This window comes from Bidens hawaiensis, unplaced genomic scaffold (assembly GCF_021521415.1).
Source record: "Bidens hawaiensis isolate Kalapana, Puna unplaced genomic scaffold, B.hawaiensis_p1.1 tig00006805_1, whole genome shotgun sequence".
Classification (NCBI taxonomy): Eukaryota; Viridiplantae; Streptophyta; class Magnoliopsida; order Asterales; family Asteraceae; genus Bidens; species Bidens hawaiensis.
In genome coordinates, this window is record NW_027491464.1 from 139,569 (window position 1) to 211,657 (window position 72,089).

General features: G+C 33.6%; 2 protein-coding genes and 1 pseudogene across 2 annotated transcripts; 1 reads left to right on the forward strand and 2 right to left on the reverse strand.

Annotated features, from left to right (window-relative positions):
• Positions 1–7,867: 7,867 nt before the first annotated feature.
• LOC143633593 (uncharacterized) lies at positions 7,868–8,731 on the reverse strand. The gene has a single exon (XM_077101868.1). It carries the CDS (start codon positions 8,729–8,731, stop codon positions 8,246–8,248), a length of 486 nt encoding a protein of 161 aa, XP_076957983.1. The 3' UTR covers positions 7,868–8,245.
• Positions 8,732–30,479: 21,748 nt separating this feature from the next.
• LOC143633579 (uncharacterized) lies at positions 30,480–37,120 on the reverse strand. The gene is made up of 21 exons (XM_077101852.1): positions 36,984–37,120; positions 36,249–36,581; positions 34,943–35,197; positions 34,741–34,865; positions 34,617–34,661; positions 34,439–34,520; positions 34,290–34,358; positions 34,047–34,217; positions 33,890–33,955; positions 33,729–33,797; positions 33,499–33,642; positions 33,316–33,389; positions 32,983–33,228; positions 32,167–32,258; positions 31,991–32,064; positions 31,780–31,890; positions 31,661–31,703; positions 31,542–31,588; positions 31,226–31,287; positions 31,099–31,150; positions 30,480–30,963 (listed from the first exon to the last, which is right to left on the reverse strand). Exons 2-21 carry the CDS (start codon positions 36,411–36,413, stop codon positions 30,913–30,915), a joined length of 2,043 nt encoding a protein of 680 aa, XP_076957967.1. The 5' UTR covers positions 36,414–36,581; positions 36,984–37,120; the 3' UTR covers positions 30,480–30,912.
• Positions 37,121–38,417: 1,297 nt separating this feature from the next.
• LOC143633565 (proteasome subunit beta type-7-B-like) lies at positions 38,418–39,467 on the forward strand (annotated as a pseudogene).
• The last annotated feature ends 32,622 nt before the right edge of the window (positions 39,468–72,089 follow it).

The window sequence follows — 72,089 nt, forward strand, 5'->3', positions numbered from 1 at the left end:
AAACATTATTAATTACATAGTTCCCCACCCAATAAAACTTAATTACATATATCTCCTTTCCATATCAAATTACCCATTTACCCCTATTTAATTATTTAAAGTGTCCATAAGGCTATATGTAGTGGATGAGCTATAATTGGGGGCGAATTGTGATACGTGGCGCCCAGTCAGCATGGAGTGGAAATTTGTTTTTAGGGTGTAATGGTGTAGGGGCTACAAGTTGGGCCTAAAGTTTGTTTTTTTATTGTTTTCTTTTTATAACTAAACTAATTAAATAAAAACCAATTTATTTAAATAATTAAATAAAAATGCGTTAAAATTAAAAAAAAATACAAAAAAAATTAAAAAACATAACTAATAATGCATTAAAATTAAAAATAAAAATACATAACTAAAAATATTAAAAAACATAACTAAATAACATACTAATATCCATAATATTTGCGCATTTTTTCAATTTGTTGTCGTTGCAATAATGCGGCCTCTTCGTGTGACCCGACCGCTTTGAGGGATTCGTATTTTTCACTCAATTCCCGCAATTCCAACATTTGGTCAATCTTTTCTTGTTGTTTGTTGGTTTCGTTCATGACATCGTTGAGTTCCTCGACACATTTTTTTTGTTTTTTGATGATTTCTCTCATGGTAGGGGACTTCCACGAGTGTCGATTGGTTCGGGTTGTTTGTAGGATTCATTTTGCTAAATTTTTTGAAGAAGGTTTATGTTTATATAGATGTGAAATGAAAAAAAATGATATGAAATGAAAAAGGTATATGTTTATATAGATATATAATCTATTGTTTTAATTAATTTTTTTTTATTTTGTACCGTTGTCAAACGGTCAAAATAATAAAATATTATTATTTTCTCAAAGTTTAGGCGATAAAAAGAATCCCCCGCCCCAAATCGCCCAAAAATCGCGGGGGGGGGGGGGGGGGGGGGGAAGGGGCGGTGTTCTAGCCCCAAACATCGCCCACTACACTTGGCCTAACAACTAAAATAAAAAATGTTAAAAACAAAAACAAAGATATATTAAATCATCAGATCATCTTCTCCGTTGGGCCAATCTACTTCCGTCAAGTTTCCAGCGACGACGATTCAATTTTATTTCCACCGTTTTCCTTCAACCTACTTCCAACTTCCATCAAGTTTTCACTATTTCCTCCACGTAACCCCACCAGCTTCCAACGTCGATTCAGATCTGAAGAATGAGCAAACCGGAGATGAGATCGAGCAAACCGGTGAAACGAGATGGTGGCAGACTGTGTGTCGTGAGAGAGAGAGAGATCGGAAATTTGTCTCGCCGGAAATTGTAGGTCTCGGAATGTAGTCGGAGTTGACATGGGTCATGGGTGATGGCGGTTGCCAAAGTGTAATTGTTATAGGTCATCGGAGTATTCTAGAGGAACATTTGTTATGTAATTTTAATTTATTGTTTTTTTTAATAAAGGGTAAAATAGTCCACTAATTTATTAATTTTAATAAAATGGATATATATATGTAATATGTTTGATTTAGAAAGGGGAAATATGTAATTAACTTTGATGGGTTGGGGAAATATGTAATTAAAGATCTTAGGGATGGTATATATGTAAATGCCCCTCATGCACGTATATTACCACTGCAACAAGCTAGATTTTATGTCCATGTCTTGCATTTTATACACACACATATATATATATATATGTGTGTAGGTTTAAGTTCAAGAAAAATATCAAATTATTGCAAGAAATGAAAGAAATAAATATGAGCCACTAGTTTTATTTTAGATTTTAAATATTTAAAAGAAAATAAAAAAGATACAAATGCAACAATAAATGCACTCTCTCTCTCTTTCTCCAATTAATACAACTAATATAACCATAATAAATTTCTCTTTAATTAATATATCTAACTAATTTAACTATATTAATTAAAAAGATAAACACCACTTTAGTTTTATTTTTTATTTACACATTTTTCATTTTATTCAACATAAATACAATTTATTCATATAATACTATTCTTTATATTTAAAAATATAATTTCCACTCAATTTATTAGCATGTTTTTAAACACTAAATATCAAAACATAATATATATATATATATATATATATATATTTCAATTGGTATGTCTATAAAAATTATTGTCATAAATAATAATAAAAAAATACCATACAAATGTGTCTATTAAATGTAAACAATAAATATACAACCTACACAAAGTTATATAACCTACACTTGTTTTGAGCGATAAAAACGTACAACATACAAAAAGCATATGGAATTCGACATCAACATACACATATCTTACACATGCGTAGGTTATATGTTTTTCGTATGTATGTTATATGTTTTTTTATTCTTAGAATAAGTGTAAGTTATATGTTTTTGTGTAGGTTGTATATTTTTTATTGACATTTAATGCAAACATATGTAAGATAGTTTTTTGTATTATTCATCACAATGTAACTACGTGTTGATAGATATTGATATGTTGATTTTGAAGAAATTGGTTTTGAATAAAAAAAAATTAATGTATGAATAAATTGTATTTGTGTAAGATAAAATTTCCGTGTGTAGGTTATATGCTTTTCGTGTGTAGGTTATATGCTTTTGTGTGCGTGTGTATTTTACTGATTATAAATTTTGTGTGTAGGTTATATATTTTTCGTGTGTAGATTATATGTTGTCTTATTCTTAGAACAAGTGTAGATTATACGTTTTTGTGTAGGTTGTATGTTTTTTTGTTGGTTTTTAATGCAAACACATGTAAAATAGTATTTTGGTATTATTCATTATAATGTAAGTATGTTTATATGGATATTAATATATTGAGTTGGAAGAAATTAGTTTTGGATAGAAAAAGTTTTTAATGTATAAATAAATTATACTTGTGTAGAATAAAAATTCAAGACACAAAAATAAGTTATAAAATAAATAAGTTCTTAATATTTTTTAATTATAATAATTTAATTAGTTATATTAATTAAGTAGATAAATATTATGGTTTATTAGTTATATTAATTGAAGAAAGAGAATGATTAATACTTTCTGTATTTAGTTTTAAGACCATGTGTAGTCATAATGCCCCTCTTCTAGGCATTATGTGCCACGTGACACCCAGTCAGAATTATGTTTTTTTGTAAAAAGAGGGTGTAGTCATAACTTTCTACAATTAGGCGTTATGCGCCACGTGGCGCCTAGTCACTTTTTTTTATTGCTTCACAATATAATATTTTTATTAGTTTTACAATGGATATTTGATATAAGTATGGTATTAGTAGAATGGTAGGTAGTTAAATATATAGATTGAAAATATAAATATAACTTAAATCAATGTTTGTGACCCATCCCTATCTCCTTCATCTCACTCCTTCTATGTAACTTACCCACCACCACTACCATAAACCGATCTGTAACTCCTTCTTCTCCGATCATAACAATAAACCGATCTGTAACTCCTACTTCTCCGATCTATACCTCCGATCTGTAGCTCCTTCTTCTCCGATCTGTACCTCCGATCTGTAACTCCTTCTTCTCCGATCTGTATCTCCGATATGTAACTCCTTCTTCTCAAACGGTTATGTAGAAAATGGTCAGATTTGTTGATATGTGTGCCATTCAAGCGTTTTGTAGAAAACGTCGGAAAAAAAACCCCAAAACGCCCGGGGGGCGGTGTGCCCCCGGCGTTATAACACAAAACGCGGCCATAACTTAACGACTACGGATGGTCTAAGCATTTAAAACTTGAAACAAAACTAGTGGCTCATATTCATTTCTCGAATTTCTTGCAATAATATCATTTCTCGAATTTCTTGCAGTAATATTATTTCTCTCTTGAATTATCCCCTGTGTGTGTTTGTATATATATATATGATGAGTATATATTAAAAACATACGGATGTGTGAATCTGTTATGCATGTATGGGAACCAAACCCCAACACCACCCGATTTGCTCTACAACATGTGATATACCTCACTTATATCTAGGACTGGCAATTTATACAGGATACACGAATACACGACACATACCTACATGACTTTAATAAGTACGAGGTTAGGCTTTAATAAGTTTCATGTACTAAACAGGTAGACACGAATCTACTTGTTAATTTTTGTGTCTAAAGTCTAAACAGATATATAATTAAATATATCTATATACATATATAATTATAACTTATAAGTTATCCAAAACCCTAAATAAATAAAGCATTCTCATTTCTCTCAGTAGTTACATGCTCACAACATTCCCAGTTCCTTTTCCGACCATCAGCTTCGCCTCTGAACTCCGGCCATCAGCCCCGCAACCGTCGATGCTTCCTCCGGTCTCCACTCTCCACGTCGTCAAAGTCTTTTACTGCAAATACTACAAAAAATAATCACTCATCCATCAAATTCATGTATCAGTTGAAATTATATATGCTTTGATTCAACCTAATATATTGCCATTTGAGCTTTGATTTGTGTTCTTAACCATAATTAGGTTATTACGTATTTCTTTTCACTAAATAGGTTGTCAAATATGTGTGTCTAAACAATTTTTATCGTGTATTATCGTGCATACCATGTATTAACAGGTTCGTGTTCGTGTTTGGGATATGGGTACACGATAAGTTTTCGTGTCGTGTACAGGTATACATATTTCGTGTTTGTGTCTTATCGTGTATGGGTATACACGAATACACGATATGCCAGCCTTACTCATATTGGTCATGGCCGGGCCATGGAACCGACCATCGTACACCGGGATATACATCCTCTCACACACTAGTCCTATGTTGACGTATTCTCACACAATAGTTGCAGCGGAACACCGCCCCCCCCCCCCTCTAGCATCAAGAGGAGTTTTTTTTACCAACATGGGGGATGGGAAAAAATTATTTACCAAATTGTGTGATTTGAAAATTATTAATCAAAATCGGTTTTTCCTTAATAAATTTACCTTTTCTCACTCTCATTCTTATTAAATAAATAACTTTCTAAAACTTATATATAAAATCATAGATAAAAAATGATTTAAAAATAGTAACACTTTTTTTTCTAACATTTATGTTTTGTTTTATCAAAATCGATTTAAAACAACTATTGTTTTTATTGTCTTTGTTTTAATTTCTTTATTATTGATATTTTATGGTTTTCTTTAAGTTTTTTATATATAGGAGTGTTTAATAATTAAATTGGACATAATATCGATATTGGTAATGATGTTAACTCAGAATCGGTCGGGTTACCGTCGGTACGGTACGGTACGATACTTGAACCCGTAAAGTTTACAATACAAAAAAATATATTTTGAAAACCAATAGTAATATCAACACAATAGGGAAAACCAAAAAAACAAATGCATGTACCGGCATTAGTAATACCGATATTGGTGCTATGATCAACGGTTCTAGTAAAACCAATACAATACCAATGCCGGTGCGGTGTTTAGTCAAAATCGGTTTGGTTCGATTTGTCGTGGTACATATAAATTACTGAGACTCGTGTAGCTTATGATACAAAAAATGCTTTAGTTTAAATATATTTTTTCATTCAACAAAATTTAAATGGAGATGTAACTTATTTTTTTACGTATGTTACTTATAGAAAAAGATGAAAATGAAATTTCAAAACAAAAAATAAAAAATAAAAAATTGAAACATCAATCTTGACCATAAAACAACTCCGAACTCATTTTTTAAAAACTCATTTGATAATAAATACGAATATAAAAAATTGAAACATTGATCTTTGACCATAGAACAACTCCGAACTCATTTTTTTTGTAACTCATTTGATAATAAATAAATAAATAAAATATGAATATAAGAAACAATTTACAAGAACAATTTTTTTAAACTAAACGAAACAAAGTCATTTGATAATAAATAAATAAAAATATGAATAAGAACATTTTACAAGAACATTTTTTTAATCGAAATGAAAAACAAAAAATACAAGTTTAATTTTATTTTAACACTTTCCAAACTCATTTATCTATGTTTTTATTATATAGAAATTTTTAATAGAAATTAATTATTCAATAAGAATGGAAGTGAGAAAAGACAAATTTATAAAGAAAAACCTATTTTGATAAATAGTTTTCAAATCACCCATTTTGATAAATACTTTTCCTCTCTCCCATTATGGTAAAAAACTCCATGGCGGGTCTACGTGAGGATGGTCAGTCGGGTAACGCGGCCATTCCTTTGATCTTATTCCTTTTCTTTTTTTTATTAAGGTTAAATATTGGGGTTTAGGTTGGATTTGCGTTGATTATTTGGAGGATTTGAAGTGAGTAAGGTGAATTGAAAAAATAGGGTTTTAAGGTGTAATTTGGGGATTTTGAATTTGGCCAGGAAGATGAAGTGCAGGTGAAATGGGAAAGGTGGATTGAAAAATGAATATAGTTTTTTATTTTACTTTTTTTTATTTCCTTTATTAATAAAATTATTAAATTAGTTATTATTAATAAAATTAACTGTTTTATAAATTTTTTTTTGAGATACCATTAATAAAATTATTAATAGTTTGAAATATCACTTATAATATTTTTTTATTTTTAGCATTAAATTTAGTAACAACTTAATTGTTAAATTTAAATATTAAATATATAAATTGTAATAAATAAAAAAGGAAAATAGAAAATGGAGAATGATAAGAATAACCCATAGCAGGGATCCAAGCGTGAAATTGAATTGTAAAGAAAAAGCTAAGTTGGTACTGAGGTGACACAGGCGTGACGAATGCGAAAGAATGACCAAATTAAACCATATTCATTGGTCTTATATTTTTGTTATATGTGTAAAGCGTAAGTGAACTTAGATGTAATCACATCCTGAGCCCATATCATCTTATTGCAAGCTAGTATGAGGCTGGGTGATAAATAAAGTAGAGACTAATGATTTAATTCTAGTTAAAAAGGGTTAGTGAAGTATCATGTAAAAAATTAAAGACAATCATTATATTGTACATAATTGTGTCTAATCTCACAGACACGAGTACACACACATGCCCACCTCTGTATATATAGGACCCATTCTTTAGACATGATTCCTAGGGTCGACACATAATCAAGATCTTCGTTGTACATTAATCATGGACCTTTTCAATTACATTCTACTTTATTTTGTGGTGTTATTCATGACCTTAGTTAAGTCAATAAGTACTATTTTTAACAAAACAAAAACAATTTTGGAAAAATCATAATAGTACTTTTGAAAAAAAAACATTTTTGGAAAAGTGATAAAGTCGAGAAACACTTTATAAAAAGACACAAACACCCTATTAAACCATATTTTATAGGTGGATTAAGAATGAGTTGGTTTGAATACGTTTTGTATGTTAAAGGGTTGATTGTAATCTACTTAGATGATATCGTTTGTTAGAACATGTCACTCTTATGTAGCTTGTTAACCAAAAAGGATTCAAAATGGGTTAGCACTATCCAACGACACTGGTTGTTAGGGCCGACTTTTAAGTAGGGCAAGGATGAGCGGTTTCTTAGAACTCGTTCTGATTGAGTGGGGGGTGGTAGGATTTTCAAAATGTTTACATATATAACTTCTGAGAACGATTTATTTGAGAATATCAATTATGAAGAATTGATCAACTTTGTTTCGATTTCGCTAAGAGAGTCCTATCATTTCATTGTTATCACATTTATTATCCAACTATGAAAAATCTAGTTTCATATATATAATTGTCCATTTTTTAGTACTCGCTCGGTTAATCCGAAATCATGGAGACAACTCTAGTTGTGGCCACGGCTAAAGTTGTGTCACAAGCCATCATAAAAACAAATTTAGCATGCGAATGCAACTTTGATAACTTTTATATAAATAATACGCTTATTTTGGTAAGAACACCCATTTTTATCTTTTACCCACCCTGTCATGTTCGTTTAATGGCTTGTTTGTAATGCCCAGTAACTATTTTGTGTTTACGATTAATGTTGTTATTACTAGGGTAAATAAAAGTTACCCCAAAACAGTACAAGTTAATTCCAAGAGTAGCATAGAATTGAAGAGACAACATGACGGAGGGTGGAATTGTACAATTTAATGTAACCATGGTGTGGGACAGTGAAACATTCTCCCCCATGTTTTTCCAAATTCATCATACACTCAAAACACCTACTAGACAACACTTTGCCTAAATTCAAACTCTATCCCAAAAACTGCACATGTACAAATTCTAATGCATCACCTACAACTTGATGTAGCATAATGCACCCCTTGAATGTACAACTTAACAATGCATTCTTTTTTAGATTTTTTGTTACTCTAGAGACTGAATCCCTGTGAAGGAAACCCTTCCAAACCCCAATTGATCAACTTTATACATTTCTAACCAAACTTTCTCTGCATCAACTCTTGCACTCTCTTCTTCTTCACCTTTTACAACATTTTCAATTTTCGTTTCTAGTCCCTCATCTTTCCTCGATATTACACTTGGGTCCTTGTTATCTTTCTCAATGTGTTTTTGTTTTAACTTGTTTCTCTTTTTGTTACCCAAATTCAAACACTTTCTTCCGATCATCCATGGGAGTTTGAAGAAAGTGAGTGTGAAGATGTTGACGACAGCGCATGGGCAGCAGCACACGGCCACGCAGTCGGCGATCACTGCCGCCGTGCATGACCGGCAGGACTTGCCGGAGCATCCAGCTTCTGGGTCTCCGGTGACTTCCACCGGGTGCCCGTGCTTCCGTCTGGTGACGTTACGCTGTGGAAGTTCACATGGGCAGTTGTTTACTTCTTTGCCCATCGGAGTTGTTAAATGCTAATCAAATTAACCTACCAACAACACTCGCATTATTAGTTTCTCTCTATGTATATATATATATATATATAAATATCGCTAGAAATGAAGATATATAGAGGCGAATGTGTTGTATTTTTTTCAAATATTAATTAATTGAAACCTTTTTCTCCATGCAATTTTGGTTATTTGCATTTCCAATGGTTTTGTGAACTCCATGAAATTAAATATTAAATAATTTATAATCTGGACGTTTTTGTTATGCACACATGAGCACGCGCACCCTGGTCCCACGTGACTTACACGCTCTCTTGTCGTTGTGAAGATTCCAAATTTTGAAACCATTAAAAAATAGTATACGCCAAACCCAAGTAAATGTAATGCGTTATTTTACTTTTTACTGATATTTTGAACATGCTTGTTTTTAAATATTTAGTTAACTACATTAAAAGGTACATTTTTGACATAACGTGGTTAGTGTTACAATAATAAGAGCACCCGGGGCACCGCGTGATGGAGCACTATCAACACCGCTGCCACTGCCTTATCAAACTTGAGGGATGAGATTTGTGTGATGGCCATCACGCGTGTGATAGGGTGAAAACCAAGGAATGGAGCCGTTGGGTGGATTATTTCATCACATCCATCACACACCACACCACCATCCCTAGTAAAAAACCCTCACATGTGATGGATTTGAGGTTGGTGATGTGGCACCATTTGATTGGATGGGGTGTGATGAGAAACTTCATCACATTCACCACCCATCCCCCTTAATAAGTAACTATTATTATTACATACAATTACAAACTTTTAATTTGAAGAAAAAACTAGTATGTGAGTTTTGAGATGAAAAAAGGGAAGTTCACTGACCTATAAACAGATTCTGTAGGAGTTTTTCTTTTGAAGTTAAAGTTTTTAAACGAAATAAAATGAGTTGAGCCTCTAGTTGTAGTCAATTAGACTCGGCCACAAAAATATGTCTAAGTTTTTTTCGTAACACCAAAGTTTTTTTACATATAATAACATGATTTGAATTCCTCATTTGTAATTGAAGAGAACGAGACTTTATGTTAGTTACCAAAAGCCATGTAAATTGGGGAATCACTTATGAACAGTGAGATTAGCAGGTTAATTACCCTTGTCAGGATGCAGAAGAGTTAACAGTGTTACTTGTACTTTATTAGTTGTATGGGGTGAAATTGTGAAGAAAAGGGGGTAATAGAAATGACATATGACACAAAGCCAAATTAGTGAAAGGATTTCCTACAGTGGTATGTCGTGTTGCAAACTCATCACTTCATGTGTTCCATCTAATTTAAGCTTTACTAGCTATGGCATGTGCTTCCTCTACCCTTGTCCTTTCTACCTTCATCTCAAAATCCTTTTTTTTCTTTCTTGATTTGATTAGGCATATACGAACGAATTCACTTTTGCTTTTAGGTATAGTGAGTGGGTCACTCATCCTATCACATCTTCCTAATTACACCCTCTAATTCATAAACTAATTTGTTAAATAAGTGCGGTTGAAAAAGAGCATTCATCGAAAACAAGTATGTTAAGAATCGTGAGAACCACATAATACATTTATACATGTTATTTTGTGACTTTGAATGTGATACACAAGATGTTTATGTAACCACATATGTTTCTCCCACTACTTACGATTATCTGGTATGCATTAATGGATAGATTTCCCAGGGCCGGCCATGGCATGGGCCTGAGTGGTCGACGGCCATAGGCCCGACTACCCGCTAGGTTTGATTTTTTTTAAGTATATGTATTTTTATGAAAAATGATATGTATATTTAATGTTTAAATTCAATTACATAATGATTAACTTCGTCTAGTGGTAAAGGGGTATAACTCACAATCAAAAAGTTGTGAGTTTTAGTCTCATCTGAGACATGTTTAAGCTTATTTTTATACATTAGTTTTTTACGCAACTCAAATCATAATCATGAAAACCAATTTAAAATATAAATTGTTTAAACCAAACAGAATATTCTTTTTTACTTAAGGCCCAACATACTTTTCGCATTTGGCCCCTTTTTTTCAATTCTTGAAACTGGCCATGGGATTTCCTAAAGTGGTATATAAGTGTTTCTCAATATATTACTAATCAGTTCTAAAACGAAAATGTGGGATGTTACATAATCATGGACAAGACACTACTTTATATACACTGAATGACAAAGTAGCATGTTGTTGAACAAACATGCTACAGAAAAGGAGGGGCAAAAGATCCTAATAAGACCAAGCTCATGCCTAATGTAACATGTGTAGTTTACCATATCTTACTTAATCATTAAGTATGGTAGATGGTGGTGAAAGGACATTCGTTTCAAACCCAATAATATGTTAAGAATCACGAATGTAACCAGCTTTGTTTCTCTCCCGCTACTTACAATTAAAGAGATTATCTTCAATGCGTTATGTATTGGTGCAATAATATGCGGTTCTTATGTTTGTCAACATGTTATTAGTGGCGAAAGAAAATGTGAATGTTATATACTCATGGACAAGGCACTACTTGATATACATTAAATGACAAACTATCATGCTTTTGAATAAACATGCTACAGGAAAAAGAGGGGCAAAAGATCCAAATAAGACCAAGCTCATGCCTAATGCAACAAGTGTAGTTAACTAGTTCCCTACCTGATCTTAACTTTATTATAATGCACACAAGCATGCTTTAAGATCTATGATTTTGTGATGATCAAGTTAATAATAATTTGTACATATACACTATTTGGAAAGTACAGTCACCAATGGTGAGGACCAATGAATTGACTTGTTTAAAAGCAACAAAAAAAAAGCCATAGTCAAAACGCAAGTGACACAGTTCCTGAATGATTCCTTCAAATTTTTGCTATCCAAAAGTGTAAAAAAGTTAAGTTTTAAAATCATAACTCCAGATTTCAATAATGCATTATCAAAACATTAGTTTTAGATTGGTTTGCTATTCAAAAGGGGTGGACGCAGCTTACTACCTGTTTGCCAGCCACTTTATAGTAATCGCTTTGAGTTTAGCCTGTTTGCCAGCCACTTTATAGTAATCGCTTTGAGTTTAGCGAGATATGTAGTTTTTGGATAAACTAACATCTCAAAAAGCTTCAAATCAGTAATCAACCCTAGCATTGTTTAATAATTGAATTAAAAAAAAATTTGGTTGATAAACAGTTTTATAGTGTAAAATCATTTGGCGTGCAATTGAGGCACAAATTCGAAAAACAAAAGTCATTTTCAGTTTTCATCTAAAATCGAAACTAATAAAGTACTAATTACTAATTAGCATGATTCAATACAACAGGATTATCAACAAACACGCAAATCAGACGATCGATAATTTGAAAGGCGATGAATGCGAGTGATTAAAGGCAAAACAGTAAAGAAATTACCTCATAGGTCACGAATCAAATCAAATTCTGCGTTGGATACTTGATAATAATCTTCGGATTAGAACGTGTGTAGGTAGGTCTCATCCGAATGAATGAATCTGACTCTCGATTAATCGATCTAATTGATCGATCTCTAAACAGAAATGGAAATGGAGAGTTGAGAGTAAATAAGTAATGATGGTGTGATCTGATGCGGGATGAACTGAATAATATATAATCAAGCGTAAACGTATATGAATATGAATATGAATATGAATCTCTCGTAAACTGTGAGTCTGGGACTTTGGGCGGTTTATGAAAGAGATGCAATGTGCATAAATTAATTAACAAATATAATTATTAAAATACTAATCATTTTTTTAAATACATACATGCTAATCATGCCTTTTAAAGGAGGAGAAAGTTGGGCGAGAGAGGTAAAGGTGTGGTTGCTGATTCCATCCATATATTATAGTTGAGGCGCTTGAATCCGATCTTAATCAGGTTTTTATCTCAGTGGACCTTATAGCGGTGAGTTTCTCGGAATAGAAGATGTTGTGTTTAGGTTACTCAGCGTTGTCTGTAAATGTGGACGTGTGCTTATGATTTAAGTTTAGTGTTAGGTGTAATTAATATTTAAACGGGTTTTGAATCTGTAATGTAAATTTTAGTGACAAATTTGGGTTTGTATGATCTCGTATTAAGCTTTGTGCTCAGAAATTTAACTTGGTGATCAAGATAAAAACAGGATCTTAGATTTATCGGCATATCTTATTCACGTATATTGTATGATTGAACTGTAACACAACATTATGTTTACTATATAACAATACACTTAGATTATCTTGCACTTAATTATACCTAGATGTATTAAACTACAATACCATATTGTAATATTTAACACTTTAAGCTACAAAATAGGTGAGATGTCATATTTGGTATCACACATTTTTAAATATTTAATGTAGGATTATAGTGTAGTATGATATTATCTTTGTAATATATTACACTAGGACCTACGATACATATGGGATAAAGTTGAATTTGAATAGAATAATTAATATATAGAAAAAAGGAATAACTCTCCTAGAAAAATTATAAATTAGTCAGGGTATGGTGATGGAAATAGACGATGTGGAGATGAATCAACCTTTGGTTTATTCAAAACTTGTCTTGTTCTCTTGATTTTTCATTCTCTATGAGATATATAAAACAAACTTTTAGATCCAGTGACCAATTTTTTAAACAAGTAATAGAAGGTTGCAGGTGGTCATTAGTTTTGTATCCAACTATAACTTGGTATGAGAAGATGATGAAGAAAAACTCCTTGGTTATTCCGAAGGTAGTGAATACATGGATTACGGTGAACAATTGGATACGCGAGATGATGGCGATGATTAAGATGAATATCAAAACATAATTTTGTCACTGTCGAATCATAAGACTTATAGGAAAGAAAGAGCGGAACATTGATTCATCAATAAAAAAACCTTTAAATTAGTCATGAAGCCTCTTATCTGATCAAATTTATAAACATGTTGAATAAAGTTTTTAAACTAGCTAACCCTCTTTATAGCTTCGATGGTGGGTCCCAAAGTGCAACCCCTGCATAAGATTGGTAACCCACAATAGATATTGTTTAAAAATTAAAAATATGCATTTCAAGACACTTGTTTACAGTGTTGTAAATTAAAATCGCTAGTCGGGCGATGGGGTGGGGACTAGCGATTAATCAAGATTAATCGGATCAGATTTTAAGGTATATTTTTCAGTTTTATATACACACACATATATATATATATGTAATTTTCATTATTATGCATACACAAACATATTTTGGCCGGAAATTGGCAGGAATCTCTCCGGAAATCACCCAGTTTTTGCTAGAAGTTTGTCGGAAACCGCTGATTTTGGTCGGAATCTCACCGGAAATCGCCGATTTTGGCCAGATTTGACCGTTGACCGATTAATTAGCCGACTAGCCCAAAATTAATTAGTGAAATGGAGACTAGTGATTAATCTGGGATTAATAAGTGCATAGTCGGGATTTTTGCAACACTGTTTGTTTATAATCACATATTATTTCTCTCATCTGGAACTACAAAGTGCATGTCATTCCTTGGGTACATATTTAACCAAACAGTTTTTTAAAAGGTTTGTATAGAGATAGGGTACCAAAAAGACCCAAATACTCTTAAGTATCACCCGCGGGTCAGAGGAGAACTCCTCATAAGACACCCGCGAGACATATGGATCACCCGCATAGCTCAATAAAGGAAGAACAACGATACGTCCTAGAGACTATGCGCGGAAGCATCCAGACACCCTCATAAGACATCCGCACCTGCTAGGATGACCAGAAGGCAATATCATAGGATAGTTGTAATTAACTAATTACCTTCAAGAAAATTTATCAATATCCTTTCTTGGAGAATACGTGACACATCAGCCAATAATGGAGGACAGCTGGCCAGGTTGTTATAACCATGCGCATGGCCAGGGTTATCTCGTCTTATCATAGAAAGACACGTGTCCATGTTGTTATAACCATGCACATGGGACGTATAGCTCAACCTATTATATGAGGACACGTGCCTAAACGGTTACGGAGGATCTTCTAGAATGGGACAACTGGCCCAATCACATTCCCACACTTTTCGGCTATAAATGTCATCACAATCTCCATGAGATATTCATTTACTCCCAACTATCTACTCTAAATATTTAAGTACTTTCTCTCTATCAGAATTGTACTTATTCTCACGCCGTAGGGTGGTTACAGGAAGACTCTCCCTCTTGTCCTTCCCGTAACGAGCTCACGGTGTCTATTTTGAAGGTTTCTGTCACTAGACTTTGAGAGATTGAGCTCATATCGTTATTGGTTGTTGTTGTATCCTACAATGTGGACTCATTGGATCTAGGACCCGTTAAAGGGAGTAGATCCGTGTTTCTTCAATTTGTGAAAGTATGATCCAACTATTGATTGTACGTTTTTTTTAAATGCGTTTAGCCCTTCGCACCAATGATGGTGTAATGTTTCTTGACCATCTCTTACTGAAAAACACTAGAACAGTGATCAATTCGACTACAAGATGACCATTCATAAGACAATTAATCAACATAACAAAAGTTTATAATGTACAGTGTACTTGATAGCTTACGGTCCACATGTTTCTATTTATTTTATGCTTCATGGCTTCTAGCTAGTTCACATATTTGTGTTTATTTTATGTTTGATTGTTGGTAGCATATATATATATAGTTGCATGTTTTTCTTATTATTCTACACTTGATAGCTTAAAGTTCAAAAGTTAATTTAATGCTTGGCGTGAATTTTCTTCTATATATACCTTGCATTTAGAATTATACATACTAGGTTATTAACCCGTGTATGATACGGGTGGAAAAATTTAAATTTTTAAACAAACACATGTCATTTGAAAGGACAACATAAGTTGTTATATGTTATTCGAGACGACAACATACTTTAAGTTGTAAATAATTTTGGTACGAAAACCAATGATTGTGAAATACAAAGATAAACCCAAACAACATTCAAATTACAATATTTGAAAACATAATCAAAAGTTAAAAATGTAAAATTCATAAGCTACTAATAAGACTTCCTTGGAAACCATATTTACTTTATTTGTAACTTTGTCTTCCTTGTTTAATATAAGAATTTTAACACCACTTTTGCTCTTGATAAAGCTACATAGAGTTGTCGATGTGTAAACACCGGGTCTGTGAGATATATGTCAACTCTCGCTAGAGATTGACCTTGACTTTTGTTAATGGTCATTCCAAAAGCAGAATACAACTGGAAAAAACTACATTCTCTTCAATTTAAACGAAAGTTTCTTATCTGAAGGTGTTAGACCATAACGAATTATATAATTGTGATAAGCAGTATTAGTACCTGAAATAACTTTTACTACAACAAAACGCTTACCCAAATTAATTACTCGTAATCTAATTCCATCACACAAACCGTTTTTCTGATCCATATTCCTTATTAACATTATTGGCACACCGAATTTTAAAACCAATCTATGAGTCAAAATAATTTTGGTCTTTTTAATTTTATTTAGCATAATGTTTTTATGAAAATTTTAGTTCAAATTAAAATATAAAAAAATAATTGATATGATCTTACTTAAAAACCTAAAATGGGATTTCTTATATGGACCACAATTAAATTTGTGAATTTTCTTGCAAAGTGCGGAAACAATATAAATGGAGTTAACTAAATATAAGTAAAAAATAATGGAGAAATATCTTTGCGCCTCTAATTAACACAAATTGATTTACATACACATCTTTATTAAAACATATATTTTAATTGGTTTTAAGAAAATAAAATAGTATTAATTAACTGAAAATTATGTTTCGTATCATTTTAAAAAGAAAATAGAAAAAAGAAAAATGTAAGAGCATTCCCAATGGGTTCTCCATATCCATCTTCATTTCTAAAATTTAGAAAAAAAAACATCCAAATAATCACTCCAACCCATTTTCTATCTCCAAACTCCATCTCTAAATTTTAGTGATATATAAGAAGCCTCCGAATTTAGAGTGTTCCACAATACTCCATTTCCATCTACCCTTCTATAAATTTATATTAGAAATCATTTTATATTGAAAATAATAATAAGACAAATGAATATAGAGATGGTAATGGAGAATGGGTTATGGGAGGTTATTAGAAAATGATGTATAAATTAAAGAAATTATGTTTTTTAGTTAAATTTTGAAGATTGAGATAGAGAACCTATTGGGAATGCTCTAAGAATACATCACATTCAATGTTATTTAAAACTTGTTTATCAAAAAGGTATAATGTAGTTAATAATAAATATATTAAAAATCGTTTATAATTTTCTGTTACAAGTGCCTAAATATTAGTTAATAACATATTAATTTTTATTTACTATATTTTAGTTAATAAAAAAATTATATTTAAATACAATATAGTGTATTAACACGTTTAAAATAAAATGTTACCGTTCAAATTGCTAGTAAGTAGTTCAAATTACTACAAAAGAGTTCTCAAATTCGATTCTTAAAAACAGAAATAAATAAATGTATAAATGATTGAAATGTATCATTAAAATTAAAGATGGTGATTATATGTGTAAATACAAAAACGATTACAAGTAAACTAATAACCCACACATTCGTCTCATTTATCCAAACAGTATAAACTTTGAAATGAATGATAAAGTTTGTATTGCGAATCTCTTGGACTTGGCTGCTACAAATTCGAATTACTTCTAACAAATGTCAAACTTGAAAAATATATAGCCAGTAACTTACCATCATGAAAAAAAATCATTTTTTTAATTATAATGTCTATCTTTTAACTTTAAAAGTTCATATTTGTTTCGTTAAATTATACATATTTCATACACTTTCTTTTGAGCTAGTTTTTCGTTAAATATTTCTCATGACTGGCTCGTATTTGAATTTTCCTATTTATATATGTAATAATTAAATGTTTTAATTACAATTAATTCATAAACTGGTGATTTTGCATAATTATGGTAAATTGAATGATATTTAATTTTGGTAATTAAATGTGATTTTAATACGGTCATTCAAATGATTTTAAATTTTGAGATATTTGATGAAATTAGAAAAGTTAATCTCACCAATTTTATTTTAATAAGTAATTAATTTTGATAAATGACTATCATAATGTAAATTAAGAAAAGTTAGAAAACTATTAAATGATTTAATTATATTCGCAAAGAGCCTTTGAATATTATTAAATTTGGAAAAAAGTAAACTCTAAAACTGAAAAGTTGTTATTTAGTCATCAAAGTAACATTAATTATTAAGTTAAAATCTGAATTTGAAATGAACATATTTTCATAAATAGTGAATCAAATTCTAATTTGTCATTAATATTTAATGCTGATAGTTAATAAACATTATATTCATTTTGTTTTAATAATAATAATTAGCAATAACAAAGCATATAAAGAATAATCAAATATGTTTCATTTTCGGATTATATAATAATCAATTGAATTACAAAAAAATTGAAAAATAAATAACTACATGAATACTAACAGAAATATACATTAATATTAAACAAAATAAAAGACATCTTATCAAACAATCTTCAATCCATAGAATTAGCTATATCAAGTTGGAAACAATAATATGAAATGATAAAATTAAATATTAATATTAATATCACATAATACATAAATTACAAATTATAATTCAATTGCTTTTTAGAAATTTGGGACTCTATATGGGTTTTAACAAAAAACCCATATAGTAACCCATTATAGAAATTACAAATTATTATGGTTTAGGGTTATAATTTCAAGTAGAGATATTTGACTAATAACCCTATTTAAAATCTAGACAAAATAGTTATGAACAATGTCATTATACCGAAATATATATATATATATATATATATATATATATATATATATATATATATATATATATATATATTTGTATAAATTTAGGATTATAATTCTATTGCTTTAAATTTTACAAATTACATAAACTTGAGCCTCTGTTGTGAAACAAAGCTTGTGCGGGCAGTCAATGTATTTGTAAGTAGGCATATTTGCACCGAGTGAGGCCTTCCGAACAATCAAAGATCTATTCTCCCGAAGCCACACATCATGCTTGGGAATGCAAGGCTTCCTTACATAGGCTTGCATTCTGTTGCCCTGCCACATTATTATTAAGATTAGTACAAAGTTGTATGAATAATATAGTAAATTAATGAATGTGTTAACAATACCATTTCGTCTTGAACAATCATTTCTATCTTGCCCGGGCTTTGAATTGTCCTTTAGCCGCCAAAGTTTCAAAATACGCACCTTTAGGATACACTCACTGTTAAGAACATCCAATTGATTCAACATGGTGATGTTTGTTGGCTCCATCTTGCTAGTGGTAATAAAAAAATAAAAATAAAAATAAATCATTTAGGAACAATATCACTTTAATGCCAGAAAATAAATACACAAAATGGACGATATAAACACAATAGAAAACAAAAACCTTAAACACAAAGATAATTATTTTGGCTAAAGATGGCTTGATGGTGTAAGAATTACCGCTAGCAAGAAACGTATTTATACGGACTGAATTATGTGAGACTGGATTATAGAAGGAAGGTATACAGGAAATTAATTAGAAACCAAAAATTAGAGAAATTCAAAATATTTCAAAAAACTTAAAGTAACAACGAAAATTAGGGAATTAGGATTAATGGATTTTCAAATTTTGAATTAGTAATTAGTAAAATGTAATGTTCCAAATTTAGATTATTATAAATGTAATATTATTTAAATGTTTACTGTATTTAAATGGTTACGGAAATAAACTGGTATATGTGAAAATATAAGTTAGTAATTTATTTATTTACAATAATATAATTAATCATCAATTATAACACCGTATATGTAATTTATAAAATATCCATGTATCTAATAAATAAAATTATAATAAATTCTGATATAATGAACTACTGAATCTTATGATTGCAAGTTATAAAAATTCTGATATAAAATTTTTATATAATGATAATGAACTACTAAACATAATATAATGAATCAATATTTGAAAAATTAAGTAATTCATATAAGGTGTGAAAAAATATGTAACTAATTTTGTTTTTATTTTTTAACAGTAACACAAAATTTAGATATAATTGAACACTAATTATCAAATCCAATATGATCAATCTTAATATTTAAAATGACCACCGTATATTTAAATCAATAATTTCTAAATTTAGAATTAGTCAACTTGTCAACATTTGTATTTATGGTAAATTTTAAGGATGGTTAATGAAATCCTTAATCAGTCAACCTGTCAATTTTATGTAAAATAATGGTTAATTAACCGACTGATTTATACTAATTTTAACCATTGGATTTGTGAGTCAACGGGTAAACAATAATAAGTCAATGGGTCAACATCCATAATTATAGTAAAACTTTATGATATTTAATCAAATATTTAATCAATTAATCAAATAAACAAATAATATACAATAATGAATTCAAATATAGATTTTCTGTAATTAAACTATTTAATTAATCTTTTTGTGGTATATATTATCTATATATAACACCGTATATGTAATATTATATTATATAAATATAATATTAGAAACAATATATATATATATTTTGAATCATATTGATCAAATATCAATTAATAATCAAAATTATATATTATCTATCATCTAAAATTATCTAAAAAACATTAAACAGGGTGGGAAGAAACAAAGCTTGTAAATGAAATCAATCAAAAATAATAAAATATAATTAGTTTTAAAAATTAATTATAGTTATAGTATACATAATAAATAAATCGTAATTAATTATTACTTATAATTAAAAAATATATTGTTGTAATAGTATAGTTAGATTATTAGTATTTTAATTATTAGTAATTGATTTTATTTTTTCTTTATTTAATTGGTAAGAAAAATAGAGAAGTGCAAGATATATTTAGAAAGAAAGAAAATAATCCAACAGAAAAAGAGCATGTGGAGGCAAACTAATTTATTTTAATAGTATAGTAGGATTCCATCTAATACTAAAGGTAGGTATTAAAACCCTACTGTCATCTTCCATGTTCGATATTTGTATATTTTGTCACATGTTTGATATTTGTACATTATGTCTATAAGGTACGCATATTAAAAAAACTATATGCAATACTAATGTTTGTACTTTCTGTGAATACTAATGTTTGTACTTTCTGCCTCATGTACATCTTGGTTTGAAAGAAAATATATATTATATTAATGAAACGAGGAGGTGAAAAGATCCAGTTAACTAGCCCAATGCGAGGTTTAACATTGACTTTAGTAAGTCCGATGCAACTTTAAGGTTGGTCGCTATGGGGCGGGAATGGGTTGGTTTGTGGGCGCGGATGATTTGGTGGTTCAAACGGCCGGCGCGGTTTGAAAAATTTGGTGCCCCCCCTTCCCTCCAACGTTCATAAACGGTTAGTTTATAAAAAAAAACTAATTATTTTATTTATAAATACTAACATATTTTATCATTTTGTACTCAAACAAGTATCAAATTACTATCAAATTTCACTACAAAAATCTATCAACTCTCTACCATGAATCATTTCCCAAATTTCACAGGCTCGAGCTCAAACCCGAACCCAAACCAGAACACGAGCTCGAGCTCAAACCCTAACCAAAACCCGAACACCAACCCAAACCCGTGGGATCCGTCTCAAAGGTGGTGGGCTAGTTTACTCGCAAACAATGACCCTACCAACCCTTTCTTTGCCAACCAGCATGTACCCGCAATGCCTCCAAACGTACAATTGTTTCCCAACGATATGTTTTATCGAATGTCAATGATGTTTATGCCTCCGCAACCCCAAACCCAAACACCCCAAATCCAAACACCCGAAACCCAAGTTCTCGAAACCCAAATTCCCGAAACCCAAGTTCCCGAACCCCAAGTTCGTCGCAAACGAAGCCATAAAAAGAAGGTTGTTTCCGATTAAACACCAACCGAAATGCACGACAGGAAAAGTGGGAAGACGATGAGGAAGCGGCGTTGGCGCAAGCGTGGATCGACTCATCCGAAGACTCGGTCTTAGGTGAGGTAAACGCACCACGATATTTTGGGCAGAAATACATGATAAGTTTTTTGAGATAATGGGTCGAGGGCGCTTCCGCGGGGATGATTCCGTCTCCAACAAATGGAAGGCAATGATTTTAAAAATGAACCACTTCTCCACAATTCACACTCGCCTTACGAACAACAAACCAAGCGGCACGAACGACGCCGGCCTTCTTAAGGCTATGTTGAAACAATCAAGGGCCTTCATGGTCACCACTTCGGCGTGAGGATGTTTGAAATTTGGAAGAAATGCACGAGCTCGCCAAAGTGGCATCCGATCCCGACATCTTCACCGCGACCGTCCAAACGGTCAAAAACAACGTCTACTTCGGCCGATAATCGCCGTCTCAAGCCGGGTTGGATGCTCGTTCTCAATTTAACTTAAACGAGATTGATCCCGATTTTCTTTTTAATGAACCGAATGAGTTTCCACGTCCAGTAGGAAGAGAAAGGGCTAAGGCGGCGGCTAGAGGGGGGGGGGGTCTTCGTCTAGAAAGACATCCTCGATGAGTTCCGAGGTGAGCGCGAGGGTTGACAACTTGGAGCTTGCACTTAAAGAGTTTCGCGAGGACAAAAAACACTCGAAAGAGGAACTCAAGATAATACACGAAGAAAGAAAAGCGATGCATGCGGAATACAAAGCCATGCATGAAGAAAGAAAGAAGGCTAAATCGGAGCGGCAACGAGATAAGGACTTCAAGCTCCTCGCAAAGGATCTCTCGCATCTAGATGATATCACGCGGGCGTTTTTGAAGAAAAAGAAAGAAAAGGATAATGGCAAAATACGCAAACGAGGACTCGGACGCCGAAAATTAGTTGTATTTTTTTTTCTGTTTGTATGTTTTTTAGTTTAATTAAGTTTGATTTTTATTATTTAGATTAATTTTGTTTGTATTTTATTATTAAGTAATATGAAGTTTGTTGGTTTATTAAATTTATAAAAAAGAAAAAAAAATTTAAGGGGCTTCGAAGCCCCTTCACCATAGAGGGGCATCTTTGGGGTGGGGCTTTAAAGCCCCCAGTGCCCACGTGGCGCTGACGTGGCACTGGGGAGGGGCTTCGAAGCCCCTCACCATAGAGGACTGCCTAAGGTGATAATCAATCCATTTGAGGGTGCTTTGTGGGATAACTAACAAAAGCTAGTTATTGTGTCACATCACTAACAGATAGATATTGTGTCACCCGTTAATTTAAGCTTTGTGGGTTAACTAGGCTTAAAAAGATTTAAAAAGCGGGTGAGTGGTGAGGTGGTCATGGAGGTGTTAACCGGATGGCGCTATAGGTTGGTGGGGGTGGGGGGGGGGGAGAAGATGGCACTCGGGATCGTTGTGGTTCAACAAGCTGGTGAGTGGTGAGGTGGTCATGGTGCCTCCCACAACACTCAGCCATATAATATATAATGTACATAGAAATGCATTAGCATATGTTTGTGGTAAAAAGATCTTACTAGTACTGTATAAAATGATTAAAATACAAAAGAAGCTACACATTTAAAAGTGAAAAAACTAAAACTTCTTATAAAAAAATGAAGTAATATTAAAGATAGATGTCAAGAACCTTGGTGTAGGAGGACAATATTGAAGTGACTCTTCATGATGCCAAGAAAAATGACAGGTGCATTCACTCAATCACTCTAAGGCACGATTGGTTTGTGTGGAGCCAAAAGTACCTCAAAATTTAAACTGCACATGAGTAAACGTTTGAAACGTCGAGAATATTAGAGAACTCACAATCGCTAAAATTCATTCGAATAATGTAGATATAGGATGCTGTATGCCTAATCCATTTACTGGGCTTTATATGAAGTACGATGCCAACACGATGAGTGAATCAATGGCCATTGAGTAATCGATTACTATTTGGAAGATGGCATGTTTGTCTACATTATGAAGATGGAAATTCATTTGCCTAATAGGATAAGTAGGACTACAATAAAGGCAACTTTAAGGCAGTGCGAAAAGAAAAAAAAAACTAAAAGCTTTTTAAAGTTATTTTGTATATGAATTTGATAACTCATTTCCTGAAGTAGTCTCGTAATCAATGTGCATAAACAAAATCGAATTTTTGAAAGAAAAAGAGAAAGGTTAAATGAATCACTGATGTTTTATGTAGTATAGTTGTTATGGATCTATGGGTTGATTCTACTAGTTAAATAGTTAATTTAGTTCAGTTAGTTTTTCTACTCGTCCTAAGGGGTGAAGAGGCATAATGCAGGTACTCTATTGTAGGTATAGTACCCGCAAAATACACACCATCGCCAGTGGTTTAACCTTCAAATCGAGTACCCAAAAACAGTAGTCTTCGATGAAAGTAGACGTTAAAGATGGACAAATATTAGAAAAAAAAATGTGTTCCTATTAGAAACCAACCCAACCCTTTTACCATTTTACACACACAAACCAAAATAGACCCAATATATTACCCACACAACTAACGATCTCCATGGGAAATTTAAGCGTTCAAGCAACCAAAAAATCCTCTAAAACTCGAGGAGGGGGTTCGATCGGCCGAGGAACTGGTTCTAGTGCTAGTAGAGGTGGTTCCGAACACGAGAAGATGTGATTTAACCGCGAGAGGAACTGGTTCTGACACGAGAGGACACACTTCGAACATGAGAGAAGGTTCTAATGGGAGTTATCAAGGGTATAAACCGCATCCTTTTTAAAAACAACCACAAACTAATCCTTATGTGCATCCGTCCACTTTTTTTACATACTCACAAGACTCGATCTGCACCCAGTCGATATGAATATCCTTTGGAAACTCAAAATGTGTACGAGTCGTTTGTGTTTAGGAACCCACCTTGACTGTCGAGTATGATAGTGTTGAACGGCGCCCACTCCCTTCTTTATGAAGACCCCGATAATATAATTATGTACCCAAATGTAAAATCCATTTAAATGGGATAATGATAATGTGGATTTTTTTTAAAGAAAATATTGATCCTTTTATATATAACACAAACCGAACTACATCTGGATAATGGGTAAGCGAGCAACAAGCTGCGCCGCTATCCCCTTTTGAATCGCAAAGCCTATTCTACTAAATATAAATCATTGGTTCCTCGGGCTCTGCGAGTCACTGTGGACCACCTTCTGCACCCGCTCCAAGAAGCGAACCGCCTCGGGAGCTAGGGATCCAAAAGTGTCGAAGGCAAATGGAATGAACACGTGCTGATTCTCAAAACACGATGTCTCATGCTTAGCAACCTTCCTAGACTCCGCTCTCAAAACCGCCTGTCCCGGTACATGAAAGTTGAACGAGACAATAATAATGTAGACGTTCGCTATATATCTTAAAGTTTTCATGATCTGATCGCTCTTTAGTTGGAAACATACATACATTTGGTTTTCATGCATCAAAAATGTTTTACAAGAAAACATTTTACATATAAACAAAAATTTCAGAAGTTGGCATTACATTTATATATTAAAGGATTTAAAGCAAAAAAAACAGAAAAAAGAAAAATTAAAACTGAAGTGACAATAGCTGTAGCTCTTAAAATATACAAGGCTAGTAACATTGGTGTTGATTTTCACTATCACGTATCGTGTGCCTAACTGTTGTAGGACGCAAATCTCAAGCATGGAATTGTAAATAAATGAGTTTATGTTAGGCTCGAACTCCGTCTTGAGAACATTTAAGCTTTGATTCGTCTCAGGCTTTTACTTATCAAATCTCGAGTTTCTCTTGAACAACTAATGCGTTTAACCCCTATTACGGATAAAAGTAAAACCAGATAGCTGAGTTACGTTGATCAACTAAACCAGATTAACCATATAAAATTTGAAGTTGAGGGTTCACTCATGGTTTTCTAACAACAACGAAGAGCTGCATATTTTGTTTGTTTCTTTGACGTCTTTCATCTTTGAATTGATAACCTTTTTTGTAATAACAATAAAATTATTACTCTATATATGATATAGATTACTAATAACTAGCAATTGAGCTTGCGACATTTTCATTTTATGGTGTGGTAAGATGGTTAGAGTATTGAATAGGATGTCAAGAGTTCAATCTTTTTAGGGTGCAACATTTAGTTGTTTAAAAAAGAAAAAAACACAATTGAGCTCGCACAACGCTGCGAGGTTTTTCAGGCATGATCGACACGTGTACATAAGAAACTTTTCATATCACTATAAATGCACCAACTATTGACGCATAATTCTACCCAATCCTATTATGACCCGAAACTATTTTGACTCGAACCAAAATAACCCTTTTTAATGCTTTGTTCTAATGCGACATGTTGCCCGACCCGACCAGTTTGTATTATTAAATACCAAACGTGTTAATATAAGAAACTAAAATATTAAGTCAATGTTTCAGTTTATGCTCCTACCAATTATCTGGATATACCAAGAAATATGTACGGTCTAATGAGGCTACTATGAAATGTTTACTCATGGGCGGGACAAGCTCTTCTATTCTGGTTCATGGTTTCTCTTGGCTATATGGTTCATCCAGAGGAGAGATAGAGCTTCAAGAAATAGTGAATGGTCTTATCAATATACAAATGTATAACTCCCCAAGAATTTCAATTGCGCTCATATTTATCACTGTAGGAATTGGGTTCAAGCTTTCCCCAACCTCTTCTAGTCAATGGACTCTTGACGTAAAACAAAGATTACAAGTAAAATACCGGTTTTTAAAACATTAATTAAATTCTCTAATTAATAAACATTATTAATTATGTTATAAATAAAGATTACATTGTATATTTTATGTCATTAAATATTGTATTATTAAAAATTAAAATATACATTCATTGAATATTTCATTAATATCAATATCACAAGAAGGAAAAATAGTAAATTGTTAGAGATGTACTTGATGCATTATGCATCATAGATTTTCTTTGTGATAATCGGACTTGAGATTATTTAAGCTCTCATTCATCTAAAATTAAAATTTTTACCGATTCAATCTCGAGTAACTAACTCGTTTAACACCTATTACAGGTGAGTTATACTAAAAAACTGGACTAGATTTACCAAATTAATTTGGAAGTTGAGGTTTCCCTATTTTCTAATAACAACGAAGAACTTTCTATTTTGTTTGTTTCTTTTGAGGATTTTTAAATTGATGACATTTTCTACAATATTAATTAATCAATTATTAACCTTAAAATTTTCATGTGTAGAGTGGATGGAATATGAGGGATGGCCCTGGTTTACCAGGGTTCGAGTCCTGATCTCACCCGGTTTTACCGGCTCTTCGCTGTCGTGCTGTTTGGCAGGCGTGGGGCGGGTTTTATCCGGTAAATCTCTCAATAGGTGGACCGCTAGGGGCTCCGTCTGTCCAGACTAGTGGCCGGCTCGGGCTACATTTAGTCAATAGGGGCCGCGTACGAAGTACTCGGCGTTACTTAGTTGGCCGTTAAAAAAAAGAAAAAGAGTAGATGGAATATGTAGGGCAGGGTGAGGAAAGAGACAGTCCGTCAAACTTCACAAATTGCTTTCATTTGACTTCTTTTTTAATTACTTTCGTCCCTTTCTTCACTTGCACTAGATCTACACAAATTAACATTGGGCTCTATTGTGGGCTCAATATGGGCTAACATTCACAGGTTCAACAAGTACATTAGTACACTATGTTATAAATGAACTTATAAGTATACATAGAGGACAACTTAATTTGGAGTTATATTTTATAAATTATTCATAGTAAATAATTTATTAATACTTTAATGTCAATGTATTCATCTTAATGTTTATAACTAGCATTGGAGCCCATGCTTAGCGGTGGGGTTGTAAGAGATTGTTGGCGAGTATGTATATATCAATGGATTAATATACACAGTGTAGGACTGTACGATAAGAGGATAACAATATTTGCTTTTTGAATGATAGGAAATGGAATAAAAGGGGAGTGGTCTTTAGTGGGTCCATACTGAACTTTGGTCCAGTAAGCACGAATCACCTTGGTTTTGAGTTACCATATATCCATACTGAACGTGTCACACCTTTTAGGTTTAAAGTTACTATTCATTATGTAGATTGAGCAATTCAAAATGCTATATAACTATTATTAATTTAATTAGAAAAATCTGCATTTTGCCTCCCTGGAAAATAACATCGCGAGATGAGTTAACCACCGAAAAAGTTTTTGCGAACTTGACTCCCTGTGTTACTCCGGCGGGTTTTTCTGACTCCTGCCGTCAGTTGACCCGTCGTTGACTGACCAAAAAAGGTTGAAATGACTATTTTACCCCTGAGCCTTTAATTAATTCTAAAACTAATATCCAAATCGTGTAGAGGGTGGGGTTCAAACCGGCGACGTCTCGATTAACAACAAACAAAACAAACCATTTGAACTAAACTAATGTTTGTTATAATTATATAATATAAATATATATTACCACTTTATAACTTCATCAAAGGTATCATCATCATCTCCAGATTTTAATAACACATCATCATCATCACCATATCTTCATCATCTCAAGTTTATTATCATCTCCATATTTACAAAACAATTAAGATCTAAATCAATACTCATCCAAAAATCCAATAACAACAAATATGACACAAGAATTAATAATTATTAATTAATTTTTTCTCCCTGTCTTCATAGATCACACAACCATCCACCGGGCTCACCAACTATTCACACAAATCAATTAAACCATTAATACAATATAATAATTAATAGAAAAAAGGTATAGAATAATGAACGAGCGGCGGTGGCCACACCATCGGAACCGATTCATTCACCGGCGATGCCTTGTTATCGTGTACCATCTCCGATGACCTTGACCCACCACCACTGTTATTATTGTTGTTATTCCAGTTATTATGGTGGTGATATGAGAAAATGGGTTTTTATTATCAAGATTCAAACCCGCCGGAATTTGGGTTTCACTTTCCCCTCCGCCGCCACCGTTTCCGCCGGAGCTAGCTGCCGTAAATTCAACACATCGGGTTTGGAGCTCCGATTCACCATCACCTGTCTTTAGAAACCTACTTGATGCCGGGGAAACGAGATGACCGGAGGTTAGGGTTTTTGATCAAATATGTTTTTCCATAATGAGGTTGATGATGATGATGATGATCATCATAGATCTGTTGAGTGAGAGGTTAAAAAGTGTGGTGATGAATTATTATTTGTATTTGTAGGGGCTGCACTTTCATATTATTATTGGATTTGTGTTTTGGATTTGTATTTTGGATTTGTGTGGTGATGAAGCAATTGAAGTAAAGAAAGAAAGAAAGAAAGAAACAAAGTTTGTGGTGGGGCTGCACTTTCAGATTATTATTATTATTACTATTATTATTATATTTATTATTTATTAAAAGAAGATTACTATAATACCCTTAAATGTTGGTATTATTACTAAAATATCAACAGTCAACTGACGGCAGGAGTCAGAAGAACCCACCGGAGTAACATAAGGAGTCAAAGTTCGCAAAATCTTTTTCAGTGGTTAACCGATCTCGCGACGTTATTTTCCAGGGAGGCAAAATGCAGATTTCTCATTTAATTATTACTCGAATTATGTTCATAAGCTTAGATGGCATGTTCAAAATCTGTAAGGTACCTAATTATTTATAACCTTTTAAATTATTTTATTAAAAATAACGGGTTATTTCTAATTATGATATAACTAGATTAGGCTATTTCTATTATTCATAATCTCTATTATATTTAGCATTTTTATTATAAAATGAATGTAAAACTATTATATGGGAGTCAAATGCATTCCAAGCCCTTAGCACTATTATTGTATTAAGCAAAACTAAGCTACAAATTGTATTTTAAAAAGTGAGCAAGCACAGAACGACTAAACAACGTGTTGGTAAAGTCTTGCATATTTTTTTAAGTGTTAAATATTCAAAGTATTCAGTTCCAAATCGTGTGTTGGTAAAGTCTTGCATATTTTTTTAAGTGTTAAATATTCAAAGTATTCAGTTCCAAATCGTGCTTGGTTGAAATTGAAATGTAAAAGAATATATACAAGTGGGATTACTAAAATAATGAGGTTTTAAATTCAGCGTCAATTAAAATAACTTATTTTTTTTTGTTTATATGTGGTATGCAAAGGGTATTTATTTATTTATTATTATTATCATTATTTTTCGAACAACAAAGTCCTGAATATTCTGGATCACCCTGACAAATAGATCACCATGTCGCCCAAAGAACAAAACATGATGGCCGGACCCACTCATTCAAGAGGAAACCCACAACGGGAAAAACCCGTGTCAACCTATGGCAAAGTGTTCCAGGCAAGATTCAAACTACGTATTTTTAAATGATTTCTAACTAGTGTAAATAAAACGTGAATTCAAAAATATCAATGACACGTAAAGTCAAAAGCTTTTCTTAAAAAATTTATACCAACCACACCATCAAGTCAAAAACACTCTGAAAGACTGTTGGTGCTTGTCTCCAAGATGAGCAGTATCACGTTAAAATGGGTGAGGAGATTATTGTGTTTCCGAAGTTGAACTCGAGCCAACAAATCACGTTTTCATATTCGGTCCCTAGATGAGATTTAACATACATGGATTCAGACCTATCATGCAATATTACAATCCATGTATGTACTAGAGCTTGATAGTTCTTATGCCTAAAGCATATTGGACGAGAAATCTGTTAAATCATGATAACAGTCGCCAACACCATTTCAGGATATCTTGGTAAGAAGTTTAAAAGATGCCAGCTTATAGCATTGAATATAACTTGTGCACATTATGTGTTAATTATGCAGATGGTTGGGTAAATGAGTCATGTTTGCCAAATGCACCTTTCCAAGTTTGGTATCTTGGTGACCTTATAGTATAAACTTATAAATAAAAACACATGGTGTGGCCGCCTATTTATATTCAAGGAGCCCAAAGATATCTCTATTACTAGCCTTGTCGTCTTGGCAAACAGTCGAACACTAAATATCCATTACCGTGTGGAGTGTTGCAAAATAAAAAAATTCGATAAAATAATCATCTTAAAACTGTATAAAAGGCAGCAAAAACACTGCTTTTGTTTCTTTTTTCATTTTTCAAAATACCAATTTAAATATTTGATTATTTCAATATCAAGGATAAGAATTACACCATTTTACAACAGAATGTACATGGATGCTATATATATGCTGTCTAGAGAAACGGTAACTTACACACACAAACAACGAGCCATCATAAGCTCCAAAACACGCAACTATAAATCATTCTTGAATGCTATCTGTCCCCTTTAAATTGCTCAAAGCTCTTTCCAGCTGCCAATAAAAAAGAAAGTTCGAAAAAAATAGCTACTGTAATTATATTTTTAGCATTTACTTATATATGAAACTGGAAAGAGTTGACCCGCTTTGACCCATAAACCAACACACGAGATGATATTAAACACAAACCTGTGCATTTTTCGTTTTCACTATTCGCAGTTGCTCAACCACACTGCCAATGCTGAAATTGTAAACCATATATTAGATAAATATATGGAACTTTGTTATACGTATATAAATATTACTATTATCGTACCTTTGTTGTAACTGAATAACCTGAGACTGCAGTTCTCTTTCTCTTGGAGAACTCACAGGAATCTGCATGTTACAAATACTTGAAAGATCAGCCATTGGTTCACAGGAACCTATCCGATGATAGTATATAAATAATTATTTGTATCTGTAATCATGCTTGATATATTACTTTTTATGAAATAAAAAACGGACAAAAAAGTGTTGGAATGCCAACTCGATTGAACCCCACCAGGGCCCGCGTTGATCCAATCCAAAAAATTATTAGCATTACATGTAGCAAGATCTTAAAGATATTTAGATAAATTAGAATTCATTACTTGGGAAATTTCATTGGTTGCAGGTCCCACATACTCCGCACCGTTGCCTGCAGCAAAAAAATAAAATAGAAGTCATTACACAAATTAAACTTGAAAGAATAAAATACATATGATTCTACCTGAAATCTGCTCGGAAAACTTCATTAATTTAAGTAGTTCTTCCTGAACAGCAAAGACAAGGGTCGGGTCAGAGGGGAAATTTAAGGTGATATAGAAAAAAAAACGCTGAGATACTTACCCGTTGCATATTATTATGCTGCAAAATGGATTGCAAATATGGAACAACTGAAGCAGCTGCCACACTTGATATTGGAGGACTGGTAATACCACTGGAAGTGAAACCCGGAGCCTGAATATGATAAAGGAACAGAAAAGTCATATGTTACAACTCCATTGATTAAAAAGTTTTTACAATGCTAGTTTTGCCCTCAGGATCTGTATGTATGTACCTTTGGATTATGATCTGCAGAGAAGACTTTAAAACGCCCCTTGCGTTGGACCACTGCTCCTTCTGAAACATCATCTACATCACAATGTGAAAGCAGATATATGATGGTTAGCAAGTATATTTACTGGTAATCGTTGGAGACAGAAAAAGGAAATTAGCAGACGAAAGATGGCTTACCAGATGAGGAATTACTCATATTATGCTTTTGACGAAACTGCAGGGGACCACTATGATTGCGTTGAGTCTTGAATCTTGATTGAAGAGAATCTCTTCATAAAATTATATAACAAATGACCACCCAAAGTCATTGCATGTTAATATAGATAAGAACGAAGTAGCAAGTGCAGAGGTAATAAAACAAGAAAATTTGCTAGCTAATCATATATACAAGTTTTTAGAAGGAATACATGGGAGGGTTCTAGGCAAGACACAGCTTTTTAAGAAAACAAAAAGAACAAGCTAAATCATTCATTTTTTCAATTTTAAGATTTTTAAAATATAAGAAAATGGCTGAAATGCAATGTTTTCATCTCTCTTTAAAATTAAAAACAAAATACGAACAAATTTTGTTTATTTATAGCACCTACACATGTGCAAATAGTGTGTAGGTAAACGTTTAAAAGTAGAAAAGTGTACGAACGAAATAGTTTGAATGGTTTTTTGTATACATAACATAGACATAGTTTAAATCAACTCGAATTAGTTTAACCTAGATGTGTATTTGTTCTACTAAATTTGTTCAATTTACATTTTATTATCATGGAACAGTTTGTGAATGCACCCATAAATGAGTATACACAAACTCGTGATTTGTAGGGGCTGGAGTAAAAAAATGGCAGTTTGAACCCTTAATGAACAATATTTAAGACAAAAACACATTACTAAAGTTTGTAAAATCAAACAAAAGCTTGTAGAGCATCTCAATTCTCATTATTGACATACATAAGTTGCAAAAACCAACAAGAAAATGAAACGAGAGGATGATGTAGTTACCTGTCAACATCGGCAACAGGCTTTTTAGGAGAAAAAGAATTATCTGGAAGCAGTGAACCACTCAAATATTTTCTTGGCTCATCAGTATTAGGTTTTGGCAAGGAATTCCTTTGTCCAAAATGCTCAGCATCATTGCTTTCAGCTTCTTGATCGGCAGTTTTTACCGATGACTTTATATCACTTTGCTGTTCATTATCTGACGGATTATCATTACCTCCATCATCTTCACAAACATCAAAACATCCCCTGTATTTACATTCACACATTTTCCATTTCTTTCATAAATGAACCCAAGTTTAATTTCAGATAGTTTGGATCATAATATGATCTTACTTGAGTGCTTGAAGAGGCTTAATGGGAAATTCTGCAAATGAACTCTCAAAATCAGGAATTTCATTGTTTGCATCCTGAGACGATTAAAGATAGATATTCACATAACTAATCCAGAATTCCAGATGCAGAATCCGCACTCTGAAGGAGATAATAGTCAGCATACAGATTTGGCCAAAATAATACCTCAATATGAGATCCGGAATCTGAATGATCAGACGCCTCAGAGGAAGACCTCTCTGCTGGTAAACCAACATCACCGAGTCCATTTTGTTCTTTTGAAGTTGCATTCAGATCTTCTGCATTTGATATTTCTTCATAGTCCTGAATCTGCCATCAAAAAATCCAAGCTGACAATGTGAAACGCCACATATGTTTTCCAACAGAATCCAATAATTAGAACAAGGAAAACATACAAGGGCAGCCTGATTCTTCAAATCCTCAATATTGAAATTCCAAGCACTAATTCCACGAATATACTCTTGCTACACATTACCACAAGCAAGACAAAAAATATTGCCAAGAATAAAGATTTTACATGGAAAATATGAAAAAAAATATATTATGTAAATTCCACCTGTGATAACTGCTCTTTTTCACCGTATAATTCCTTGTTCTGCATAAGAAGTTCTGCATCTTTTTCCTAAATAACCAAAGAGGTCAGATAGCTTACAAAATTAATAAAATGATAAGAATGAACAAAAATCAGTAAGAAAACATATAAAAGGCAGCACCTTTAGTATCCTAAAACGTTCAGCTAGAGGATAAAGCCCATTGAGAATAGTCTGTTCCAGATATTCAGTTGTCCGTGCATTCTTAAAAAAAGGGTGTTTTAAAAGCTTTTCTGATGAGGGGCGTTTCTTCGGGTCTTTCACTAAGCAAGCAGCAACCATTTCTTTAAAAGACTGCAAAGCTGCAGCAAGTTAGGTTACAACATTTAAAGTCAGTTTAGATCCAAGTTTTGGAGTGACACAAACCTTAGAGAACTTTTTGTCTCTTTCATAGTCAAGACCTGGTGGTGCATTTTGCAGAGTCATCAACAAAACCTGCAGAAAACAAGACAGAGTGACCAACTCTTTAACCTGGTGGTAAATGAAACTAAAACAGTTAAAAGAGATATAGTTACCTTCATTGGCGGATACTTAGAAAATGGTGCATGCCCATGAGCGAGTTCAAGGGCAGTGATTCCAAACGACCAGATGTCTGCTCTGTTGATAATGCACCACAATTCTTTATATTAGAAATCTTAAATTGTGTGCTTTACATGTGGTATAATAACAGTATACAACTGAATAATCACTTACTTGAAGTCGTAACCATGTAATTGTTGCATAACTTCCGGTGCCATCCTAGTAAAATATGGTTAAACAATCTTAAAGGTCAGTAAAGACAATAACTGGAATGATATGTGAAAAACAGGAAACATACCAACAAGGTGTTCCCACAAAAGTATTTCTTGAACGTTGTCTATCCCCGGTGTCAAACATGCATGCAGATACCCCAAAATCTGCTAGCTTGATAGAACCGTTATGATCAACTAATATGTTCCCTGCCTAAAAAAACCATCAAGAAAGACAACAATCAATTTGTGAAACAAACTATATATATACTATATTGTCTTACTTCTTACCTTCACATCTCTATGGATGTGACCATGATTATGAAGATAAACCAGGGCTTTAAGGACCTCACGAAGCAATGTAGCTATAACTGGCTCTTCAAAACCTTCTTGAAAAGATGATTTCATAATGTGAAGACATGATCCTGCAGCCATATATGGAGTAACAACCCAAAGGCTTTGGCCAGTTGTGAAAGAGCAATATGCCCGTAGTAAATTTGGATGGTTGATCAAGCTCATGGTTTGTACCTCCCGACGAATACCATCCTGTTTGATTATAAAAAAATTAAAAAGAAAAAAAAACTTTAAAATGATTGCATCAAATATTACAGTGTGCACTGGCTACTTTGATATTTAACAATTCAACATAATGCACCCTCTCAGAGGTCCAATGTCTAAACGTAGCACATAATACGAAAGATTGAACCTTAAGAAATGTGAAAGGTTATTTATTCTCCTTTGTGCTTTTAATTGGCTCAAAATTCTTTTTAGATTGGACCTTATTATTTGCCCCTAAATCATTTTTGATGGTTAAATTCTTGTTTCAATTCATACACCAAATATGTGACATCAAAAAGGAGATAACAACATATATTACTGTTACTGTTACTGTTACTGTTACTGTTACTGTTACTGTTACTGTTACTGTTACTGTTACTGTTATCATTATGCCTACTCATTTCTTTATTTTTACCTTTTGGGTAAACTTTCAAAATTTTCTTATTAATTTCACTAGTAAACATGTTTCACTTTCACACATGTGTATGCTTTAAAGGGTGTTCTCTAGTAGCAATTTTGTATAAAATCAAGTGGAACATGAGCTTGTCCCTATAACAGCATGCATCTAAACTAGTTAGTCAAAAAGATCTTTGAACTAATAACCAAAACAAATATTAGATATTTCTTTAAAAAAATCGTGCTTCATTATAGCTAAGCTGAATAAGGCAATTATAGTTTCAGATTTTATAGTTATAGACTATATAATGGGTGGTTTCAAATAGGAACCACGAAATATTTAGAAATCGTTTGCTTCACAAGCGAATACATGTATTGACTGGTGAATATACTATCTGTAAAACCATTAGAAACATAGTGAATACATGCATGAGTACACTATTTTTAGTGTATTCACTAGTGAATAAAATGGTTTCTAAAAATTTAGTGGTTCTCATTTAAATCCATCACTATATATATGCATATATATAATCACTCATGTTTATATCAATATGACTAACCCTAAGCTAGAAAATATATACATAAAAACATGACCATACATTGAAATAAAATGTGGAAGAAAGGCAAAAAGGAACCAACATACCAGGTCATTATTACATTTTTCCAAATCAAGAACCTTGATGGCAACCGTCTCATTCAAAGGAACACAAAGAGCTCTGTACACGGAGGCACTAACTCCTTCACCAATTTCCTCACATATCTTGTAATCCTTCGCATCAAGAGGAAACTTCTTTTTTGGCTCTTCCATCCTCTTCTATATAGCCAAATATTGCTTTACTATCCGTCCCGTACACCAGGATTCACATAACCACATATAAATAACCACCTTAGCGTGTAAGTTAATCAACTCCCTGATTATCAACAATATATAAACCAGAATCACCCGATTAAACCCGAAGCCGATAAAGAGAAAACCCTGAAACATTAACAATGTATAATCAAGTACAACACGAAGCTAAATTATATGTGATTGACATATAGCACTAGCACATTCTAATCTGAATATTCATCATCAGAGTATAAACACAATTCCCCAAATTTTGAAACTTTTTCTTTAAAGAATATATTTTCGATAAAAAGGATCCAATTACACGGGCAACAACCTATTGAATGGCAAAACCGATCCTAATGAAACGTATCAAACAATCAAACTAAGTACTCAAATTCCAATCAAACAATATAAAAAATAAAATTAGAAGCTTTAAAAGATTATTATATTAATCCATCAGAAAGTGAGAATTTGGTACAGAGTGTAAGATCAATCAAATCAATCGACAATTAATGAAAGAGGAAGTGATAAAGACGTGAAAGTACAAACCTAGGGTTCCGTACGCGACAGCAAGAGACGAGAAGTTGAAATGAATTGGGTTAAATTGAACTGAATTGATGAATGAATCGGTGATGTGTAAAAGCAAGAAAGAAGCAGAATCTGCAGGCAGAACAAGAGCTGGCTATTTACAGCTTAGCTTGTGTAGATGGATCGAATCTTCACCGCTGATAATGGCGTCTACTAATATCTCATTCCGGTCTCTTTGGGGCTTTGATTTCATTTCGCCCCATTTCTTTTTATTTTTCTTTTTATTTTATAATCTATAATATATATAAACGAAAACCCAAAAATAATCTGGTTGATTATGATTCTTGAACTGAATTGATGAATGAATCGGTGATGTGTAAAAGCAAGAAAGAAGCAGAATCTGCAGGCAGAACAAGAGCTGGCTATTTACAGCTTAGCTTGTGTAGATGGATCGATTTTCACCGCTGATTATTCGATAATGGCGTCTACTAATATCTCATTCCGGTCTCTTTGGGGCTTTGATTTCATTTCGCCCCATTTTTTTTATTTTTCTTTTTATTTTATAATCTATAATATATATAAACGAAAACCCAAAAATAATCTGGTTGATTATGATTCTTGAACTGATATGTATCCGGCAACAAAAACATCAAGCTTGAATGTTAAATAGTTGTGCCCAATCTTTAGAGTTGTTGAATATATGTTATCATTATCTTTAAAGAAACATGTTTATCGAGCATCATCATTGTGCTAGGACATGAAAATGATGGTACATGTCTACAAGAGATTTAAAGTTTGATAATAGAGCTTAGGAAGAAGCAGAGTGTCCAATCGTGAAGAATGTATGAAGCTTTTAGCTAGAGTTAATAGCGATGATATCATTAAGAGGATAAGGTATTATCGATTAAGTATCTAGGTACGTATAATTCTACATGATTATATTAATGGCTATTTTATATCATGATATGAAATAGGGTGCAGCCTTGCACACTAATTAGTCCTACTGAGTCTCACATAAGAAACAAAAGAAATCCTACTTCCTTACAATAAATTAAGTTAAAATCCAAAAAAATATATTCACAAGATTAGAAACGACAAATATAAAATATAATAATAAAAAAAATCCCGTAATACTCTATATATGAATAGTTCATGAACACAAACGGGCCTATGGCATAATAACCCTAGAGTTAAAACTGAAGTTCGGTTCGGTTCGTTTACCGCCCTAGGTATAAATGAATGAATCAGGCACACATGCTTTTGAAATAGAACTTTGTTATGGTAAAGACTAAACATATTCAAGTTGTTCATATGCATTAATATTTAGAAGTTGTTCATGGATTCACAAATCCATCATTGGTAATTTAAAATCTGTAATGTCATTCTAAGAGTGTTTAATTAGAATGTGAAACCATGATTGAATTGAAATATTAAACATCTTAATTTCATTTTTAAAATGGTTTCATTGTCAGGGCGAATACCAGAGCCACATAGGGTCTCACTATTGCTGACAAGACTGTGAAAGATTCATGACATGGCTACAAACATCTCCTACTATGGAGCTGGAACTGCTGGTGATACAGAAGCTGCCACAGGTAATCAGTTTATCACATGTTTTTACTCTTCTAATTTAATGATCCCATGTGATAACTGTAAGTATTAAACATCTATTTTTGATAGACAACATCAACTTTCAGCTGAAGCTTCACAGATATCATATGGGTCGTGAATCAAGAATTGTAACATCAAAACTCATCTTTTTTGGTAAGCTTAAGTGTAAATCTGATTTCTTCTGGTATATTGAATTATTGATATTATGTAACTTTGATTTTGCTTAAAAAGTTACGAAAGTCATGTATCCGCTGCTTTGGTGTTTGGTGGAGTTGACGTGACTGGCCCGCATCTATATACCGTGAGTTGATTATACTTTTGGAGTTTTTTTTAGCGTTTTGAAGATAGTGTGCTAACGTTTATAAATCATATTTCATAGATTTATCCTCATGGATCAACATACTCGCTCCCATTTGCTACAATGAGATTTGGTTCTCTTGTCGCGATGGTCGTTTTTGAAACATAGTTTCATGAAGGGCTTAGTGTAAGTCTGTACAATTATTATTTTGACTTTTATACAGCCTGATGATTAATAAGTATTAAAAAAATTTACAGATGAAGGAAGGAATAAAATCAGTAACCAAGGCTATATGCTCAGGCATATTTAATGATTTGTGAAGTGGAAGCGATGTGGATATATCTGTGATAGAAAAGGTCTGTTTGTTCATCTCATTCTGACAATCTGTTGGCACATTTTTAAATCGTATTTGATAATTTTGATAAATCAGGGCCAACTTCATCTCATTTTGACAAAGTAAACACATAATAGTTAACGGGTCAGCTTCAGATTTGGGTTTCTTTGCAAACAGGTTGTTTACTTATCAATGGTATTTATGGTATTAGGTATTTTCGGGTCACACGCTTTCAAGGTTGTTGCAAATTGAACATAAATAAATTTTTGACAAGCTTTAAAGGTTATTGTAAATTGAGCAAAAATATATTTTTGACAGTTGACTTCTTACAAGTCAAACTGCAAGTAGCACAAAATACATGTTTTAATTTTGCTTTAGCAAACTGAAATTCTTATTTTTTTATATATTGCAATTAATCCAATATTAAATACTTAAAATCATGCATATCATTTTCTTAACGAATAACACAAACTACAAAATCATATTCGTTTAAATGTTTGTGTTTAATGATTTACTAGGTTAGCTTTCTGACTTTCAAGTACATGAAAAGTGGCTCAGAAGCTCTCATTCTAGATGTGATGGTAAATCCAGTTCTCGGTAAGTGTCTTACATAGAGGGGGTAGTATGTGTGGGTCGAGCGTGCAGGGTAGTGGGCCTAAACCAGCGACTCTTGGTAACAGAATGGAATGGGCCGAACCGATCCAAAAAATTGAGTTATGGTGTTTGTATAAATTTACACAAATTAACTATGTTCTCTTTCGCATTTCTTAGATATTATTATGCTTAGTTATTATTGTCTCTATTTATGACGATAGACCCTGGTGATGTAGTATAGATAAACTTGATGATGACATTGACATGAGTCAACAATATGAAGTGAATCACAATGAAGACGAAGGAACCGAAATACTTGATGAAATAGACATTGTCATGGAACATGAAGGACACTAAAGAAGATTCATGGACATAGAACAAGTCTCAAACTCCATTAAAGATATTTGAAGATCCGAAGGGAAAAAGAACTCTTTTCTTGAAACAGTAAAAAGATATGAACTTTTTGGTGTATTTGCTTTAACTCTTTAAGTCAATTTTTAAGTTCACCTTTGTGTTTGTAACAACCCGTTGTGACCCGTATCAGTTTTATGAAAAGGAATTTGTAGTCTACTCTGACCGGAATTGTTTTGACACATTACCTATCTTGTGTAGTGAACATATCGATTTGTATCAAAAATCATTTGACCCAAGCTAAAATGAACATATTTTAAACTTGCCAAAATTATAATTTAAACGGGTAGTTATAAAAAAACCCAAACTTGGTTGGGGTAAAAAGAGTTCGTGTGATATTACATTCATTTTGAGCTTTAAGTCTTATGGGGTTGTTTGGATTTGTGTTTTTTAATTTATATTCTTTCATGAAGTTATAATATATTTAGAACTTTTTTTTCTATGATGTGTTATTGTTTTGTTTATAATTATTGTTGTAGGGAACATAATATTTTAAAAAAATCCTAAATAAACCCGCGTAAATATTTATGATTTCTTAAATAGTTTATATTTTTGGGAAACGTTAGAACAGTGATTGGAAAAAATTGGGCGATGTCAATACTATGTTAATCAATTGCATCAAGATAAACTTCATCTTATTGATTGTGTTTAAATAATTATGAAAGACAGTTAAATTAAGATTCAAACATGATACGTCTCTTACACCGGGCATACTAAAAGTTGAAAATAAGTGCTTGAAATCAATCTAGATTGTGTCAAACTGTCAATTGAAAGATGTATATGTGAACAGGCTCTAAGATGTCTTTTTTTTTTTTTGACAAAATACATATATATATATATATATACACATATATTAAAAACCAACATTTCTCTCATTAAATCTACTATTCATCAAACTATCAATTCTTAGCCACTCATTTTTTCATGTATCATTTTTAACCATTGTTATAATAAAAAAAAAGTACCAATACTAATACATTTATAAACATAAGTGTTATTATATTTGTGTTATATTAGATTCAACAGTGTTTAATATATATACATGTAAGTGTTATTAATATTAATACATCATACAGATATGTATTATCCTTATCAAATTAAGTTACATAACTATTAAAATGTTTTATATAACTATATATTTAACAATAATTATTGTATTTAACACATAATAATAAAGCCTATATCACGCTCCTAATTTGAATATAATACCTAATATCATAAAAATAAAATTGATGTTTGTAACCAAACTCAAATTACACCACCGCAAAGCACTGGTAGCATTCCTAGTTATTATATAATAAGAATCATAAATAAATAGCAATATTATTTTGTAATGAATGGGAATATGTAATGATAAATGTGTAAAAAGTAATATTTAATTGAAAAGTGATATTTGTGTCCCTGTGTTTTATGGGCGGGACACTATGCAGGTCCAATTCTTAAATTGATTACTATCTACCCTCGTACTTCTCAGACGTGCTTTTTTGTGCCCTTGCATTTGTAGATCGTCAGTTGATTTTGTAAAATTACTATCATACCCTTTAATAATAAGGTGAAGTTACCATCACGCCCTTTAATAATAATAATTTAAATTAACCTTACCTAGCTCTTTCTTCCCCACAAAGCACCATAGGCCAAACCATCACCATCGTCTACCCTCTAACTCGAATATGATCAAACATTCACTCACGGACTCAATTTCCTTCACCATATTGGAATTGAAACACATTCCTAGAGAGAGATAGCGGGTCACAAAGGAGAAGAAGGGGGTGGTCGTATTTCCGATGCCACCGCCGAAAATGGTCCCATCCCATAACCGTCACCATGCCCAATTTTGTCAACATCTTGTGTTTATTGTTGAAAAATGAGTTCATGAAAACAATGATTTGATGCACACCGAGCACCCCCATCACCGGCTTCGAGCACCTCACCTGATCACCACCGTCTCCGTCACCCGAGCAACACCATCGCCACCTGAGCATCGTCGCAACACCAATCCCCAACGAACCACCCAACTCAATCCTCGTTCACTGGAAAAATTGGGTTCACATGTATATCATTCACCTCATTTTTTAACACTAACTAAAAGCCCTAACTTTCTATTTTCTAACTGTAATATGTGACCATGGATTTTTGAGTTGGAAAATTGGTCAATTTTCCGGTGTGTGCCATGAATCTGATTTCGTTTCAGACGATTTAAAGATCAGACCTATAGAGCAGTGATTCAAAATCGAACGCGTGTCCCGTGAATCTGGGTTAAGTATTTGGGGGTTTTCGTAGTTGTCACACCCCAACCTACGGCGGAAAGGTGTGGACTGATTGTCACAGCTCGCAAGGTTACTATCAAGCAAATATTAAAATTTAAATATCTATTTATTTAATTCAAATAACATCATTATTCATTACAAAAAGAAATCCAAAGTAAACAAACATCAAATAATTCAAATGAAAATTCATAGTCTCAAAATAAACTCTTCTAGCGTAAGTCCTTAAAGCAATTCTTCTAAGTCCACGCTTCACATCAAACGGTGACCTGCATATGCGTTGAAAATAATATAGTTTGTCAGCACGAGATTGAGTGAGCAACACACCAGTTCAGTTATACATATATAATAAAATACGTAGCTGCAACGAGTCATATGAGATTTAACCAATCAACCAATGAGCAAATAAAATGAGATGTCGAAAAGCACAAGGCTAAATCGACTAGCGTATGATCATACTATTTTCTGAGATTATGCTGGACCTCTCCGAATGCGGTTCACATTGAGCACATAAACATATAACAAGTATAGCATGAGATTAGTTAACACATAAGACAACAATTGCAGTTTTTGTGTATAGATAAAATGTGAAAATATACTAAGTTACGCATATGTCCCCAAAACGTGATAAAACGAGTAAAATGGAGGGGAATGTGGTACTCACCTCAAAGATGAACGAGGGTGACTAAGATGATGAGAATGAGGAAACGAATCACACGCGAGCGTTAATACCTAAGATAGTAAAGGATGCGTTTAAAAATAAAGATCTTGATTACGACTTTAGTTAAGCGATAAAGATTTATTATTAACTATTATTTTTGATTTAAGAAAACATAATTCAATAAAATATTATTTTTAGTTTTATAACTAGAATTACTTGATTTACATATATATATATATATATATATATATATATATATATATATATATATATATTTATTAAACGTTAGTTTTAAGTTATAAACTTCTTTAATTATGTATGCATCTTTAGGGAGGATTGAACCCGCGACCTCCGCTCCCAAACACCCAAGTGTTAACCAGCCTGCCATTAGGCGGCTTGTGTTAGAAGATAGTTTCCAAAATTAATATACATAACCCGTTCATCCCAAAACTGATTATAAAACCCTAGAATCCGTTTTGATTCAACCTGTTAAAATTGATCAACTCGCTTATAGGGTTATTGATGAACGAGGTATCGCGATTAGAACCATGCTTTTAATTACCTTGGAAGATGATTCAGGCTATGTTAATTGGACGCAGATAGCGACGGCGGTGAAGGTGGGAATATGAACCCTTAAACAACAATATTTATACAATTATTTATAGGGTTACTGATTATTAGGGTTAGGAGATCGTATCCTGTAAATTAATTAGAAAATAACAACCGATTTGATGATCAACCAGGCTGTATTGGTGTCGGCGAGGTTAAATAAAGAAATAAATCAGTTTGACATTATTTACTCGTTTTTGAGTGTCGGTTTGGCCGCGAAAATGATTTTCTAAATCATAAAAATTGATTATAAACGAATTTGGACAGTTATTGATTGATTTCTTGATTCAGGTACAAGAAAACTTAAATATGGGTCGGGTTTGGCGATGGATATCCACTTTATAATATGGATATAACAATATTTACGGATAGAACCCTCAAGTTTGGAGATGGACACCGAATGGTTAGAACTTTATGTTTGGGTTAAAAACGTCAAAATTAAATAAGTGTATAAACGAATAAAAATAATTAAATAATATAACTCGATATGTGCGAGATTTTATTAATTTTAGAGCCCGGGCCCGTAAATGTGCCGGGTAACGGTTACAAATGATAAAGCGGAAAACCCGAATTGCTACGTAGTACGCAACAATTATTAAAAGGGTGGGAATTTGTGGATGACCAAATTGATTACAGTGTTTTGGTTTAGAGATGGAGGTGGTGGTGTTGGAGACATAGGAGGTGATGGTGTTGTGGTGGAGACTGTGGTATTGGCCGGAGTTTTGAGGATTGGTCAGGGTTCTTGGGGATTGAGCAGAGTTCTTGAGGGCTGAAAGTACAATATTGCCCTTGAGGTGGATGGAAAATCACGAAATGGCATACAAAAGCCCGCCAGAAAAGTACGAGGGTAGATATCAATCAATTTAAGAATTATACCTACATAGTACCCCCGCATATAAAAGCACTGGGGAACAAATCATAGTTTTCTCTTGAAAATTGATAAAAGTAGTGATTTTTAATGTAATTTTAGGTTTTTAGATAAAAGAAGAGATGTGAATGCTATAATAAATAAGTAAATTAGAGTGACAATTGTCACAATTCTATAAGTACTCATTTACTTTACTTCTCTTTCTTCACTAAATAAGATTGAGTGTTATATCTGCGAGAAAAGACGAGTGGCAATTGAATAATGGGCTAGAACACCACGCCCCTCCCGTATTCCCTCAACATTGCATGTGAATCTTCCCTTTTCTATTGATCATTCAATAGGTTTTGATGAGGTGACATTAATTGTTTAGGGTGAATTTTTTTTATTTATCCTTTTGTATTAAATATATATTAAAATAAGAGTGAATGGTGAATATTGAGCGATGGTTATAAAATTATAATACATGTTGAGTGGTGATGGTGGGGGAGGTGATGATGTGACGTTGAGGTGAAAGTGAATAATAAATTATAGGTATAACACACGTCTTAAGAAGTTTGTTTTTTTATTTATCTTTTTTGATTGTTAAATCTTTATTACTATAATTAATTTTTCAAATATTCTGTTTCTTAAACTAGGGGATACGGTGCACCTTCATGCAACACTTTCAGGTATGCTTCAGGTATTGAATTCGAGTAACAAATTTGGACTCACAAACCCAAAGCTTTACCCGATGATAATGATTGTTTTTTTGTTGATAAGTTTATTTGAATCAGTTACTTTGGGTAGTTTAGAAACATCATCGCAACCAATTCAAGTGCTTAGTAAAAATGAGATGACACATTGTTCACAGTTGATAATTTTTGATACTTATAGTTAGAAGTGCCCCTTGCATTTTGATTAATTTGTTTTTTTTATGTCTCAATCTATAATATATATAAACTAAACCTTTAAAAATTCTCTGGTTGCTCCCTATATCCTCTCAAGCCACCAGATTACATTATTTGTAAATGGAGGCTTCTCATGCATTTGACCCGAATTCACGGGCATGGGTCTTACCAAACCCAGATATTCCTTAAACGGGTTATAACATCTCATTAAATTAAAAATTAATCTCACCAAATTATTGATGTGAAAATTCTATAAAATAGGGATATACAAAAATTTATTATATGATTTTTATTAAAAAAGATATTATTTATAATTAAAAAATAATTTTATAATAAAAAAATAACAAATGGGTCTTGGGTCTCACCTAACCCAGATAACTTTTAAACCGTTTTATAACATCTTAGTTATTGGTGAAACCCTTTTATCTGATCATTTGTATTTTCTAAATACTACGTTTATTTTCTCGAAGAAACGTATACTTTATTTCTTTATTTATTATTTAAGAATATTTATATAATATTTTCATTTTTAACAAAGAATTATTTTATAACAATCTCTCTTATTTATATTTTTCTTGTTTATATTTTCTTTGTTTATTCCCGAGGTATCGAGTATACTCTCGACTAGGGTCTAAGCTTATTTTAATATTGTAATAATATTTTATTTGGGCAGAAACCCTACCTTGATTGGCTTATAATTTCCTAGATCCTCGGGCAACACTTCCAAGCTTGCATGTTTATAGAGAGAGAAAATCTTGATCAACACTTTTCTTGACGCAAATCAAGGCACATCGGTCGTCGAGCTTCGTCGGCACGCACTTTGGTTCACCTCGTGATGGCACGTACTTTGAGGTACGATCATCGGGTCGGTGGCACGCTTTTCGAGATAGAGAGAGTATTTCCTAGAGAGAGAGTGGGATTGAGTTGTGATGAAATGGATGGGCTTGAGAATGATCCATCGCGATACGCGATGGATCTGGCGGCAACATTTTTGAATATTATATTTTATCGCGATAGGACCCTGGGAGGCCATCGCGTATTGCGACTAGCCTCGTCGCGTAATCACTAGCTTTGCCACGTATGCCATGTGGCCTGACACGTGGGGACACGTGGCGAGACATGTGTCTTCGTCTGTCAAACCACATCATCGCTATATGCAATGACGTAGTGTCCTTGGTGATCGCATAACGCGACACTGCCCATTTTGGGTTTCTGTGACATACCCATCACGATACGCGACATCGCGATACGCGATGGGTCAGGAAAACTGATTTTTGTTTTTGGTCCTTTAACTTTGAATAATTGATGATTCTGGATCGAAATTTTCATGATGTTACAATGGATGAGTCGGTTTCAGTCTTGTCGGGGAATCCTTTCGGGACAAGGTTCCATCCCTGACATGTGAAATCAACTAGTTTAGTTAGTTGTTTCCATGTTTTTTTTGTTAAAAATATACATATGTGTATATATATGTATACAAATAAGTTATAAATTAATAACGATCTTAACAAATAAAATTTTAATAGCTATACTAGATGTATTGTTAATCTAAAATAAAATTTAAAAACAAATATTATTATGTAAATAATCTAATTATGAGTTTTGGTTTAAAATATTTTAAACTTGGATTGATTTGTGTATATTGTTCCTCTTGCCTATTTCGGCCTCACCGACGTCTGAATTAGGAAATCAAGATCCAAACGATACGTATTGACTTATTATTTCAACCGTCCTTAAGCTAAATTGGGTTTATACTATAGAAACGATCATTTATTCAATTACTCATGTATGCATAATCATTCCTGCATCGCAATCATAACCCGTACATTTAATTACGTAATAACAATCTCTAGATCGTCGTTCTTGATCGCGTTAGGCCGGATCTGTTTCAACCAAATTAAACATTCATTTATCACTGTTAAAGGTAATTGATTTTATATGTATAAAATAAAAAAGTATGTATTATATTGATTTAATATGATTAAAATAATAAAATAAAAGCTTTCAAAAATAAAAACGGGCCGGGAGGTTCGAACTCGCGAGCGATCCAGAGACTTAAACACACTTGCACTAGACACTAGGCTGGTGGCTAACTCAAGCAACATACAAAACTTAATATTTAATTGCACACCGATCCTTATTTTCCCCAAATCAAGAACCCTAGAAATCGCAATTAGTTTAAATGATTAAAGTTTAACCGATTAACCATAGGGCTATCGATTGGGGGTCTAAAACGAACTAGAAGCACTACATCGAGTATTACGGCTCAAGGCATCCAATTGGGTATACGGGTTGAACTGGATCCAAGTATACAGGTTTGGGAAAATGGGTTAACGGGTTAAGTAATATAGAATTGGTAGATTTTGCTATTTGGTCCCTCAAGTTTGGGTATGAATACATAAAGGGATTAAAGTAAGGTTTATGGTGTAAAAGTGCGTATAATTGAAAGTTGCTTTGGGAAAATAAATAAATATAATAATAATTAATAATATAATAATACTCGTTAACTGCGATGCTTTATTGATAAAATAACCCGAGCATAGAAAACGAGGCGCACCACGGTTAACAGTATAATATATTAAAAAATTCCGAGTTGTTACATACCAAACCCAGATAATTTTTAAACGAGTTATAACATCTTATTATATTAAAAGTTAGGGTAAAGTTAAAATACAAAGGACAACAAAAATGAGAAGGGTGAGAAGAAATCCAGTCCATTGATTTTAGATTTAAATGAATGGGATTAATTTAATAAATAAAAATTGATGGAAATGACATGAAGGTAATAACCCACATTTGTTGACTTTCTCTCTCCGCATGCAAGACACATGTCAATTTCCCCATCATTATAAAATGTCCATAACTTTTTCATACGACATTATTTTTTTAAAAAAAATTCACCATAATAATAAGTGTTTTTTTATCTTTAATATGAGATATTGTTATATAAAAATAAAAAAAATTAATGGTTTTTTTAATTGTGTTTTTTTGTTGTTCATTGCGTCATTTTGTTGAGTTTTCATATGAATTGCATTATAAATTTTGATCATTATATTTTTCAATTGGTACTCATATTAAAGACAAAAATTGAAACAAAGATTACGTCGTTGTGTCGTTTTGTTCGTCATTAACTTTTAGTCATTGTGGAATACGCTCATTGTCTTTTATTCGGATTGACATATGACAAATTCATTTAATTTGAGAAAAATAGTATTGCGTTCATTGTATATTACGTTCAAGTCATTGTATAATATGTTGTTTCCATTTTGTTTTACGTTTCAAGTCATTGTGTTATATATATTCATCATTGTGTCTTATGTTTTAGGTCATTGTGTTATACGTATTCACATTGTTTCTTACGTTTTAGGTCATTGTGTTATACGTATTCACCATTGTGTTTTACGTTTAAACTTATTGTGTAACATTTATTAATCATTGTGTTTTATGTATTAGATAATTTGTTGTTATTTTATCATTATTTTTACATATTATTATTACACAACTGTGTTATTAGTATTTAAAAAAACATAATGATGAGTTGAAAGACACGATGACGAAAAAAGACACAATGATAAGCGAAACGACACGATGATGTGCGAAAAGACACAATGACGAAAAAAGACACAATGATAAGCGAAAAGACACAACGGTGTGCGAAAAGACACAATGACAAAAAAAACACAATGATAAGCGAAAAGACACAATGATGTGCGAAAAGACACAATGACGAAAAAAGACACAATGATAAGCGAAAAGACACAATGGTGTGCGAAAAGACACAATGACGAAAAAAGACACAATGGTGTGCGAAAAAACACAATTGTGTGCGAAAAGACACAATGACTTGATTTTTGTTTTAAATTTTATATAACAAAAATCATACTCATATTAAAGATAAAAAAACACTTGTTATTATGATGATTTTTTTTTAAAAAAATATCATACGAAAAAATTATAAACGTTCTAAAATGATGGGGTATTAATATGTGTCTTGCATGTGGAGAGATAAAATGTGTACAATTACCTATATATCCTTTTTTTGTCCCTACTTGACAAATGTCAATTATATATGGTTTCTCACACTTCTCATTTTTGTTACCCTTTGTAAAATAACTTGACCTAAGTTAACCTCAACATAAATTTGACATAAAAATCCTATAAAATAGAGATATATACTAAAAATTAATATATGATTTTTTGTTTAAAAATATATTATTTATAATTAAGAAACAATTTTATAGTAAAAAAAATAAGTGGGTTATGGGTTTCACTAAACACATATAGCTTTAAACCGGGTTATAAAATGTCATTTATTTGTGAAACTCTTTCAGGATCAAACCCTAAGTATATTATTAATTCTTTAAAATAAATAAATTAAAATCCAAATATAAATATGAATATTAGAAAAAAATTGTGTAAAACAAATCACGTAATATTTTAATACAGGGAATAAAAACCAGTTGATTTATAAAAACAATAAAAAATGGCAATAGAGTGATAATAAATTGATAATAATGAAAATGAACTTTTAAATTGCATGTTATGAAAGCTAACATGTGTACCTGTTCAATAAATAATCAGAAAAATAAAATACTCAGAAAAAAATTAAAGGCCTCAATAATTATTTAATCATAGCGTATATAAATTCACTAAACGATTGATAGTTTTTTTTCTTTTTTTTTTACAAGTTAGCCATTGAAAAAAATAGTTTTCTTTTCTTTTTACTGGACTAGCCTAAACTTGAATTCAAAATTACAAATTTAAATTTACTTGCAAAAAGTTTAAATCGAGTAAGCTTTCGAATTGAATGTTGAATTCGATTTTCAAATATAATTTAGAGAATGATTTTTAAAGGAATTGAACTATATATATATATTTATACTAGCTTTTTTCTCCAGTATTACGAGGTTGTTTTACATTATTCTTTTCTAATATTAATATGTCTTTATGGATTTTAATTTAATTTAGTATAAGGAAGTTGATAATATACTTCGGGTTTGATGATGAAAGAGTTTCACAGATAAATAAAATGTTATAACCCAGTTTAAAAGTCATTGGGGTTTGGTGAGACTCATGACCCGTTTATTTCTTTTGTTATAAAATTGTTTCTTAATTAAAAATAGCGTTAAGTGCCATTTTAGTATATGTGGTTTGGTTAACTACACAACTTTGGTACTTATTTTTTATTTTGTGTAAATGGCTACCTCAGTTTCAAAAGACTTGCATTTTTAGTACTTTTTTTCTAACTCAGTCTATTTTTTTCGTTAAGTCAGAGATAATTTGCTAACTTCGTTATTTTCTTTGTTTTTTCCTTTTCTTTTAAACGCTTATATGTTGTAAACCCCAAATCCACAATCATAACATCAAAATCCAAATCCTAGATCCTCAAACCCTTTCTCCATATCATCATAGGGTTTTAAGTTTTACGATATCTGGGGATTTAAGATTTCGATTTTGATGTTTTGATTTGCGGATTTAGGGTTTACAAGCTATAAACGTTTAAAAGAAAAGAAAAAAAACAAAGAAAATAGCGAAGTTACCAAATTATCCCTGACTTAATGGAAAAAATAGACGGGGTTAGAAAAAAATACTAAAAATGCAAGTTTTTAAAAACTGAGGTAGCCATTTGCACAAAAATAAAAAATATGTACTAAAGTTGTGTAATTGACCAAACCACAGGTACTAAAATGATACTTACTTCTTAAAAATAATATGTTTTTTTAAATCAAATATTTTTTTATTAGTATATCACTATTTATAGGATTTTCATATCAAATATTTGGTAAAATTAATTTTTAATATAATGAGATATTATAACCCATTTAAGAGCTATCTGGGTTTGGTAAGGCACATACCCGTGAATTCAGGTCAAATGCATGAGAAACATTCAATTACAAATAAAGCAATCTGGTGGCTTGAGAAAATGCAGGGAGCAACCAGGGAGCTTTTAAAGGTTTCGTTTATACATAACTAGTTTTTATCCCCCGTATTACGGGGGTTGTTTTACATTATTCGTTTTTAATATTTATATACTTTTTTAGAGTGTAATTTTATTTATTATAAGGAAATTAATAATATACTTAGAGTTTGATTAACTAACTCTAACTTTATCATACTTCTATGTTAGTGAAACCCCTAGTTAACATGGGTCCGGGGGCAGCGCCCCTGACAGCAGCGGGGTTAGGGGCAGCAGCCCCTAGCAGGAACCAAAAGGCAGAGCCCCAGGCTGTCATCAGAAAAACTGAAGTTTGAACCAATCTAATAGAATCATATTCTAATCGAATGATAGTTCTTATCGAATGACAGTTCTAACCGAATGACGGTTCTAATTGAATGGAAATTCTAATCGAATCGAATTACCAATTCGATTTGATTATTTTTCCCATTCGATTTGATTACTTTTCCCATGCGATTTGATTATTTTTTGGCCCATTCTATTCGATTATTTTCTATTCGATTTGATTATTTTATTATTCGATTCGATTACTTTTCTTTCGAATCAAGTTTCATAAGGACTCGATTCGTATACGATTTCCATTCTCATAACTTTCCAGCATTTCCTTTCGACTCGTTTTGCCCATTTAAAAGATAAAACGGGTTATGAGCCATAACGAGTTCTTTTTCGTACTTTAACTTGGTCCAAACGTCATCCGTATTACTCGTTTCATTCTAACATCTCGTTTACGTTCAAGTTTACATTTTTTTACATAATAAAACTTAATCTTTAATCTAAAACGTATCTTTTTGTTCACTACTAGCTTTGGGTTTGGCTCAACACGTGAACCTAGACTTATTTCTTGTTTGAATGACAAAGATCTAACACAAACCCTTTTTGGTTAGGATTCAGATATGATCCGTAAAGGAATATAGGTGTTTGTGTTTGTTCTTGAGTGTGTAGGGAGGCAAGGTTGGTGAAATAAGGGTTTTAAGGTTTTAGGGAGGTTTAAGGGGTTTATATACCCTTAAGCTCATGAACCTAAGGCCCATTACCATATCTTATTCCATCTTTAGTAACCAATCCCACACTCTATTATTTTTATCTAACTTAACTGAATAATAACACACTATTTATAAAAACTAAATTTCTTTCTATTATTATCAAAAGTAGGATGTTACACATGGTGAGACTCGTACCCGTGAATTTCAATCAAATGCATGAGAAACCTCTATTTACAAATAAAGCAATCTGATTACTTGAGAAAAGATAGGAAGGTTTCGTTTATATATATTTAAGATATATATTTATTTATATATATTTTCACCTTTCATAATCTCGTTACCTACTAAAACGCAATATTAAGAAATTTTATCACATTTAAATTTAAAGTATATTTACAGAATTTTAATCAGTAGTGCTATATCGGGTTGATATCTGCACTAATTTAATTTAATGAACATGCATTAGGGATGCATGTTTGCGAAGCCTAACTCCGTTAGTTTTCTTGATGACGTGAAATTTTTCATTAATAAAAGTAGGTTGTGGGTCCCATACCATCTCCTTTCTTCAACATAAAACCTCAATAAGCTCCATTTCCGGCGACCTCGTTTTTTCTGTGAATTTGATTTTTACGGCTACCTCGTCTTTCTGACAATGGAGATGGTGCAGAATTGTTGAAAGACGATAGAGATCATGGAGATTGTGCACCAGTGGAGAGATGATGTCGTCGGAAAAATGCAACTCGTTTTTCCGGCGAGCAGACGATTCCGGAAGGTGGATGGGTGAGACAATGGTGGTGGCGGAGGGTGGGGGTTGTGGTTGTTGTGATGGTGGGTGTTGAAATGGTGGATATGGTGCTTGACAAGCATAGGATTAGCTCGAATCAGCCGAAAATCTCAACTCGTTTTTCCGGCAAGCAAAGGATTACCTCAAATCGTCGCTCTATTGTTAACGGTGGAACTCACAGGAAAAACGCGGAGGCGACGATAATCACATTTGAGTTTGGGATTTTGACCAACAACTACATCATTTGAGTTTGGGATTTTGACCGGTAGTGATGGAGGCGGTGGGCTGGTGGTGGTAAAGGTAATGAGGCTGACAATGGTGGTAAAGGTGCCGGGAGTGGTGGAGGACTGTGGTGGTGGTGTTATGGTGTAGACGATGGTGGTGTTTGTGTGTGTGTGCGTGTATATATATACATATATATAATATTTGTTGTTAGGTTTTTCTTTTTCTTAAATAAGGTTTTTTGCCACAAAGCATGCCACATCAGCAAAACATGCCACGTCAGCAAAAAAATTAGTGGAGTTAGGGTTCGTTAAGTTCGGGAGTGAAATAAGAAATAAGTTACAAGTTGGGAGTGGTGGGAGACAAATCGCTAGTTGGCAGTGTTATCGTCCAATAAGTGAAAATTGGAAGTATTAAAAACCAATATCCCAAGAATAAATAGGGAAAATATCATAATTATTATCTTTTCTACACTCCCCCGCATGTTGGAGCATGGAGATCACAAATGCCCAACTTGTCAAGGAGAAATCGCAACTGTCTAGCACCAAGAGCTTTCGTAAACAAGTCCGCAATTTGTTCCTTAGTATCAATATGTAAGGGTTCAATATCCTTCGACTCCACGTGTTCTCTAACAAAGTGGCAATCCATTTCGACATTCTTCGTGCGTTCATGAAAAACCGGATTATTTTCTATGTGTGTAACAGCTATATTATCACAAAATAATTGTGTCGGGCCGGTCTGAGAGACATCCAAATGTTTCAACAACCATCGACATAAAACTTCATTGACTGTTGATGCCATAGCTCGGTATTCAGCTTCAGCGGAAGACCTGGATACAATGGATTGTCTTTTTGATTTCCAAGAAATAGGAGCATGTCCTAGAAGCAAAACATATCCGGTTCGTGATCGTTTGTATCTTGACACTCAAGACAAACCGAATCGGTATAGCCAATGAGATTCACCCCACCACTGTTTGGAAGTAAGATACCTTGACCCGGAGTGGACTTCAAATATCTGAGAACTCTTATAGCCGCGCCCATGTGATTTTGTCGAGGATCAACAACAAACTGACTAAGAACGTTGACTGAATAAGTAATGTCGGGTCTAGTGGCTTGTAAATAGGGAAGTCGGCCTACTAATCGTCTATACTTTCCAGCATCCACTCGCACTTCCTCATCATCCCTACCTAGTTTGGTTTCCTGTTCCATAGGAAAAGCGCTCGGTTTGCAACCCAACATATCACTATATTCCAATATATCCATCACATACTTTCTTTGATTGAGGACAAGACCTTCTTTTGTCCGTGCAACTTCAATTCCTAAAAAATATTTTAGAATAACGAGATCTTTGATACTAAACCGTTTATTAAGAAAACTTTTTGTTTAATCAATTTTCTTTTACCCACGATGATAACATCATCTACATAAATCAGAGCTGCTACGAAGATACTTGCTGCTTTGAATATAAAAAGTGAGTGATTAGGTTTAGATTGTTCAAAACCAAACTCGTGCAAAGCAGATGCAAACTTTTTATACCAATTCCTGGATGCCTGTTTCAGCCCATAAAGGGATTTCTTCAGCTTGCAAACTTTAGTTTCTTTCCCTTTGTCAAAACCTTATGGGATCTTCATGTAAATTTCTCCGTCCAAGTAACCATGCAAAAATGCATTATTGACGTCTAACTGATAAATTATCCGGTTCTTCTTTACTGCAACTGCCAAGAGAGTACGAACGGTAACAAGTTTTTCCACCAGGGCAAAAGTATCATGGAAGTCAATTCCTTCCATTTGAGTGAAACCCCTTGCCACCAACCTTGATTTGTATCTTTCTATCTCTCCATTTAGCTTGTATTTTAGTTTACACACCCACTTTGAATCTATGACTCGTTTTCCCTCTGGTAGATTCTCACGGGTCCACGTGCCGTTAGTCTCTAGTGCCTTTATTTCTTTCTTCATCGCCTCTATCCAATTTCCATTCTGAACTGCTTGCTTAAAGGTCTTTGGCTCATCATTTAAATTGATGGCCGCCAAAAAAGCTTTATGTGAATCATAAAATTTATCGTAAGAAATAAAATTAGCAATAGGGTATACCGTGGAGGATTGTTGATTGGACTCGGGTGAAGTTTGATCTATGGATGGTGGGATATTCACAGCATAATCATCGAGTCGAGAAGGACGTGTTCTACTTCGTTTTTTCCGAATAGGCTCTTCATGTTCTGTTTTTGTTTGGGCCGTGGGTTCTGCCACTTAGTCCGACCCTTCATTTTGTGGTAAATTACCACTGTTTGCATCACCTTGCATGGCAACATCATCTTCATGCATATTCTCGTCCATGTCATCGTTTTGGTTATCAGGTTTGAGCTCATTTTCTTCATGTATATTGCTCGTGTTTTCATATGGATTTTGATCATCATAATACCATGTTGGAAACTCAAAAATTTCCGGTTCTTCATATTTTTCGTGGTCAATTTGTGAGTCATGAGGAAATGTGTTTTCAACAAACCTCACATCTCTAGACACTATTATCTTACCATTCTTTACATCATAAATCTTGTAACCCTTAGTACCGCGTAGATAACCCAAAAATATTCCCGGTCTCCCCCTTTCCTCAAACTTGTCACCCCTCGTTTCCATACTACAATAATACGCAAGGCACCCAAAAACCTTTAATCCTTCATAATCAGGTTTTTGTCCATAGACGATCTCATAAGGTGTCTTATTTTCAATAACTTCTGAATAAAGTTGGTTTATAATGTAGGCTGTTGTCATGACACATTCTCCCCAAAACTGTGTGGGCAACTTAGCTTCAAACTTCAAAGCCCTTGCCGTTTCGAGTAGATGACGGTGTTTTCGCTCCACCACCCTTTTTTGTGGTGGGGTATGTGGGCAGGTGGTCTCAAGAAGAATACCATGCTCGGTGTAAAAATTAAGCATTCTGTTCGAGCTAAATTTACCTCCATTGTCACTTCTAATTCGCTTGATAGTTTTATTAAACCGCGTATTGATAATTTTGTGAAAAGCGATTAAACAGTCACTTGCTTCTGACTTGTGTTTTAAAAGGAACACCCACACAGACCGACTAAAGTCATCAACTATTGTTAAGAAATAGTTGGCACCTGTGAGCGATGGAGTTTTGTACCTTCCCCAAATAACAATGTAAAAGCTCAAAACTACTTTGGGTTTTTGTAGAACTTATTAGAAAAGGTAATCTGGTAAATTTATTTCTATTTCAAGAATCACAAAACGTACCATTCGTTCCCAAAGAGTCATTCCTAACAAATCCAAAAGACAAAGTGTGACGTTCGTCATTTTCGGTTTAACTTGTATATGTTTTTGTATTGAAAACCGGACCGGTTTTGGTCTTTCAGATCTTTCGTTATTAATAAAATACTGGGTTTTATTTATTTTACACAATTGTCGGATCAGGAAATCATCTCTTTCGGTACGTTAAAACACCCTTTTTTTTGGCTAAAAAGGAGTTAAAACAAACTTAATGGACTAAAATTGTCAAATAACTAAAGCATGTAACTCTTAAAAGAAACATTATGGCTAACCCTTCACTCTTTCCCTATATAAACAAGACCAAAGCATCCCATTTGGGTTTGCTCATTCACCTCAAACTCTCCCTAATCTAGATCTACGTATTCTTTCTTCAAACTCTTGATAGTTTGACTTCTCAAGGTCAAACAAATACTAATATTTGTTTCTAACTAATTCTTGTTAATTTAAGCTTGTTTAAAACATACTCCCCTTGTTTCCTTGGCTTTCCTTTCTCCGGCTATGTCGGTTTAGGTGTATTGCTAGGCAAGGCTTCATGGAGGACTATTATAGTCCTTGTTAACACTTTTGTAACATCCTACTTTTGATTATAATAATAAAATAAATGTCGTTTATTTTATATCGTGTCGGTTATCGGTTTAGATAATAAATTGTCCATGGTTGGGCTTGGACTTTAGAAGATATAATAAAAGATGGAATGGGCCTTAGGTCCATGGGCTTAAGGGAGTATAAATACCCCTTAAACCCTAATCCTTTCCATTTTATCCATCTCTACACCATAGCCTACACCTTGGAAAAACACACACAAACACTATCCTATAACCCAAACCAAGATCCGAAGGCGAAAATCCGAGCTTGTTGGTGCTGGAACGTCGTGACGGATTAAAACAACATCAATGACCAGCTCGTGTTCGTAGTTCGACTCGTTTAAGGTACGTTTATAATCGAGAATCGTTTATTTAGGTTCAGATTCATCTAGGAAATCTTAGATCTGTATACATATGGTAAAAACGAATCCAACAAAGCAAATCCTACTGAATTTCATCAACATTTGATAGGTTAATCGATGGTAAATAGGTCGTAGATATATATGCTTAAATCGGACCTTTAAAAACTTAGTATTTGAAAGGTTTGGTGGTTGGGGTTTGTTGGCGCTGGAATTCCGAGTTCATTGATACCCAAATCGGGATGTTTCATTAAGATTTGAGGCTTTAATTGCAGATCTGGTTTAGGTTGACTGTGGGTGTTCTTGACGATTTTGACTTTGACCCCATGAGTCAAAGTCTGGATAAGATTGTAAAATTCGTTAAGACATGGTAGCGATTTGATTATCCCAGTTCGTTATGATCAGATAACGAATTAGTTCACCAATTCGCTATGACCAAACAACGAATCAATTCACCCATTCGTTATGCCTAAATAGCGAACTAGACAGCGAAATAGATAACGAACCAGGTGATTCGTTACTCGCTAATTCGTTAAGAATAAGGTAACGAATCAGGGCTTGTTCAGATAACGAATTGGAGTGACGAATCAGATGTTGATCAGACGACGAATCAGTTAACGAACTAGATTGTGATGAAATGAATTGGCTAACGAATTAGGCTTAATTCGTTATGGGGAAGAGATAGCGAATTAAATAATGACCCCAGCCAGGGGCTCTGCCCCTTGGACCCTGCTAGGGGCTGCCGCCCCTAGACCCAGCTGCCAGGGGCGCTGGCCCCGGACCCCTGTCCGTTGAGGGTTATAATTAGACTAGAGACGCAATATGGGTAGTGATAGATATTTGATACGTGTAATTGTTATACAGTTAGTCGTGCACAGCTCAAGAAAGGAATAACTATAAACGGCGAACGTAACCACATTCAGGTGAGTTTCTAGCCCCATTTTCTTGTTATGTTTTCGGGGCTGTGTGCATACTCGATGTGATAGTTAATACACTTACCTTAAATGGTAAGTGTATGCCATGTACGATTTATATGTTATGTATGTGTATCTTAAATGTGAATGAAAGCTTGTCGGTATGTAAACGATCTTCGGATATTGCACGTGCTAACAAGGGAGGTATGTTTATGGTAGATGGATGTGTATGATAGATATATGTATGAATGAATGTGTATGAAAAAGTAAAGAATGTTATGTATGTTACGAGTACGTAAAGACAGAATGTACGAAGATGAAGAAGTAAGGGATCAGACCCTAATAATATCTGAGATAGAGAAGTAAAGAGGGATCAGACCCTAATAATATATGAGATAGACAAAGGAAAGAGAGATCAGACCCTAATAATATCTGAGATAGACAAAGAAAAGAGGGATCAGACCCTAATAATATTTGAGATAGTCAAGAAAGGGATCAGACCCTAATAATATATGAGATAGACAAGAAAGGGATCAGACCCTAATAATATCTAAGATAGACAAAGAAAAGAGGGATCAGACCCTAATAATATCTGAGATAGAGAAGTAAAGAGGGATCAGACCCTAATAATATCTGAGATAGACAAGAAAGGGATCAGACTCTAATAATATCTGAGATAGACAAAGGAAAGAGAGATCAGACCCTAATAATATCTGAGATAGAAAAGGAAGGGATCAGACCCTAATAATATCTGAGATAGAATGGACAGTAAATATATAGTATGAAAGTAATAATGTATGTATGTATGTATGTATGTATGTATGTATGTATGTACGTATGTATGAAGTTATGTAATGAAAGTAAAATAGTAACGTAATTATTATGTGTCTTCGGATGCATAATGGAAGGTAAGTGTACGTATTGTATGTTATGTGATTAACTAGAACTCACTCAGCGTAGCTGACTTTTAGTATGCACGCAGGTTAACAGAGTGAGACAACTGGTTTGAGATGGACACATGGAAGGTTTGAATAGGCTGGCATCTGAAGATGGTCATGATGTTTCGAATGTTATAATTTATGTTATGTTTTAAAAGACAAATTATGGATAATTGTAATGAATGATTGATGTTTTATATTATTCCGTGAAAGTTTCAATTAACTCTGATATTTAGAACTGTGTTTATGAGTAAATCCAACACCAAATGTAGGGAACCAGTAACGGGGCCTTACAACTTTAATTTATGCTTTAAATTATGCAAGCTTACTAATGTTGTTTAGCTTCTAATTACTTTAGTTTCCAAATCATTGTAATGATTTCTATGGTATTCGGTATGTGGCAACCATCATCGGTTTCATTTCGAGTCAAGGACCTAACCAAAACCGAACTTTTGTTTAAATGCTTTATTATTAACATGTTTTATGTAAGACTTGAGTATTATTATTTCTAAGTTTATTTTAATAAGTTCTAGGGTATTGGTGTAACACCCCGAAACAGCAGCGGAAACGTAAACGGGATGCAACAGACACATCTGATATCAACCACATTGTTTATAAAGAAAACTGAATGCATTAATATACTTCAAAACTACATTATCTCGTATTTCATTACCGTCTAGGTGATACACACATCATACAATACGATACATAATTCTATTTATTATAATGTATCCTAACATCCCGCACGCAAATCTTACACACATCAAGCACTTAGCACGTAAGCAATCACTTCATCTTAGTTGTACCTGAAAAGCATGTGAGAAAACGGGTCAACTACGAATAGTTGGTGAGTTTCACAATTTGATTAAACCTTGGTAAATCAATATCATAATATAATATTATCTGGGGACACTGTTAACCCAGTGCTGTACTCTTTCCGGGGGCAATGTTAACCCAGAAACACTTCTAGGGACATCTGGGGACACTGTTAACCCAGTACTGTACCCATTCCGTACGATTCCCGTACAATCAAATATTTATAAATACACGCAAATCCATGCGTTCAGTATGTACTTAAACATTTCAATAGTAACATGCTTCCGCCCCGGGAAAATATTTGAAAACAATTCAGAAAAAGGGGCTCGTGAAACTCACCTTAGCACATGCAAGCAAGTAACAACAATCATTATCAGTTAACACGTCCAATCTGTAATATGATCCCTACGATCGTTACTATACACTCATTATTAATATAACTTTAACCAAGTTAACCGGTACATCTGGGGGCACTGTTAACCCAGCACTGTACCCGTTCTGGGGGCAAGGTTAACCCAGAAACACTTCTCCGGACTCAGATTGTGATATCATTTAGAGTTCCATGGTCACAATTACTATTAGTCGTTTTTCTCGTTTTGCGTGCCTAGCACGGTTATCCGTTTTTACGTTTCAAAAATGATTTTGGTCACACACGACCCGAAAGTAGTGGTTGACTGATAAATTAATTAAAGTTGTGAAATTTGAGCTCGGTTTAGACGCCCCGTTTGGCCGCGGGACCCGTTTCCGTCTTTAGCGCATCGGAAACTGTTAAATCGTTTAAAATTACCCAAATCATCCGAATTATTTTCGGATGATTCATTTTTACTTGTTTAACTCAATTATATGAAAATAGTTCATTTTTAGGGTTTTTATACACCAGTCAGTTCGTTTAGACGAACTTTACCGGTTTACGCGTTTTAAACTTTAAAAGTTTGTTTTTGCACAAATAATTATCCGTTTTGTCTCGGATCTTGAAATTTTGCCCAAATCACTTTTTGACAGTGGGGAATTTTAAAAAAAATATTTCAAGAATTAATTTTTATATTTAAAATTTATTTATCTATTTTTAAACACCATTTAAACACTAAATATGTCGTAAATACCAAACCACCTTAGAAAAATCCCAAATTTTTCTTGGATGTCCCCTTCCATCCACATAGTCCCCTGTAATTTTTCCAGAACCAAAATCTTCTTTTACATGCCATTTTCACTAAAACCGAGCTAGAAAACCCTAGAACTCGTTTAACCGAAAAGCCTACTTAGACTTCTCCAACTGACCTAAAATTTTGTGTGTGACATATAAATGATATAAAAAGCTTATCTGAAATTTTCCAGAATTTTTCATGATATTTAACTATTTTTCACCATTTTTAGCCAAAACCGAGCATTAAATTCACCAAATATTCATCCTTTGTCCAAAAATTACCAAATATTCACATAACTCTTATTTTCATGTGTTTAACACCTCTGTCAAATTTCATGACCTAACTCTAAACCTACCACAATCTGTCCAAAAACTCCAAAACCGAACATAAACCGAATATACCTTTCGTTTTCCGCCACTACAAGCTACAAACTCGTCTTTCCGCCTTATTTACCACTAAATACAGAACCTACAACCAACATACCACAATACCAAGCAAGTTACACTCATGATCAAGCCTCTTACACTATAGTTTCGGTTATGATTCAAAAACAAAGATTTAAACCGTAAAAATTCGTTCTTGGTTCGTTTAACCCCTTTCTTGGACCAAGATCCCGTGTATAACCCGTATACATCACTTGATCATGCAAGAATCGGTTTTCATTTTTGAAACCTCATTTTCTTGCAATTAAACTCAAGAAACGAAGATGGAAACGTGATTAACTCGATTCTTTACCTTGTTTTCTTGCTAAAAATTCTCGGTTTTGGATCATGATCTTGAGAGAAGATGAAGAACTTGAAGATTTGATGTAGAAAAAAGAAATGAGGGAATGGAATGAGACCCTAAGGTCCGATCGGTTTGGTTAGGGGGGTGGGGTGGGACCCACCTCTCCATTCTAGTCCACATGTTTGGATTCTCGTAATCCGGATAATTTTTGGATAATCTGGTTCAGTTCGGTTTTCGGTTAAATGTTTAATTCGGCTTAAAACGAGGCTAAAACGGTCGTTTTTCGGCTTAAAAATGAAATTTATATAAAACCGATTTAAAAACTTTAAAAACTTAAACCATGACATTTATTAACTTAAAACATCATATCATTAATTATCGCGCATCTTTTTCGGCTTGATCGATCATCTCTTGCTCGGTTTGGTATTAAAGGTTTCGTTTAATGTACCGACGTACCATTAAATCGAAATTCTTTTTCTGTGCTTTAATTCACTTATCCCGAAGCTTTAATACTTCGTAAACATCACTAAATATCATATATCTCGTCTATAATTGAACCCTCGATTCGTTCGGGTTTCAATAACTATTGATCGATTAATCGCATATTCAATACGATGAATTATATATTTACGTACAATCAATACAGTGAACCATGTATTCTCGTATAATTACTATGGTAACTCTGTACCCGACATTAAATATGACGTAACTATTGTCTACCGGTTAGGGTATACCGGGTTTCGTCGGAATCGTTACATTCTCCCCCCCGTTAAGAAATTTCGTCCTCGAAATTTTACACGCCCACTATCCCCTTCCGAGAGAAAGGTGGGGGTTTTTCCTTCAGAATTTACCCTCGCGTTACCAGGTATAATCTGGTCTTCGCTGTGAATTCCACTTAATCTTAATCAATAAAGCTTGGTATGTCCAAACTGTTTAGTTTTCCCGTCTATTATTTCTATGGAATTATTCATGATATCAAGTATGACTTCTATGAGTACTTCCCTTACTAGTACTTTCGTTGCCTCATCGCTTAGGTACTTTTCAATCCGTATACATGGCAAAACATCATGTATAGTACTTAGCCCCTGGAGTACTTTAATCGATAAACTAAATGACCAATCGTGGAGATAGTCTCATGAGGTCCAATATATTAAGGAGCTATTTTCGGTTTTGCCAAGCCTCATATCACCTCTTCTAAGGTGATGCCTTAAAAATGCCTTGTCACCTCTTTCCGGTGACAATGGTTTCCTTTGAATGTTGGCATAAATTCTTTGCCAATCTCGCGCTGCTTTCAGCTTATCTTAAATATTATAAATCCGATTGGTTGTTTTTCGAATCAATTCAAATCTTATGGCTTGATTGGCGCCCATTTTCAATTCAACAAATTGGTGATAATTACTTCACCTATAGAAAGCTTCAAGCTCTCGATGCTTCCTTCCCCGCCTTCCAATATTGGAAGTAGGATGACTATTTCGATCTGAGATAATTGAAAATGGTACTCCACGACGAGATACCATTTCACCATCATGAATTTGGGCGAGAATTTATTGAGGTAAACGTCATGGATTGGAATGAAATGCGAGGATTGGTTAATCAATCCGCGATTACCCAATTTACCTCATGCCTTTGATATATCTTGGGAATTTGCGTCCCGAAATCCATTGTAATTTATTCCCACTCTCATTGGCGTATTTTTCTGTCGTTGTGGCATTCCCTAGGGTTTTCGGTATGCAGCCTTATCTCTTGTATAACTTGAATATTCACCAACATACGTAACCATATCTTTCTCCAAACTCGGCCATTAACAAAATCCTTTCAGATATTCGTATCATCAATAGTCTAATCCGATCCCGGATGTATGGAATATTTCGATCTATGCGTTTCGTCCATGATTAATTCACGAAGGTCATGGAGGGTCGGGATCCAAACCCGATTTTTGAAGTAGAGAATTTCGTCCACGCGCTGTCCGACATTCTTCTCATTGCCGTAAAGTCCCTCCTTTTCCAATTGTTCCTCTTTTAACGCCTCACTTTGAGCGACTCGAATCAGGTCCGAAAGGTTCGACTGGACTATCATCCCCAGCGCTCGCACTCGCAATGGCTTAATCCGATCTTTTCTACTCAAGGCATCGGCTACGACGTTAGCCTTGCCGGGGTGATAACGGATGTCACAGTCATAATCGCTTAACAACTCGACCCATCTTCGATGAATATGAGACTGCGGTCTCTTATCATCTATAAAATTTGTACATTTGCGTCGTACAAAGGATTATGAGTTGGGTAATGCTAAAGATTCTTTAATAAACCGCTGATAGTCTCCGGCTAGTCCTAAAAATTGGCGCATTTCCTTTGGCGCCTTGGGTGACTGCCAATTTTAATGGTTTCTATCTTATTTGGATCTATGTGAAATCCTTGTTGCTTTACAACATAACCAAGGGATTATGCCTTCTTTATTCAAAATCACATTTCGAAAACTTCGCGTACAACTCCTCTTGCTTTAACACTTCCACAATTTTCCTTAACCGTCGTTCGTGCTCTTCTTTACGTTGCGAATATATCAAAATATCGTCAATGAATGTTATGACAAATTTGTCAAAATAAAGTTTACAGACTCGGTTCATGAGGTCCATGAACACTGTCAGCGCATTTGTTAGCCCGAAAGGCATAATTAAGAATTCATAATGGCCGTAACGAGTCCGAAACGCTGTTGTTGCAACGTCCTCCTCTTGGATTTTTCATTTGGTGATAATTATATCTAAGATCAATTTTCTAAAAATAAATCGCCCCTTGCAGTTGGCTAAACAGATCATTCACTTCGGAGAAGTGAATACCTATTCTTGATCGTCACTTTGTGCAATTCTCTCTAATCAATACATATCCTAACACTTCCGTCCTTCATTTCCCAAATAACACTGGTGCACCCCATGGTGACCAACTAGGTCGTATGAATCCTTTATCCAACACTTCTTGTAACTGATTGTATAATTCTTGCATCTCGGACGGTGCAAGTCGGTGGGGTGCTTTAGCAACAGGACCGGCTTGAGACATTAAATCGATTCTGAATTCGACCTGTCGGGTTGGCGGTAATCCAGGAAGTTCTTCTGGGAAAACTTGTGGAAATTCGCGTACCATCTGGACATCTTCTATATGTTTTCTTTTAAATACTTTGGCAATCGCGTTTGTTAAATACACCACGTCTTCTTGTCGTAAATATTATAACATCTCAAGATGAGATTAGAGTGGTAACATAATACCGTACACTTTTCTCTGTATCTAATTGCTTCATCGTCCGAAGGAGAGCTTCTAATCATCTTCTTTTCATATTTGATTTCAGCTTCATGTTGAGTTAGCCAATCCATGTTAACTATTACGTCAAAACTTCTTAACTTTACTGGTCGTAGGTCAATAAGGAAAGGTTAATCGTTCAGAATAATAGGACAATTCCGAACAATTTAGTTAACCATTAGGGGTTTACCGTTTGCGATTCTACAGTATAGGGTTTTATAGTTTCACTAATCGGTATCTTTCCAAATGATAGGAGGTTAGCAGGAACTAACTTCTATCGACGACCGTAAAAATACCACTGAAGCCTATTGATTTAAAACTACAACATACTTAACACCACCTTTGGATCATGACGTGCTTTATTCGAATTACTCACAAAAGCACGGCTCCTTGCTTGATCAGAGGTTGATGCTTGTCATGAGGTTCGTCTTCCAACGACACCTTGGTTCAACTTTGGGCAATTTCTCTTGAAACGTTCTGTACTGCCACGTTCATAGCAAGTACAACTGTTTGGCATAATTTGATTTCTTTGGATGGATTGTTATTGAAGCTGTTGGGTTCGGAGTGGTTGAACACGAATGGGTTGGGGTTACCGGTTCACATGGCTATAATTGGTTCTACAATTGGGGCATTACGTCCATCTTTACCACACCTGGGGTCTACTATCACTAGACATTCTTCTTCCTGCCGATAACCATATTTTCCACATTTAAGGAAGGACCCTTCATGCGGTTCATGCTTTCACACCAGAACTAGTCTTAGTATAATTCTGGGTTGTAGGACATACCTACTTATTCAAAAGCCTATCTTGCACTATACCTTTATCATTTCTCTTCTTTAACACTCGACGTCTCACCTAACGTCCTTCCAGTCTACTTCCCATAGAGTCAAATATATCAATGCTGGCTTGTGACACAACCCTTCCAAAGGTTGTATATTTTACAGGATTGACTATACTCCTTATCGATGGAGTTAGTCCCCAATATAGTGCTCACTTCGCTTAGGTTCAGGAGTAATTAGCCATGTTATCAGACATGACAATTCCTTCAAACAATTAGCGTGTTCTAAGTGATCAGCACACAACATTTCTATCTTCCATAGCTCAGTTTCCAATCTCTGAACTTAATTACTCGAATAAAAGTGCTCTAGCACAAGAATTTTAAATTCTAACCACATCATCTGAGTAAAAATTATCTAACTATAATTTTATACCATCGTGTTCCATCACGATACAACATAATCTACCAACATATCTGTAGCATATTTCACTACACAATGTTCTAGACTCTTACCAATATCCTTAACCACTTCGATCTTTTCTATCCACTCACTAATCTATTCCTCCATTTACCATCAGTAAACTATTAATAATTTCCTTAACACAACCAACAATCATATCCTTCATACCGGGTCTAATTCATTACGACTACTATTCATGTTTAGTTTATAACTAATACTTGTAGTCATAATAGTATTCGATGGGACATTATCACTCTTAGTAATACCACTAAGAATGGAAATATTCATATTCATATGATTGCTCGATCTATGATTCTGCGATCACATTTGCATCAACACTAGCAGTGATCTGTGATACGACATTCGGTATCATCATCTGCTATCTTTGAGCAATCAACTGAATCATATCAATCTCCATCATTGGAGTTACTCTTTTTATGTCATTCTGCCGTACCCATCCCGTACGCAGTAATCAATACTAATCTCACCGTATAACTCGTTACCAGCTCAATCACAACAGCAGATACACATACATACCAAATATTATCATACATATTACACATACCAGTATCTAGTATATATGTCCCACAAATATAATAACATATGGACTTAACCTGACATCGGTTAACTTTTAAATATGTTTCATAACCCTTGTCACCAACTGACATATAGGTCTTTCTCAACAAAGATTAATGTTTAATATGCTTGATTTCGATATCCTTCTGCATGTCAGCATAACCGATACATGCTCACCGTGAGCACCAAATGATTACGTACCACGGAGTTATAATATCCGTGTCTATTTGTATATCCGGCATACACGGTATACCACCTACGAACGAACAACCAACTAGGCTATAATGATTCCAACACCTCTTTGTGTATGGGTAATCATTCTATTCGAGTATACATGGGTATGGGCATCTAACGAATGTAAGGTTAACATAGGGAGTTGCAAGGTTCAAGGTGATCGCGCACATGGGTTACCTTCAAATATTATCAATTACTATTATGGGAAATTCTATCACTAAAATCGATGATTCTCGATCTGGAGGTGGTATGACTCACATGTTTGAGAGTGAGAAATATATATATTTCTATATATTATTTTTTTTATCTGCTCATTTATTATCAAATTTATTATTATTATTATTATTATTATTATTATTATTATTTTATTTTATTTTATTTCATTTACCTTAATGGAATAAGAATAGGTTCAGATACAGGTCTGTCCGTACATGAGGGTCGGCGGTTCGGGTGAACATATGGGGTTATTAGGATATACGGTACCGGTGTTGGTAGGGTAAGGGATTTATCAATTTCGGTTGGGAGTGACGGTTACTAGATATTTCTGGTTAATGTCAAACGGGAGATCTAACTTGGTAATATCATAACTATGGCCCGATAAGTCAGACTTATCATCAACCGATGCTCTAGAAATTTCAGCGTCCTCGGTACTTTTATTATTTTATCCCCCGGTTCCTTATCCGGGTCCTATTTCTCAATACACGTACCCACAAGATATGTACATACATATATATATATACACCTTAGCACGCATAAATAATATTATATACTTTACACATATGTTGCCATTTTTACCTATTAATGTACCCCGTGACTTCCCCTGAATTCCCTCGTGCGGACAAGTCTGTTATTATGTTCCGGACCATAATAACTCACTTGTCCATCCAAGTTCATCCAGCTCTCATCACTATAAATTATTAGTTGATATTCAGATCCTATAATACTTGAGCTACTGGTTATATTTTAGGTATCTTTTAAAGACATCCTAATTCTTTATAACCAATGGCTCTGATACCAAGTTCTGTAACACCCAGAAACCGCAGCGGAAACGTAAACGGGATGCAACAGACACATCTGATATCAACCACATTGTTTATAAAGAAAACTGAATGCATTAATATACTTCAAAATTACATTATCTCGTATTTCATTACCGTCTAGGTGATACACACATCATACAATACGATACATAATTCTATTTATTATAATGTATCCTAACATCCCGCACGGAAATCTTACACACATCAAGCACTTAGCACGTAAGCAATCACTTCATCTTAGTTGTACCTGAAAAGCATGTGAGAAAACGGGTCAACTACGAATAGTTGGTGAGTTTCACAATTTGAGTAAACCTTGGTAAATCAATATCATAATATAATATTATCTGGGGACACTGTTAACCCAGTGCTGTACTCTTTCCGGGGGCAATGTTAACCCATAAACACTTCTAGGGACATCTGGGGACACTGTTAACCCAGTACTGTACCCATTCCGTACGATTCCCGTACAATCAAATATTTATAAATACACGCAAATCCATGCGTTCAGTATGTACTTAAACATTTCAATAGTAACATGCTTCCGCCCCGGGAAAATATTTGAAAACAATTCAGAAAAAGGGGCTCGTGAAACTCACCTTAGCACATGCAAGCAAGTAACAACAATCATTATCAGTTAACACGTCCAATCTGTAATATGATCCCTACGATCGTTACTATACACTCATTATTAATATAACTTTAACCAAGTTAACCAGTACATCTGGGGGCACTGTTAACCCAGCACTGTACCCGTTCTGGGGGCAAGGTTAACCCAGAAACACTTCTCCGGACTCAGATTGTGATATCGTTTAGAGTTACATGGTCACAATTACTATTAGTCATTTTTCTCGTTTTGCGTGCCTAGCACGGTTATCCGTTTTTACGTTTCAAAAATGAGTTTGGTCACACACGACCCGAAAGTAGTGGTTGACTGATAAATTAATTAAAGTTGTGAAATTTGAGCTCGGTTTAGACGCCCCGTTTGGCCGAGGGACCCGTTTCCGTCTTTAGCGCACCGGAAACTGTTAAATCGTTTAAAATTACCCAAATCATCCGAATTATTTTCGGATGATTCATTTTTACTTGTTTAACTCAATTATATGAAAATAGTTCATTTTTAGGGTTTTTATACACCAGTCAGTTCGTTTAGACGAACTTTACCGGTTTACGCGTTTTAAACTTTAAAAGTTTGTTTTTGCACAAATAATTATCCGTTTTGTCTCGGATCTTGAAATTTTTCCCAAATCACTTTTTGACAGTGGAGAATTTTATAAAAATATTTCCAGAATTAATTTTTATATTTAAAATTTATTTATCTATTTTTAAACACCATTTAAACACTAAATATGTCGTAAATACTAAACAACCTTAGAAAAATCTAAAACTTTTCCTGGATGTCCCCTGCCATCCACATAGTCCCCTGTAAGTTTTCCAGAACCAAAATCTTCTTTTACATGCCATTTTCACTAAAACCGAGCTAGAAAACCCTAGAACTCGTTTAACAGAAAAGCCTACTTAGACTTCTCCAACTGACCTAAAATTTTGTGTGTGACATATAAATGATATAAAAAGCTTATCTGAAATTTTCCAGAATTTTTCATGATATTTAACTATTTTTCACCATTTTTAGCCAAAACCGAGCATTAAATTCACCAAATATTCATCCTTTGTCCAAAAATTACCAAAAATTCACAGAACTCTTATTTTCATGTGTTTAACACCTCTGTCAAATTTCATGACCTAACTCTAAACCTACCACAATCTGTCAATAAACTCCAAAACCGAACATAAACCGAATATACCTTTTGTTTTCCGCCACTACAAGCTACAAACTCGTCTTTCCGCCTTATTTACCACTAAATACAGAACCTACAACCAACATACCACAATACCAAGCAAGTTACACTCACGATCAAGCCTCTTACACTATAGTTTCGGTTATGATTCAAAAACAAAGATTTAAACCGTAAAAATTCGTTCTTGGTTCGTTTAACCCCTTTCTTGGACCAAGATCCCCTGTATAACCCGTATACATCACTTGATCATGCAAGAATCGGTTTTCATCTTTGAAACCTCATTTTCTTGCAATTAAACTCAAGAAACGAAGATGGAAACGTGATTAACTCGATTCTTTACCTTGTTTTCTTGCTAAAAATTCTCGGTTTTGGATCAGGATCTTGAGAGAAGATGAAGAACTTGAAGATTTGATGTAGAAAAAAGAAATGAGGGAATGGAATGAGACCCTAAGGTCCGATCGGTTTGGTTAGGGGGGGTGGGGTGGGGCCCACCTCTCCATTCTAGTCCACATGTTTGGATTCTCGTAATCCGGATAATGTTTTGGATAATCTGGTTCAGTTCGTTTTTCGGTTAAATGTTTAATTCGGCTTAAAACGAGGCTAAAACGGTCGTTTTTCGGCTTAAAAATGAAATTTATATAAAACCGATTTAAAAACTTTAAAAACTTAAACCATGACATTTATTAACTTAAAACATCATATCATTAATTATCGCGCATCTTTTTCGGCTTGATCGATCATCTCTTGCTCGGTTTGGTATTAAAGGTTTCGTTTAATGTACCGACGTACCATTAAATCGAAATTCTTTTTCTGTGCTTTAATTCACTTATCCCGAAGCTTTAATACTTCGTAAACATCACTAAATATCATATATCTCGTCTATAATTGAACCCTCGATTCGTTCGGGTTTCAATAACTATCGATCGATTAATCGCATATTCAATACGATGAATTATATATTTACGTACAATCAATACAGTGAACCATGTATTCTCGTATAATTACTATGGTAACTCATGTACCCGACATTAAATATGACGTAACTATTGTCTACCGGTTAGGGTATACCGGGTTTCGTTGGAATCGTTACAATTGGGTATGTGGTAACCAACCTCGGTCTTATTCCAAGTCAACGACCGAACCAGAACCGAACTCTTGTTTATATACTTTATTTTTAACATGTTATATGTAAGACTTCAGTATTATCATTTCTAAGTTATATTAATAAAGTTATATGATATTGGGTATGTGGTAACCATTCTCGGTCTTATTTCGAGTCAATGATCGAATTAAACCGAACTAAAACTAAGGTGTTTGAAATGGAAAAGCTATTAGAAAATGGATGGAAACTTGTTACACGTAAGAAAAATTGGAACCTTGAAGTGATATATACATGGAAGTCTTTCTTAAATATTGTTTATATAACTATAAGGATAAGTAGGGTCCTCGATGGTGCCTCATGCGTGTGTGCGTTAGTGCAATTTGACATTTGATTGCGCACTTTACAATTATAAAGATTTCATCTTTAGAATTTTTATCAAGTTTAATAAAAAATTTCAACATAGTAGATCCATTTTATACAAAATCCATCATATAGTATTCTTTGAGTTCACAAAACCTTATTTTTTCTAACTTTGGGTTTTCCAGTTATATCCTCACTAACACGATCTTTTATAAATTTTGAATGATCAAATAGCATTGTTTCTTTACTTCA

What these genes read in the sequence shown, in the direction of transcription:
- LOC143633593 (XM_077101868.1), bottom strand. Translation starts at nt 8,731, where the DNA reads ATGGGCAAAGAAGTAAACAACTGCCCATGTGAACTTCCACAGCGTAAC.
- LOC143633579 (XM_077101852.1), bottom strand. Translation starts at nt 36,413, where the DNA reads ATGGAAGAGCCAAAAAAGAAGTTTCCTCTTGATGCGAAGGATTACAAG. An exon ending in TGAAGAATCAGGCTGCCCTT is followed by an intron (nt 33,643 to 33,728) that starts GTATGTTTTCCT and finishes TTTTGATGGCAG; the next exon opens with ATTCAGGACTATGAAGAAAT. An exon ending in TGAAAACGAAAAATGCACAG is followed by an intron (nt 30,964 to 31,098) that starts GTTTGTGTTTAA and finishes TTTTATTGGCAG; the next exon opens with CTGGAAAGAGCTTTGAGCAA.